The 68432-nt window shown below is 55.1% G+C and overlaps 3 protein-coding genes and 1 non-coding gene across 4 annotated transcripts; all 4 read left to right on the forward strand.

Moving 5' to 3' along the window:
* The first annotated feature begins 1558 nt into the window (after positions 1-1558).
* Positions 1559-4977, forward strand: RPL18A (ribosomal protein L18a). The gene is made up of 5 exons (XM_049640214.1): positions 1559-1655; positions 2959-3138; positions 3770-3899; positions 4489-4598; positions 4820-4977. Exons 1-5 carry the CDS (start codon positions 1638-1640, stop codon positions 4910-4912), a joined length of 531 nt encoding a protein of 176 aa, XP_049496171.1. The 5' UTR covers positions 1559-1637; the 3' UTR covers positions 4913-4977.
* LOC125931148 (small nucleolar RNA SNORA68) lies at positions 4251-4383 on the forward strand. The gene has a single exon (XR_007460398.1). It is a non-coding gene; the product is annotated as a small nucleolar RNA SNORA68 (small nucleolar RNA).
* A 5651-nt stretch (positions 4978-10628) lies between the features above and the next one.
* Positions 10629-23350, forward strand: SLC5A5 (solute carrier family 5 member 5). Its single transcript, XM_049640219.1, has 15 exons — positions 10629-11012; positions 11808-11873; positions 12250-12301; positions 12497-12564; positions 13074-13228; positions 13644-13784; positions 13867-13996; positions 14881-14969; positions 15558-15670; positions 15765-15835; positions 16269-16355; positions 16432-16625; positions 20446-20570; positions 21307-21422; positions 22544-23350. The coding sequence occupies exons 1-15, from the start codon at positions 10656-10658 to the stop codon at positions 22706-22708; spliced, it is 1929 nt and encodes a 642-aa protein (XP_049496176.1). The 5' UTR covers positions 10629-10655; the 3' UTR covers positions 22709-23350.
* Positions 23351-46880: 23530 nt separating this feature from the next.
* On the forward strand, positions 46881-52689 carry CCDC124 (coiled-coil domain containing 124). The gene is made up of 4 exons (XM_049640212.1): positions 46881-47204; positions 51266-51455; positions 51978-52092; positions 52232-52689. The coding sequence occupies exons 1-4, from the start codon at positions 47046-47048 to the stop codon at positions 52437-52439; spliced, it is 672 nt and encodes a 223-aa protein (XP_049496169.1). The 5' UTR covers positions 46881-47045; the 3' UTR covers positions 52440-52689.
* The last annotated feature ends 15743 nt before the right edge of the window (positions 52690-68432 follow it).

Genomic DNA, 68432 nt, shown 5'->3' on the forward strand with positions numbered 1-68432 from the left:
GCATCCTACTCTTGGTTTCAATTCGGGTCAAGATCTTGAGGTTCATGAGTTTGAGCCCCATGTCAGGCTCTGTGCTGACAGTGTGGGGCCTGCTTGGGATTCTCTTGCTCTCTCCCTCTCTCTCCACCCCTCCCCTACTCTCACTCAAAATAAATAAATCAACTAAAAAACAAAAAAAACAAGCACATAAAACAACGATGGATGTGTGAAGCCCTAGAGCATCCACTAAGGAAATAACTTAAAAAATACAGTAGGCTTGAGGGTGCCTGGGTAGCTCAGTCCGTTAAGCGTCCAGCTTCGGCTCAGGTCATGATCTCACGGTTTGTGGGTTTGAGCCCCGCGTCGGGCTCTGTGCTGACAGCTCAGAGCTTGGAACCTGCTTTCGGATTTGGATTCTGCTTCCCCCTCTTTCTCTGCCCCCCTCCCCTACTCATGCTCTATCTGTCTCAAAAATAAATATATATAAATATATAAATAAATATATATACACATACACACACACACACACACACACACACACACACACAGTAGGCTTGGGGCGCCTGGGTGTCTCAGTTGGTTAAGTGTCTGACTCCTCCTGGTTTCAGCTCAGGTCATGCGTGGTTAGTGAGTTTGAGCCCCACCTCAGACTCTGCACTGCTGGTGTGGAGTCTGCTTGGGATTCTCTCTCTCCCTCTCTCTCTCTGCCCACCCTCCACCCCCGCTAGCTCGTGCTCTCTCTCTAAATAAACACGTAAACTTAAAAAAAAAAAAGTTAGGGGCGCCTGGGTGGCTCAGTCGGTTGGGCGTCCGACTTCAGCTCAGGTCACGATCTCGCCATCCGTGAGTTCGAGCCCCGCATCGGGCTCTGGGCTGATGGCTCAGAGCCTGGAGCCTGCTTCCGATTCTGTGTCTCCCTCTCTCTCTGCCCCTCCCCCGTTCATGCTCTGTCTCTCTCTGTCTCAAAAATAAATAAAACGTTAAAAAAAAAATAAAAAAAAAGTTAAAAGGAAAATAAAAACAAAACAAAAATATATAGAGTACGTTCACGGTGCCTGCTTGCGAGTTAGAGCCCCACCTTGAGTATAGAGATCACTTAAAAAGTAAAATCTTAAAAAATAATAAAAAATATTAGATAGTAAAAAAACAAAAGAATTAAAATGTTACACTAGAAAAGTCACTTCATGCAATATAAAGCAGTAAAGACATAAATTCTAAAAACAAACGAAGAAAGAAAGAAAGAAAGAAACAAACAAACAAACAAACAAACAAACAAACAAACAAACAAACAAATACATTCCACACAAGAGCATCACGGTAAGTGGAACGCTCGGACTGCCACCCAGACACCCCTAGGCTGCCTACAACTCCCAGCGTGCCTGAGGCTCCCAGGCTCCCTTACTGGTCAAGGTGGAAGGGGAGGGGCTACGAGACCTACCTCCTGTGAGTTGCAGTCTAGCTGCGAACGAAGGCGGGGCTGTGTGAGGTTGGTGGATCCGGAGGCAATGAAAAAGCAGATCTGGTTGAGCGCCGGGCCGACAAACCAATGGGCGTGCGGCTTGCGGGAGGCGGGACTTCCGTCAACGAAGTCCTGGTGAGCGGCTGCGCGAGGGCGGCCACTTCCTTTCTTGGGTGGCGGCGAGAGCGGAGGGTGCGCCATGAAGGCCTCGGGCACAGTAAGGCGAGCGCGGTGGGGCAGGGGGCCGGGGAGTGCGGTGCGGAACGAATCCGGGGCCCCGGCAGGTGGCGTGGGCCGGGTAGAGGGAGCGTGCGCCCGGCTTCGTCCCTCGCCACGCGCGCCACTGCCTTCAGGTGCAGCCAACATGGCGGCCATCGCGGGCGCCGCGTGGGGGAGGCTAATGCCATGCTCCCGGCCCGCTTGGGAATCACGGGGCCCGAAGAGGCCGGGCCTCCTTTCCGGGGGAAGGGACAAGTGGCGCGACTTGGACGCTCGACCGACGGGACCTTGTTCAGCCTCCGAGCCTCAGTTTTCCCATTGGCGAAGAGGACTCAGTGGGAGGGTGCAATAATACTACTCCTCTCGGCGTGGCTGTGAGAAGTAGAAGAAAAGTATAAACCCGAGCTGACACCGGGAGTGCGAGCCTTATCTGTGACAAGTGCTAGGTGAAATCAGAGGGCGCTGTGGCGCAGAGATGGAAGAGCAAGTCCCCGGGACCAAGGGGGTCATGTACAGCTCTCCAGCCTCAGGCCAGCCGCATCGGTCCCTTCCTGAACGGGTGGTCCGCGGGGCTGATGAGTCAGATTGAGAGGTGGGAGTATGAGCCGAGTTGGCGATACTTGGGGCTATCATATAAGCAAAACAGCAAGTCCGTGAGAGATACGTTCCTTTGTACTATATCGCAGAGTTTGGCCTTGGCCGACATACTTGTCTGTGCATCCGTGTAAACAGGGAGTTTCCACTGGGAAGTCCAAACCCCTTGGACTGCTGCTGGGAAAACTGAGGTAGCTGCAGGTCCCGAGGCAGCAGTGCTGAGAGTCCAGGGCTGGGGAGGGCGCTGGATTTTTTTTTTTTTTTTTTTTCCTGGTTCTGCCTGGAGCGTGCTGTGCGATCCCAGGCTGGTGACTGTCTTTGGGCCCCCGAGTGGAAGAGAACTTTGGGAAGACATAGTCAGCCGCAAAGATGCAATGGAGTTAGGAGGCTGCAGGCCTAGGCTTCAGCTTTTCCCAGGAACGTAAACGGAAGGAGGAAGGACAGTGAGATTGATAGCCCTGCCCAGCTTTCTGGAGCCGAGGCAAAGGGTACACAGGCACCTTAGTGAATCCTCCCTGCCCTCAACCCCTGTTGTGGAAAGGCTGGGACAGTGGCGTGGCTCCTTCATCAGGATTCCACACGGATGCCCTGGGAGGGGACAGTCTTCTCGCTCTCCTGCTCCATATTGGGAAAGGGAGCAGGGTCAATCTTCACGGTTGCCTCAGAGCTCTGGGTCAGGCGTCATCTCGCCCCTGTTTCTCTTTCAGCTGCGAGAGTACAAGGTGGTGGGGCGCTGTCTGCCCACCCCCAAGTGCCGCACTCCTCCGCTGTATCGCATGCGAATCTTTGCACCTAATCATGTTGTCGCCAAGTCCCGCTTCTGGTATTTTGTGTCTCAGCTGAAGAAGATGAAGAAGTCTTCAGGGGAAATTGTCTACTGTGGGCAGGTACGGGGCGTCTGAGACAGGGTGAGGTCTGGAGCGGGTTTACACGTTCCTGTGGGGGCCTTCCTCACTGCACAGAGTTCCCAGACTTCATAACCCCTGGGCTGTTCGTATGTGCTGTTTAGGCCCTAGGTCAGGATGGGACGGATCCCTCGGTGCCCTTTTCCTAACGAAAGAGCCCAAGGCCCAGAAGGGTGTGGCTGGCATGCCGGGACACCTTGGCTGAGGCCCGCACCTTTGCTGGACCTCATCTACGAAGGTGCCGTCACTTAGGCACGTTTGCTGTGTTGGGCACTGGACTCTGCGTCATGTGGCCGCACAGGGTGGCAGCTGGTTTTTGGTCTAAATAGACCTGGGTGAGTGGCGTTTGGGAGGAGCCTGGAGCTGGTGGTCCACATGGGGGGAACATCCAGGCCTGGACTGCTGTGTACCCCCGGCTGTTAAACGGTGGGAATTTGTCCTAGGACAGCAGGTTTTCCTCGTGTACTTTAAAATTCAAAGACTGGGAAATAGGCGCAGGAGAGGCCTGGGGCTGGGCTGCCCTTGGAGCAGCAGGGGCAGCTGATCAGCCAGGGTGGTAGAAGTTGGGCTCGAGCCCGCTCTCTACGCTTGCCTCAGCCGGTTTCTTTGGCAGGTGTTCGAGAAATCCCCCTTGCGGGTGAAGAACTTCGGCATCTGGCTGCGCTACGACTCCCGCAGCGGCACCCACAACATGTACCGGGAGTACCGGGACCTGACGACCGCAGGCGCCGTCACCCAGTGCTGTAAGCTTCCGGTGGCCACAACCCGGTTTCTCCTTTAGACTCACCTCGCAGGCGTCTGCAGCTCATCCGCCTGTGTCCGCCCACTCCTTCAGACTGAGGCAGGACAGGGACTGGGTGGTCCCAGGCATGGTGGTTGGGATGCAGAGGCAGTGTTTGTGTTTGCTAAGGGGACAGGAGTGGAAAGGATGTTCCGGGTGCATCTTTTTCTGGAGCCTGGCAGCAGGGGGACCTTTGGAGTTGATCACTCGTGTGGCGATAATTCCCACCCAGAATCCAGCCGGGGCCCTGTCAGGATGTGGTGCCAGTGGCCCCAAGTGCTCCCAGGGCAGGTTGCCTGCCGGGGCCAAAACCGAAGCGCCTCAACCCAAGAACTGCTGTTTCTTGTAATAGCGGTTTAAACAGAGGTGCTAACAGCAAGTGGATCTCGTCGCCTTTGGGGGGCTGTGGCCGTGCTCCTCAAAGTGAATTGAGAGGTTCTACAGCCCTGGTGGCCCACGCCCGTTGGGGTCCTTCCGGGTCAGTACTTGACGGGGGGGGGTTTAAGGAGTGCGCGCACCCCCGGCACACGTTCACCTTCACCCTCCTGCAGACCGAGACATGGGTGCCCGGCACCGTGCCCGGGCCCACTCGATCCAGATCATGAAGGTGGAGGAGATCGCAGCCAGCAAGTGCCGCCGCCCAGCAGTCAAGCAGTTCCACGTGAGTGCCCTGGGGGCCCTGCTGGGTGGGCTGGGCTGAGGGGGGGGGTCTCCCCCGGAACATGGAGCTGGCCTAGCTGCTCCCCTGTCCCCCGGCCTTGGGAGCTGCAGGGAGGCACCGGGTTTGACGCAGGAGCCCGGTGGGGGGTGGCCACACCTCAGTGGCCCCTGGAAGAAAGGTTAAGAGGCTTCGTTCCCCTCACCCATCTCTCCCTACCACAGGACTCCAAGATCAAGTTCCCGCTGCCCCACCGGGTCCTGCGTCGCCAGCACAAGCCACGCTTCACCACCAAGAGGCCCAACACCTTCTTTTAGATGCAGAGCCTCCCTGGCCCCAGGTCCGCCCAAATAAACTCCTTGGGAAAACCCGGGTGCTCAGACACGCTTGTATTCTTTGTACACCCTGCAGAGCTCAAAAGGGCGCAGCCAAGCTGTGAGTTCTCTGCTCTGGGAGGGGTCTTTCTCTCTTGAAATGGGACCCAGACACTTGATTTCTCCAGAAGGGGAGCTCTAGAAATGAGAAGGCCACACCCCCTGGGACTTCATCCAGCAAGGGGCTGTCATGGGCCGGGTCCTAGAGCCAGAGGGCCCATTTTTCAGCCCCATCGACTGGCCCTCTGCTGTGAGCTTTGTAGCGTGTTGCAGGCCAAAAGGTTTGGCCCCTAAACCCGTTCCACCTGCCTTGTGAGGCACAGGCCTCAACTCTCCCCACGGCTGTGGTAAGCTGTGGCACTTGGATGCCTGGAAGGAATTGGGATGTTAGGGTTGTTTCATTCCACCTACGAGTTTTCCCTTCCAGGCTTAGAACCCTAGTCTCTGGTTCCGGGATCCTCAGAGCAGACGTGAGGGGGCACCTGAGAGGGCTGTGAGCTGTGGTAGTTTGTCCTTCACTGGCTTGGGGGCCCCTCAAAGGAGACCCTAATCCTGCCCGAGGAGGTAAAGGACTCACTGGGTATCTGTCTCCAGGCAACCGCTTACAACCTGGGGAATTCTAGGCACGAGGCTAATCCCACCCTGGCTGAGCCCGACAGGAGGCCGACACAGCTAGGAAGGAGCAAGGATCTTGGGAGGCATCTGTCCTTGGTGTGTGACCTTGAGCGGCCCCGGCCCTTTGAGCCTCGATGTTCTCAGAAGATGAGGGCACGGAGCAGATTTAATTTACTCCGTTGACAGTACTGGGGAAAGTCGCAGCTACGGGCACTGGGGGCAAAGGTCAGTCAGGATCGCCTTCTGTTGCGGGGAGCCGGGGAATGAGAAGAAGGCAGGGCAAGTCCGTGTGGAGTGGGGTGTGGGGAGCAGTCTGCCCTGGGGTGTCCCAGGCAAGGGTACGGCCTCCCCTCTCCCACTTGGGGGGAGGGGGCTAGTTGGCAGGATCAGTCTGAGTGGTTTCTGGAAAAGCAGGTCATTTCGAACACCGCCTATGCTTGGAGCGGCACCCAAGCCAGGGTTTGTGCACAGCCAGCCGTTGTCACAGGAAAGACCCCTGAGGATGGGGTGCCAGGCTTCCGAGACCTTCGCGGCTGCCCTGCCTGCTGTTCTCGAGTGGTTCTTTCCCATCTCCAGGCCTTTGCGCTTTGATGGCTAAAGAAAAATCACTTCTTAGGATTTGAATTTGCTTTTTTCTTAGGAGGTGGGCACTTTTCTTTAAGTAAAAATACTTGTGTGGTCTCGGCTCATTACGGGGCTGCGGGTCATTTTTTAAGTTACTGTTTTGTAAAGGTCTTTATGTATGTAGGCGAAAGATGTGACAAATACATGTTTTTCCCCGTAGATGGTACGAATACTTTTCTAGGGCACTTCAGGTTTCTTAGGGTATATTTTGGGAGCCAGGCTAGAGTTTTTGAACTTTTTGCCTTGTTGATTTCATTAATCTTTTGGGACTTGGGGCAGAAACCCCTCCTCCTTCCTCAGTAATTGGATCTCTGTATCTAGATGCCCCCCCACAAAGAAAAAATCCATTTCCCAGCCTTCTCATCTAGGAGTAATCATGTGATACTAGCAGTGGTGATGTCTGCCATTTCCAGGATGTCCCCATCTGGCTGGAATAGAGGCAGGATGGCCGGGGCGCCAGCAGCCCTCTTTGGCCATCGAGAAGCCACACTTGAGCAACAAAGTGGAAGGGCCTTGGACACCTGACCCTGTGTCTGCAAGATTAGAACATGGAGAAGGAGCCCCAGTCCCCCTTGGACTGGAATCTGGAGCCCTTCAGTCAATCGTGACTTGGTCTTGAGGTGGCCCTACTGGTTGTGCCTGGGGCTAGTCACTACGCACTCAGCTTTTGTTCTGTGTGAAGTGGGGGTGGGGATAGTTCAGGTGAGCTAGAGACTGGATGCATCACTGGGAGAGTGGAAGGCCAGGGCCTCGACAAACCATCCATGTTACAGCCTGGGGGCTGGCTGGGAGGGCTCTGCCCGAACCAGCCAGACGGTGGGGTCAGTCCCACTATTGAGGGACCTTTGAACAGATGACGAGTGCACCCCAATTCCCTAACTTCCGTGTCTTCGTTCACCACCCCCTGCCCCGGCCATCTACCCATTCTTGCCTGCAGACTCCTCTACTGTGTCCCCACCCCACAGACCCTGCACAGAGCAGCTGGCAGGACGCTGGCAGGAGGTGGAGACCGCTGAACTGGGCCCTCAGTCTCCAGAGGTAGGTGAGGTGCTGGAACCACGCAGAGCGAAAGCCCAGAGTAGGTGGTGATGGGCCCTTCGTTGTGAGGCCCGTGAGATAGGGCTGGCCTCTTGGACTTTTAACCCTCTGGCCGGCTGGGGTCCAGGGAGGGGAAGGTTCTTTTGGGATCACCCAGCCAACTCAGGTGGACAAGAATGTGGAACCCGCAAGGCCCTGGTGGGCCTCTCCTGCTTCCGGTGCTGAGACTCCCAGGTCCTGTCCCTGGGTTTGTCCAGGTGCCAAGTGTCATTCCTGGGCTGGGAGCCCTGGGGGAGAGACCTCACGAGCTGCCCCTCCTGAGTCAGGGGCCATCAGGGACAAGGGTGGGCACCAAGGCAAAAGTGGGACAAGTGGGGGTCCCAGAAGACCTGACCCAGATCCTGAAACCAAGAGAGACCGAGAATTGTGGAATCCTAGAACCCAGTTGGGGTCCTCAGGATGTAGGAATCGTGGAATCTCACAGAGCACGCCTCACCGTTAGTAAAAAAAAAAAGTTTGCTTTTACTGAGTGCAAGGTAGAAGTTCAAAGACAGCCAGCCAGAAGGTCATGCTGGAGCCACAGTAGCTCATAACTAGGGAGCTGTGGGAGCACTGGGGGTGCCTGGGCAGCAGGCAGGGTTGGGGACAACAGATACCCGTGCGACAGCCCCTTGTGCGCTCAGACTGCAGCTGCCCAGCCTTCAGAGTCTCCCTGCCCCTCCTCCTCCACGGGGCTGCGTCCTGCTTGCCCCCTCCCTGTTCTGTGATGGGAACTGGGCAGTCAGGGAAGGTAAATCTCACCACCCTGCTCCCTGTACCCCCCCAACCCCCGAGAAGATGGTCCTACACACCTCTCAGGGTTCCCAGAACACGTTCCCATCCACCCATTTCTCCCTGCCACACAGCTGCTGCCTTGGTTGGACATGGCGGTGGGCTTTTCAGAATCTACAAATCTCATTAGGTCCCTCTGGCTCCAAACTCTCCAGTGCCCATGGTCCCTCCCCTCCTCCCCGCCAGCGCCCTCAGAGTAAATTCCACACGCTTCACCAAGGCTCAAGGTCCCTCATGCCTTTCCCTGTCCTCACTGCTCATTCCACTTGTTCCACCTCAGGGCCTTTGCACTGGCTGTTCCCACTGCTCCAAGTGCCCCCCCCCCCCCCCCCCCGCCCCCAAGCTTGGCTCGTTCCCCGCCTTCAGGTCTGCAATCACCTCCTCAGAGAGCTCCCCTCCCCGAAGCCCCACATAAAGTCGCCCCCCAGGCCAGCTCCGACTCCGACTTGACTTCACTCTTGTCACCGGTCAGCTTCTGAAATGTGCGGTCGGTAGTCTGCTGGCTGGGTCAGTGCCCTGTGCCGGTGAGCAGTAGGGGTCCGCCTGGATCCTGCTGCGCCCCCAGCAGCCGGGGCATGGTTCTGCACACAGTAGGCACTCAATGAATGCGCCTCAGCCCGAGCGTCAGTCTGTAGCCTCCCACCTCACGGTAGAGAAAGGCCGGCAGGGGCCGGTAACCGCTCCCGGGACCCCCCTGGCGATGAGGACTAGTTGGCCTGCTCTGCAAAGGTTTGCATGTATTTGCATCCGTTTGCACGGCTTTTGGGGACGGGGATCCCCACCCGGATTTCCTCTTTCCCACCACATTTTCCAGGAGGGTGCAGCGAGGCCGGGCCTGGAAAACATGAACGCGGAGGAAGGAAAGGAACTCGGTGTCCTCCCCACCCTCCTGGCCCGCGTTGAGGAGTGCAGGACAGCGGGCAACAGATGCCCGTGTGGCAGCCGCAGAATGGGAGTCCCGTGGGGTGGGGTAAAGGCCCGCTCCGCACCGCTCGCCGAGAGGGAGCGAGAAGGCAGTCCCCCCCCCCCCCCGCCGGACGCGAAGGGATGAAGGGGGGAGATGCTGGACCAAACGAGAGTGGCGTGTGTCGACCAGAGGAGACCATCAGGGGGCGGCAGAGGCTTGGGGAGGACTCCGGTACCCTCGCCTACAACCCCGCGGTTTTGATCCCTCCCGCTTTTGCAAGGAGGGAACCCAGTCTGGGGAGACCAAGTCAGGACTCCAGCACAGAGGTCCGAGCCTCCAGTGGCCAAAGTCCCTCTGGTCCACCAGCGAAGGGCCCCAAGACGACAGCGTCTGCGTCCTTTGATGGCACGACCCCAGGCCACGGGCTTCGCCTCCCCAAACTGGGTCTGCTCATCTGTGCCACAGGGACGTGTCAGATACTACCTCCCAAGTAGTCGTGGTCCTCCATTTATTCTGGCTCATGGCCACGGACAGCCCCTCCCCCATGACCTCCATTCTACATACACTTAATGCCTGGCACAGGACCGTCGCTCCTTGCCGGTGCCGTGCTGGAAACAACAAATGAATAAAGAGTGAATGAGGTGCTTACTCTGTGCCGGGCTTGTATTATGCAAGTTCAATTTGTTTCTCCGAGGCAGGGGCTGTTATCTGCCCATTTACAGATGGCGAAACTGAGGCCCAATGACAAAGATTCCCCCAAGCGTGTGCATTTAAGACCTGAACCCCAATGTTTCCCACTCAGCTTAGCCCGAGGTTGGGGCTTGGTGATGCCCTCCCACTGGGCTCCGGAGAAAGGGAGTGGGTCCAGATGCCAGTTGGGGGAGGGGTTCAAGCGGCAGGACAACCCAGAAAGTGAACCCCTGTCCCGTGGGAGAGTGAGCTCCCCTCAGCCTAAGGCACAGAAAAGCACAGCGGCGATCGATGCTCCCAGCTGTGTGACCGGCCTCAGGTGAGTTTCTCCACCATGTCGACGCGAGACATTAACAGCTCCTGGTGAGAGGAAACCGTCACACAAAGTAAGAGGGGCGTTTGGGAGCCTCCCCCAGCAGCCACCCACGTGGCCGGTCATGGGCCTTTCTGACCCAGTCCTGCGCGGAAAGGGTGCGGGTCCTGCCCGCCCCCGAGTCCAGGGGCGGAGTTTCGCGCACCCGGGGAGGCCAATAAATTCGCAGCCGGTCGCCGCGAGCTGCCCCTTTAAGCCCCACGGAGGCCACCGGTGGTCAGCGCTGAGCCCAGCCCCCAGGGAGAGGGACCGACGGCCGGGCGGGGGACACGCCGCTGCACTGGGCAGCCCCGGGCCGAGAGGGGGAGGCGAGGTGGACGGACAGACAGACAGACGGCACACGCGTAGACGCCGAGGAGGGACGGGGAGGCAGGCGACCGCCGCGAGGATCCACAGATTCCTTGCCCGGGGAGCCCCTGCCCGAGTCCCCGTCGCTGCCTCCCTCCAGGGAGCGACGGAGACAGGCGTGCGGCCTCGCTGCGGGGGCCGAGCATCATCCCGCCTCCACGCGGCCCTGCCTCCTCGGCCGCTGCCGGTTTCCCTTCCCCGGGGCACGCGGGGTGGCTAGAAGGGCCGAGGACGCGCTTGGCCCCCCGCACCTGCGCGTCATGGCCGCCGTCCAGGGCGAGGCGCGGGCCGCGTTTGGACCCTGGGACTACGGGGTCTTCGCCCTCATGCTGCTAGTGTCCACAGGCATCGGGCTGTGGGTCGGGCTGGCGCGGGGCGGGCAGCGCAGCGCCGAGGACTTCTTCACCGGCGGCCGGCGCCTGGCGGCCCTGCCCGTCGGCCTCTCGCTGGCCGCCAGCTTCATGTCGGCGGTGCAGGTGCTGGGCGTGCCGGCCGAGGCCTACCGCTACGGCCTCAAGTTCATCTGGATGTGCCTGGGCCAGTTGCTCAACTCCCTGCTCACCGCGGTGCTCTTCCTGCCGGTCTTCTACCGCCTGGGCCTCACCAGCACCTACCAGGTACCGGGCGGAGGCCCGGAGGCAGGACCCGCCCGGCTGAGAACGCAGGGATGCGGCGGGGAGGCCCTGGGACTTTGAAGCGCTGCCCAGGGGGCGGCAGGCGGGCTCTCGGGTGCTTTAATGGGGAGAGGAAGGGGGCAGGCAGCCCTACGAGAGGGTTCTGGGAAGTCGCCCCAGGCAGTGGGGGGGAGGGTCAGGAAGGAGGAAGAGGAGCCGCCGTCCCGGTTCTCCTCGGTGGAAGCCCGCGAAAGGCGGAGCCAGATGTGCACGGAGTGTGGGAAGGCTCATACCTGCCCCCCACATGCCTGGGCGTGCGCACGCCCGAGCCGTCGCCGGACAGCGGGCCCAGGGTTCGAAACCTGACTTGCCTCCTCGCTCGGCCCGGGTTTCCCAAGTGTCAGACTGGGCTGACTAGGGGACCTCCCTTCAGGGCAGCAGGTAAAGGGATTAACATCGTGACCGGTCCACAGTGGGCGACCGACGGGAGGTGGCCACAGGCGCTGTGCAGTTCGCGTGTTTGTTCAGAGCGGCGCCGCCCCGGGGGCCAGTGAGCCGCCGGTGGGGGGCGGAGGGACGTGAGCACTGAGGATGGATCGGGCTTCCCGGGCACACGCCTTGCGCACAGGTGCCTGCAGACCGGTCGGAATGTGTGCGCTTGGCGGGGGCCCGAGCGGAGAGCAGAGAGGCCTCCGGAGGGAGGGCAGAAGCCGGGAGGGCGGGCGAAGCACCCCGGAGGCCTCGATCTCCTGGGTAGGACCTGCCCAGGTGACCACGAGCCTCGGCTCCTCCTTGCAGTACCTGGAGCTGCGCTTCAGCCGCGCTGTGCGGCTCTGCGGGACCCTGCAGTACCTGGTGGCCACAGTGAGTGGCCTCGGTCCTGCCCTCGCCCGCAGGGTCCCGCTGGGGGTCCCGGTCTTCGTCGGCCCCGCCCACAGCACTCCCCCCGCCCCACCCCCCACCCCCCCCATCCATCACTACCGGGTCGCGCGGGTCCCACCCTGATCCTGGAAGGCCCCGCCCAGGCCCGGCCGCTAACTCCCGCAAAGGGCCCCGCCCCTCCACGCCCGGCCCCGCCCCCACCCGGCCCGGCCCCGCCCATCCGCCCGCACTCCTCCCCCTCCCCACCTGCTGAACCCCTGCTGTCCCGACGCCGCCGGCTCCAGCACCGCTCTCCTCCTCTCCTGCTCCTTCCCCCTCCTCTCCGCGGGCCTCACCCGGCCCCGCTCTCTACTTGCAGGTGATGTACACTGGCATCGTGATCTACGCCCCCGCGCTCATCCTGAATCAAGGTTTGATTCTCGGAGGTGAGGGGAGGGTGACGGGGAGGGCGCAAGGGCTTCAAGGCCAGACCAAAGGAAAGGGGAGGAGCAGCCCAGGAGAGACTCGGAAGGAAAGAATCCTGGAGAGAGGAGGGGCCTAGACCCTGGGGCCAAGTCCGCCCCCTTCCCGGAGGCCTAATGTGGGGGGGGGGGTTCCTTGCACAGTGACTGGGTTGGACATCTGGGCATCGCTCCTGTCCACTGGAGCCATCTGTACCTTCTACACGACTGTGGTGAGTGCCCCCCTCCCCGCCGCCATCCCCACCCCGCGTAGGGGCTCCACGCCCGCTGGGTGGGGGACACCCTGAGGCCATCGTCCCCTCCCTCCTTTTCCTTCCTGCCAAGGAAGCCTGCATCCCAGCTGGGCCTCGGTTTCCTCATCTTAATAGTGAAAAGTAATTTGAAAGGCTTATTGCGGAGAGTTCAGGGCTAGGCCAGCTTCGGGACGGGCTGGATCCAGGGGCTACAACAGGATCCCCTGGGTCCCTCTCCCATCTCTTGGGGTCGCATCAGCTAGGAGTTGTCATAATAATGATGGCAGCCATCACTCGTTCACGCACGGAACACTTGTGTGCGCCAGGTGTTATTCCAAATATTTTCCTCAGGTTAACTAATTAAATCCTCCTGAGGAAACAGGCCGAGAGGGGGCATCGGTCCCAGCCCCTGCTGGTGGCCAAACTGGGTTTGGCTTCAGGCAGATGCCTGTCTGACCCCCTGTCTCCCTCTCGCTCACATCTTGCAGGGCGGCATGAAGGCTGTGGTCTGGACCGACGTATTTCAGGTCGTGGTGATGCTCGCTGGCTTCTGGGTTGTCCTGGCCCGCGGCACCGTGCTGGTGGGTGGGCCCAGGCACGTGCTTGACATCGCCCAGAACCACTCCCGGATCAACCTGATGGAGTGAGTAAAACCGTCAGCAGTGGAGCTGACGTCCCTCTGCCCTGGGGGACGCCAACCAATGCCTCCTGCTCCCCTCCCCAGACTCCCCACAGGGAAAACCTTTGTTTCCCCTCTCTATACTCCCCCAGCCCCCATCCCTCCATCTGTCCCACCACGTCCCCCAGCCCAGACTGGAGACTCAAGGCTCTCGGAGGTCCCAGCTGGGCACAGGAAGAATGGTTTTTGAATGCGTACGTGGTCGACTTAATAAACCAACGAATACATTTTCAATCTGGCAAACTCCTACTCACGCTTCAAAACCCATCCCGCAAATCCCCTTAAGGCCCATAAGGTCCGGAGTGTCGATCTGGGGCCCTTGAGAGGGTGAAGTCAGTACGGCATTCCCTTGTGGCTGTCCTGCCCCGCCCTTCTCCAGCTTTAACCCGGACCCACGGAGCCGCTACACATTCTGGACTTTTGTGGTGGGTGGCACATTGGTGTGGCTCTCGATGTATGGCGTCAACCAAGCACAGGTGCAGCGCTATGTGGCCTGTCGCACAGAGAAGCAGGCCAAGCTGTGAGTGTTTCGGAGGGGCCGAGTGGGGGCGTCAGGGCCGTGCTGCCCACCTCCTCTGCCTGAGGCTGCCCCTCCCCCACAGGGCCCTGCTCATCAACCAGCTGGGCCTGATCCTGATCGTGTTCAGCGCTGCTGGCTGTGGCGTGATCATGTTCACGATCTATATAGACTGCGACCCTCTCCTTGCAGGGCGGATCTCTGCCCCAGACCAGGTAAGTCGGGGCCCGGGCTCCTAGGCCACTCCTACCCTCCCCACCCCCACTCTGAATTTCTACACTCTGGGGGGTGAGGGTAGAAGAGAGAAGAGGCTGCACAGAAGCCCAGGGGCAGGAAAGAGGATCTGGAAGGAGTGGGGAAGATGAGGCAGTGTGGCCTTTGGGGGGGAGGGGGCGGGGGGGAGGGTGTGAGTAGGGGAGGGGCACATTCAGATTTAGAGTCAGACTCCCTGAGGGATGTCAAGGGGATAGGACCGTGGTCCAGCACGAAATGACAGTGTTGAGATTAATAATGATCGCCAGCTCTCGTGTCCCAAGCACCTACTCTGTGCCTCATGCTGTTCCCTTCACAAGCAGTTGGTCTCCCATAAAATCCTTCAACATGCGATGAGGCCAAGGCTGTCACGGCCCCCACTTTATAGATGGGGAAACTGAGGCTGGAGCAGGCGGGCAGCAACTGCCCGAGGTCCACAGGCCCGTCAGGGGCGGCACCAGGGCCAGGACCCATGCCTGGTTCAGAGTCCGTTCAGAATTAGCAGAAGGTGGAAGGCTAGCCCACCTGCTGTCCTCCCCTGGGGTCAGATCCTGGACTGTGCCTGACTGTGCAACCGCAGGCAAGGACTGCACCTGTCAGCTTTACTGTCCTTGTCAATAAAACGGAGATGACACGGGACTCTGCCTCACTGGGATCCCAGGGCTCTGTGCGCGGTGGGGCTCAGTGACTATCCTCGGGTGTATGCAGTCAATCAACAAACACACACCAAGTGCCCGCTGTGAGCCTGGGCTGCACTGGGCCCCGGGGACATGCAGTGTGAAGACAGACAGAATCCCCTGTCCTTGGGGGGCTGCTGTCCTGGAGGTCGACCCCTGCCTCCCCCCAGTACATGCCCCTGCTGGTGCTGGACATCTTCAAGGACCTGCCAGGAGTCCCCGGGCTCTTTCTGGCCTGTGCCTACAGTGGTACCCTCAGGTGAGCAGTCCTGAGCAACCCCGGCCACATTTGAGCCCCCGTGGGATAGAATGTTCTGGGCGTGTCCTTCATTTACAGCTCCTGCCTGGTCCCCAGTGGGCAGCTCAGGGCTCCACCTGACTCCCCTCTCCCTTCCTTCTTTCCTTCCTTCTTCCCCCAAACACATGTTGATTGAGCGCACCTGCCATGTGCTACTGCTGTTCTAAATCCCAGGGCACGGCTGTGACCAAGTGGTCCCCTGCTCCTGCCCTCTGGTGTTTTCAAATATTGCATGACTTCTGTCACACCCCTGCTCCACGCACCCGTTCTCTGTGCCCCAATATTGATGGCTCTGTAACGATAACTCGTGTCCTTCGTGTCTTTGGTCGAGGGTATCCTTGCGCCCGTGGGGGTGTCTCAGGTCTGGGGGCGGGGATGGTGGGGCCGTAGACACCTCCCCCACTCTTAGGGTATTCTGTCACCCAGGCCTCTGTCCTTGGGCTGGGTGGGGTCCTGGGAAGTCAGATGGCCTGAGCAGCAGGGGCCTCCCCCAGGGGGTGTGTGGCCAGTCCCTCGATGGGACCTGATGACCACCCTCCCCGCCCCCAGCACCGCATCCACCAGCATCAATGCCATGGCCGCAGTCACCGTGGAGGACCTCATCAAGCCTCGGCTGCCGAGCATCACACCCCGGAGACTCGTAATGATCTCCAAGGGGCTCTGTGAGTTCCGGGGTGGGGGGTGTGCAGGGGGGAGACTCAGGGGCGGGGCAGGAGGGCATCTCCCTGCTGAGGGTGACATCCCCATCTGCTACAGCACTCATCTACGGCTCGGCCTGTCTCACCGTGGCGGCTCTGTCCTCACTGCTGGGGGGAGGCGTCCTCCAGGTGAGCCCCCCCTCCCGGGCCCAGCCCCATCCCCACAAGGAGGGGGGCATCACCCGCATTGAACTGAAGTCCCCAGAGGGCCCTAGCTTTTTTTTGTGGCGGAACTGGGTTCTGTCTGATGCCACCGGCCTGATGCATTCTGCCGCCAGCCACCTGGCTGGTGGCACCTTGAGGTGGGAGGTGGGTGGCCCGGTGGCTTGGAGGCGGGACCGGAATTTGTCAGGACAGAGAAGCAGCGGTCTTTGCCTCCCACGCAGGGGACAGAGGCAGGAACGGGGAGTCCCCTCCCCTTTGGGGAAACTGAAGCCGGGAGGGGTCTCCTGAGGCCCCGCAGTGGGATTCCTCAGGTCTGGCTTTCCCAGCGGGGTGACTGACGCCAGGAGAGGTGGGGTGGCGCTGCCCTCAGCTCCCCCGCCCCCACCCACTGTCCCAGGGCTCCTTCACCGTAATGGGAGTCATCAGCGGCCCCCTCCTTGGAGCCTTCATCCTGGGAATGTTTCTCCCTGCCTGCAACACTCCGGTGAGTGGGGGCGGGCGGGGCACAGGGTTGGGAGGGGGAGAGGCTTCTCTCCCCTGACGTAGGCTCTGTCCCCAAGGGTGTCCTCTCCGGGCTGGCCGCCGGCTTGGCGCTCTCGCTGTGGGTGGCGGTGGGCGCCACTCTGTACCCGCCCGGCGCTCAGTCCTTGGGAGTCCTGCCGTCATCGGCCGCCGGCTGTGCGGTGCCCTCCGCCAACACCTCCGGCCTCCAGGGCCTGCTCCGGGCCACCAACACCTCCAGCAAGAGCCCCAGGTGAGCGGGTTGGTCTGAAGGGTGGGCGTGGCCTGAGAGGGTGTGCCTGGGGGCGGGGCTCTTAATGAGTTACCGAAGGAGAAGGAGGAATGTGTTGGGGCGCCTGGGTGGCTCGGGGCGGTTGAGCGTCTGACTCCGGCTCAGGTGATGATCTCACAGTTGGTGGGTTCCAGCCCCTCTTCGGGCTCTGTGCTGACAGCTCAGAGCCTGGAGCCTGCTTTCGGATTCTGTGTCTCCCTCTCTCTCTGCTCCTCCCCTGTTCACACTCTCTCTCTCTCTCAAAAATAAATAAACATAAAAAAAAAAAAAAGAAGGAATCTTCTTGGGAAGAGGTGAGGGAAGGACATTCCCAGTGGAGAGAGGGAAAGTGCAAAGGCCCTGAGGCCACCTCAGTTTAGTGCCTTCCAACTATGGTGAGGTTTGGTGAGGTTGGGGGGTATTTAGTGGGCGGAGAAAGGTTAGGAGATGAGGTCCAGCCAGAAGAATTTGGTCTGATTCTTTATTATCATAAATATTATTGAGGTGTAATTAAAATCAACCACTTAAAAGTGGTTTTTAGTATATTCACAAGGTTATGCGACCGTCACTATTAAGTCAAGAACATCTTCATCACCTCAAATGGAAGCCCCGTACCCATTAGCAGTCACTCCCCATTTCCCCCTCCCTCCAGCCCCTGGCCACCCCTAATCTGCTCCTTTTTGCTACGGACCTGCCTTTTTTGGATATTTCTCGTACATGGAATTATCCAACATAGGGCCTGTTTCGTCCGGCTACTTTGACTCAGCACGGTGTTTTCAAGGTGTTGTTTTTTTGTTTTTGTTTGTTTTTATGTTTTCAAGGTTTGTCCACATTGTAGCACATATCAGGGCTTGATTCCTTTTTATGGCTGAATAATATTCCCTGTACGGATGGACCACATTTTGTTTAACCACCCATCCCTTGGACATCTGGGTTGTTCACACTTTTTGGCTACTGCGAACAGTGCTGCTGTGAACGTTTGTGTGCAAGTCTTGATGTGGACATGTGTTTTCATTTCTCTTGGTTTATACCTAGTAGTGAAACTGCTGGATCATATAGTAATTCTTTTGTTTTTGTTTTACTTTTTAAGTGTTTATTTAAGTAATCTCTATGCCCAAGGTGGGGCTCGAACTCACGACCCTGAGATCAAGAGTTGCATGCTCTTCTGGCCGAGCCGGCCAGGTGCCCTCCCCCAACCCCACATAGTAATTCTACGTTTGACTTTTCAAGGAACCACCAGACTGTTTCCCACAGCGGCTGCATGAGGGTTCCAATTCCTCCGCATCCTGGAGAAGACGTGTTATTTTCCATTCTTTAAAATCCTGGGGTGATTGGGTGGCTCAGTCAGTTGGGCACCCGCCTTCAGCTCGGGGCGTGATCTCACGGTTGGTGAGTTCGAGCCCCGCATCGGGCTCTCCGCTGTCAGTGTAGAGCCGGCCTCGGATCCTCTGTCCCCGCCCCCGCGCCTCCCCCACTCACGCTCTCTTTCACTCAAAAATAAATAAACATTAAAAAAAATAATAAATAGGGGTGCCTGGGTGGCTCAGTCGGCTAAGCGTCAGACTTCAACTCAGGTCACAATCTCGCAGTTCGTGGGTTCCAGCCCCGCGTCGGGCTCTGTGCTGACCGCTCAGAGCCTGGAGCCTGTTTCAGATTCTGTGTCTCCCTCTCTCTCTGACTCTCCCCCGTTCATGCTCTATCTCTCTCTGTTTCAAAAATAAATAAAAACGTTAAAAAAATTTTTTTAAATAAAAAATAAAATAAAATAAAAAATAATAAATTAATTAAATTCTAGCCATCCTGGTGAGTGTGAAATGACATCTCATTGTAGGGTTTTTTTGGTCAGTCTTTTAACCTTTATTTCATCTTTCATAAAGAACAGAGAAGAGCAGATATGCAGTATCCTTTAACGATGACTTTTATTTTTTTAACAGGTTTTTTTTTTTAAGATTTTATTTGTAAACCATCTCTACACCCAACGTGGGGCTCGCACTCACAACCTTGAGATCAAGAGTCACATGTTCTACTGGCTGAGGCAGCCAGGCACCCCCCCCTAATGAATATTTTTTAACTGCCGAAGTTTAGGGGCATGTCTGGCTGGCTCCGTTGGTGATGTGAGCAACTCTTGACCTTGGGGTCATGAGTTCAAGCCCCATGTTGGGCATAGAGACTACTTAAAATAAAATCTGGGGGTGCCTGGGTGGCTCAGTTGGTTAAGCGTCCGACTCTTTTTTTTTTTAATTTTTTTTTTAACGTTTATTTATTTTTGAGACAGAGAGAGACAGAGCATGAACGGGGGAGGGTCAGACAGAGAGGGAGACACAGAATCGGAAGCAGGCTCCAGGCTCTGAGCAGTCAGCACAGAGCCCGACGCGGGGCTCGAACTCACGGACCACGAGATCGTGACCTGAGCCGAAGTCGGACGCTTAACCGACTGAGCCACCCAGGTGCCCCGAAGCGTCCGACTCTTGATCTCAGCTCAGGTCACGATCTCATGGTTCATGAGACTGAGCCCCAGTTTGGGCTCTGTGCTGACTGCACGGAGCCTGCTTGGGATTTTCTCTCTTCTCTCTCTGCCCCTCCACACCTGGTGCTGTCTGTCTCTCTCTCTCTCTCTCTCTCTCTCTCTCTCTCTCTCTCTCAAACAATAAGTAAATACGCTTTAAAAACGTTGTTTTAAATAATAAAATAAAATCTCTAAAAAGTAAATTAAAAACATAAACTATAGAAGTTTAGATTATAAATCAAAACTTTCTTTTACCTAAAACATAATAGTTATTTTCCTAATATTACTCACTAATATAGGGTTGTATAAACATCGACATATAATTCAAATGCCATAAAATTCACCCTTTTAAAGTGTACAACTTGGGGCACCTGGGTGCCGCAGGTCCCGGGGTCATGGGATCGAACCCCGTGATGTGGAGCCTGCTTGAGATTTTCTCTCTCTCTCTCTGTCTCTTTCTCCCTGTGCCCCTCTCCCCTGCTCATGTGCTTTCTCTCTCTCTCTCTCTCTCCTCCTAAAGCAAAAACGAAAGCCAAACCAAACCAAAACAAAAAGCGTACATCTCAGTGGTTTTTAATATACTGGAAGCCTGTACCTCCCTCTCCCCTCCACCTGTTTCGCTCATCTCTCCGCCCCCTAATCATTGTAATTTTGATTTGCATTTCCCTAATCACTAATGATAGACCATATTTTCATGCGCTTATTAGCCATTTTTACACCTTGTTTTGAGAAATGCCTATTCGAACCCTTTGCCTGTTTTTTAAGTGGGTCATTTCTTTTTTATGGTCGAGTGGTAATTTGTATGTTCTTTAAATCTTTATGTAGTCGGGACACTAGATCCTTATCAGATGTATGATTTGCAAATATTTTCTTCCACTCTGTGGGCTGTCTTTTCATCCTCTTGATGGACAAAAGTTTGCGGGTTCGATGAAGTCCAGTTTATCTACGTTTTCCTGGGTTGCTTGTGCTTTGGGTGTCAGAGCTAAGAAACGATGACCTGATCCAGGGTCACAAAGAGGCACACACCTATGTTTTCTTCTAAGAGTTTAATTTGGGTAGATTCTGAGGGTCCTAGGGAGCCACAGAGGGTGGGGAGCAGTGGCGGGAGGTGATCTGAGTTACCTGTTAGTAACGCTCCCTCTGGCTGTGTGTAGAGAACACCTGTGGGTGGCAGTGCGTTAGCAGGAGGGAAAGAGAAGTGACCACTGCACACATCTGAGTGGGCAGTAATGGAAGACTGGGCTAGAACAGATTGGGAGTGGCTTTTGGACTCATGCCTGCCTCTCACACCCCCAGCCCTGAAATGGACCCCGGTCGACCCGCCTTAGCTGACAGCTTCTACGCCATTTCCTATCTTTATTATGGTGCCCTGGGAACGCTGAGCACTGTGCTGTTTGGAGCCCTCGTCAGCTGCTTGACAGGTAAGCAAGGTGTATGCCCTTCTCCGAGATCACCTTGCGCATCCCTTTACCTCCAGGACCCACCGGGCAGGGAGAAGAGGAAGGACATTCCTGTCAGCCAAATGGCCTCCGCGTGCTGGATGCATCTGCAGCCTTTATGCTGTGTCGTCTTCGGGACAACCCCGCACTTCGCAGGGCTTGTCCCATGTTGCAAAGGCATAAACTGAGGCACCCCCTCCCCCCTTCTGCCTGACTCTAGTCCCTCCTCTGCCTCCAAAACGAAGTCTTTGCTAGAGGTCGTGGGGTGGAGCTTGAGACGCTGTCCATTGTGCTGAAATCTCTTCTCGTCAGGGCCTTGGCGACTCCGTGTCCCTCCTGGAATTCTGAATGCCACCGAGAAGTGGAGAGAGATCAAGAGAAATCAATAGTGATCACAGTACCTGTTCTTGCTTCCTGTGTCTCAGACTTGACACTCATCTGGGCTTTACTGAGCCCGTTTCTGTGCCAGGCGTCATTCTAGATGCTGGGGAAATATTGAACCACACACTGGACCTGCCCAGCCACCCACTGATGTATTACATCCCCTCACTGTGCAGATGAGAAAACTGAAGCCCAGAGAAGGGCAGAGGCTTGCCAGGGCACCCAGTGGGTCATTACTGAGCCCGAGATTGGGACCCATCAGTGTCTCCCTTTCCCCTCCCTGTGCTTGGTCTCCAGTTCTCATTGCCCTGTCACTAAATACCCCCATTTCCCTCAGGCCCCACCAAGCGCAGTGCCTTGGGTCCTGGGCTGCTGTGGTGGGACCTTGCACGACAGACAGCATCAGTGGCCCCCAAGGAAGAAGCGGCTACCTTGGATGACAGCTTGGGGAAGGTCAGTCACAGGGCTGGCTCCCAGAGCAGGGGGAAGGGCAGTGAAATGACTTTGGGTGCTCTGGGCATGGCCATAATTCAGGGGAGGGACATGGTGAGTCACTATCTTTCTCAACCTCTTGTTACCTCCAGTGGAAAGCCTCCACTGAGAGGTGATGTGTCTTCAACACTTTTTATTATTCCCTTAGCAAAGACTGAGCAGAATTTCATACTGTTCATTTCCTTGTATCATTTTTACAATTAGTTTCAATCTATGGCAGGTGAAACTGGTTTGCCTTTAGGGTGTTGATGCAAAGTCCCTCCTGTAAATAAAATTACTTAATTCAGAAGTGAGTCAACTTAGAGAAAATCTTACATAAGAAACACAACAGGGAGTAGACCAACTTCAGCCAAAACCATGTGGTTACTATGTGAATGCCCTGAATTTGGAACATGCTGTCCCTGATCCAGACCCGCCCCTGCTTTGGAATCCCTGTTTCATTTTCTCATTTCTTACGCACTTGCTGTGTCCCCAGGCCTATTCTGGGCTGGGGTTCGAGTCCACTGTCTAGGAGGAGCAGGGGAAAGCTGAACTGAGAAATGAGTAGGATCTCAGCAGGTCACGAGGACAATAAAACAGGGTCCTGTGATGAGGGTGGCCTCTTGGAAGAGGTAAGAGCTAGAGCCCACAGGGAGGAGGAACCAGCCTGCAGAAGATCTGGGGGGAGGGCATTGTTGATGGAGAGCACAGCAGGTGCAAAGGCTGAGGCCAGAAGCTTGAAAGGGGGAGGTATGGAGAGGGAAGGGATTTGGCTGGAGTGTTTTGAAAGCTCCTTCCAGCTGCTGAAGGGAAATAATTATTTTCTTGAAAGGAGAGCAGGCAGAAAGTCAGAGAGAGAGAGGGAGGTATGCATCCGTGCAAGCTTTAACGGCCTGGACTATAGGTCGCCTGGGCATTGGGGGAGAGAAGTGGATGGGGACTTTGGAGGCAGAAGGGACAGGACTGGCTGATGCACTGACCAAGGGGACAATTGTGCGACCCTCCCCAGGTCTCCTTCTAGGCCCTCAGTGATCCCATCTGCGGGATGAGCTGACCCAGCAGAATGGGGTCTCTGAATGGGATTTCTTCTCTCTCCCCTCCAGGGTGCTGAGGAGCTGCCCCCTGGAGCCAAGAGGCCTCCTGACTTCTTGCCCAGTGATGAGGACCATCCGCTCTTCCTGGGGCAGAAGGAGGTGGAGGGAGCCGGCTCCCAGACCCCCAGCAGTGGACATGACCATGGCCAGGACCTTCGGGAGACCCACCTCTGAGCCAGCGGGCGACTGACCACTGAACCCCGCAGGTTCTTGGGATGGAACCTCAGGGTGGGCCACTCCCAGGCCACAGGAGCATAGCCTCGGGCTCCGATTGGCTGGACTGTGTCCTATGCAAATGAGTCTGGGACTGAATGTCCCACCCTACGGAAAGAGGTGAAGCCCTGCCTTTAGGAGGTCATTTTATCCAGCCCCCTTCTTCCAGCCAGTCCCTAGTCTTAGGTGCTGCACCCTTGCCTGCTCCCCCAAAACGAAGCCAGATTTTTCTCCACGTTCAATGGAAAGATGTTGGAGTCCCCTCTGGACAACATGGGAAAACTCCAGGCCCAAGATGAGGGTCTGAGAAAGTCTCCGGGGCTCCTCTGGAACATGTCTGAACCTTAGCAAGGATTTTGAAGGTCCTCAGGCACAACCCCCTGCACCCCATTTCACAGATGGGGAAACTGAGGTCTGGAAAGGGACGACAACTTGACCAAGGTCACAGAGCAAACTAGAGATTCATTGAGAGTCGGGCACCAGCTCTTCCTCCTTCACCTCTCTGTTTTCCTCCCTTTGAAGGGTCAGACATCATATGGCCCTTGACCTTGGGAGCAAGAAGGCAGGATAAGAGAGAAATAGCGTTTTCAATCTTCTTCTTTGCACTTGGACACTATCCATCGCATCTACTAAGAACCATGAGCCCCCTTCCCAGAGGAATACACTAAGGCTTAGTGGGGTTTCCTGAGGTCACACAGCGAGCTGGGTCTGGGCAGGGACAGGCTTGGGAGCTGCGTGAAGCTGACGCTCCATTGCCAACTTGTCACCGGTGAACAGGGTCACTTAGGTTGGGCAAACCCACGTGCTGGGGATGCTCTTGACTTTGGTTAGAGACTTACTCCACGCACATCAAATAAACGGACTTTGACGCTTGATGTTCTGTGCTCTCTGAAAAATCATTCTGGCTGTTGCCTCCGCTGTCCTCCATCAGATCTGAGTGTGAGTCTCAGGGTCTCTTGACCCAAGCCCGTGAATGAATAAACCCAAGTATTTAAAGCAACAGAGCAAGGTAATAATTGCCACATCGGGGTGCGTTGTGCTGCCCTTCCTGACCCCTAGCTTCTCTCCCCTTCTGACTTGCTCTTAAAGCACCCCTTCCTCACCGCTCTTTGTGCCTGGACCCTGCCACTCTCCACACTGTCCTTGCACCTGCGCCTTGGGGTTGCTGTGGCCTCTTGAAAGCTGGCTGCACTCACCTCTGCCCACACAACTGCTGCGGCTCCTTTGGTCCCCAAGGGAGCATCCCCGGCTCATTTCCATAGGGTGTCCCCAAAATTCAAGACCCAGAACCTCAGAACGTGAGCTTATTTGAAAATAGAGTCTTGGCAAGTGTACCTAGTTAGATTGAGATAAGGTCGTACTGGATTAGGGTGGGCCTTCAGTCCAATGTCTGCGTCCTTATAAGAAGAGAAGAGGCACATAGGGAGAAAGCCACATGGACACCGAGGCAGAGATGGACACAGAAATGGACACATCTACCAGGCAAGGGACACCAAGGATTGCTGGAACCACCGGAAGCCAGGGAAAAGGTAAGAGAGGGATTCTCTCCTAGAGTCTTCAGAAGGAGCACAGGCTGCCAACATCTTGATTTTGGACTTCTGGCCCCCAGAACCGTGAGAGAATAAATGTCTATTATTTTAAGCTATGACAGCCACAGGAAATTAACACATGCTTCCAGATCTGGTCTCTCTCCACCCCTCAGAGACCTGGCCCTCTGTACAGGCTGTTTTCCGGAGACCTTTGGATTTGGACTTAAAAGGGACCATTACCAATTTCAAACCAATGACTGAGCAGCACGGGAAGCGGCCTTTCCACCGGTTGGGGGTGTTTGCTCAGAGCACAGCCCAACGTGGGGGTGAAAGAGGCAGGAGGGGCTAAGGCAGAACAAGCTGGTCTGAGGTTTTCGAGATCCAGCCAGGCTGGATGTATCAGGAGTTCGTTCCTTCTCATTTTGCTGAAGCTCAAGCCCCAGCTCGTTCATCCATTCACCGTGTCAGCCTTGAAAACGAAGAAGTCCGTTGTTTTACCAGCAAAATGGGCTTATTTGGGAACGGCAGAGGAATTGCAATTCGGGACTCGCAAGCTGTGGCAAGACTGTGGCCGAGTCTAGAAGACAAAGGAGCGGAATATTACTTTGTAGAGAAAAAGAAGGAAGTGGGGAGGTGTTGGGGAAAAGTGAGGGTTCAGGGTGGTGATGGTCTCTCACTGGCGGTTCCTCCTGCAGGGGTAGTAGAGTAAGCTCCTTCCTGCTGGAAAATGCAAGGTGGCTTCTTCCCCTTGAAGGGCCGCCATGACAATGAGTTGGTAAGGCGTCAGAGCGCCCTCTTCTGGCCTCCCAACTATTTTAAACGCAGTTTCCCTTTTAAAGATGACCTTTGGCAGAACAGAATTTGTAGTTTTGATTTATCAAAGTTATACATTAACATTTTTTTAACGTTTATTTATTTTTGACAGAGAGAGAGACAGAGCATGAGTGGGGGACGGGCGGGGAGTGAGGGAGACACAGAATCGGAAGCAGGCTCCAGGCTCCGAGCTGTCAGCACAGAGCCCAGCGTGGGGCTCGAACTCACGGACTGCGAGATGTGACCCGAGCCAAAGTCAGACGCTCAACCGACTGAGCCACCCAGGCACCCCAATCAAAATTATACATTAAAAAAAAGTTTTTTAATGCTTATTATTTTTTTTTTTGAGAGAGAGAGAGAGAGAAAGAGAAACAGAATACGAGCAGGGGAGGGGCAGAGAGAGAGAGGGAGACACAGGATCCCAAGCAGGCTCCAGGCTCTGAGCTGTTAGCACAGAGCCTGACGTGGGGCTTGAACTCATAGACTGTGAGATCATGACCTGAGCTGAAGTCGGACGCTTACCTGACTGAGCCACCCAGGCATCCCTCTTTTCTTTTTTTTTTGTGGTAAAATATAGACAACGTAAAAAATTAACGTTTTAGGGACGCCTCGGTGGCTCAGTAGGTTAAGCGTCCAACTGTGGCTCAGCTCACAATCTCGCGGTTCGTGAGTTCAAGTCTTGCGCTGTGGGGCTCTGCTGACAGCTCAGAGCCTGGAGCCTGTTTCGGGTTCTGTGTCTCCCTCTCTCTGACCCTCCCCCGTTCATGCTCTGTCTCTCTCTGTCTCAAAAATAAATAAACGTTAAAAAGAAAAATTAAAAAAAAAATCAACTACGATCATATAAAAAAAATAAATATATATATATTTTTTGGTCATCTGAATGACTATATATATATACACACACATATATATATGTATGTGTGTGTGTGTATATATATATATATAATGAATCTCAATATCACAATGTCTATTATATTGTTTGGGGGTCCCTTGAGATTCCATATGAAATTAATGATAGTTGTTTTTTTTTTTAATTTAGATTTTTCTACTTCTTAAAAAAAACGCTACTGGAACTTGATAGGGATTGCATTGGCTCTGTAGATCACTTTGGGTAGTATTGATATTTTAACAAGTTTAGGTCTCCCAGTGCATGAATGTGGGACATCTTTCTATTTATTTATGTTTTTAAATTTCTTTCAGGAACATTTTGTAGTTTTTAGTGTACAAGTCTTTCACTTCCTTGGCTAAGTTTTTTCCTAATATTTTATTCTTTTTTTTTTTTTTTTTTTTAGAGAGAGAAAAGAGAGAACGTGTGCACATTTGTGCATGCAAGTGGGGGAGGGGCAGAGGGAGAGGGAGCGAGAGAATTCCAAGCAGGCTCCATGCCGAGCACAGAACCCAAGGTGGGGCTCGATCTCATGACTGAGAGATCATGACCTGAGCCGAAATCAAGAGCTGGATGCTTAACCTACTGAGCCACCCGGGCGCCCCTCTTCTTTTTAATGTTATTGTAAATGAAATTGCTTTCTCAATTTTTTTTCCATAATGTTATTAGTACATAGAAATGCAGCTGAATTTGGGGCCCCTGGGTGGCTCAGTCAATTAAACATCCGACTCTTGACTTTGGCTTGGCATGATCCCAGCGTCGTGAGATCAAGCCCTGTGTCAGGTTCCACGCTGAGCATAGAGTCTGCTTGAGATTCTCTCTCCCTCTGCCCCTCTCCCCTGCTCTCTCTCTCTAAAATAAAAATTAAAAAATCAAGTGTCACTGAGATTTAAAGAAAAAAAAAGTCACTGTCAGAATTTCTCAGCCATGGCACTGTCGACGTTTCGTGCTGAATAGTCCTCTATTGTGGGTGCCGTCCTGTGGGTTGTAGGGTGTTGAGAAGAATTTCCTGGCTTCCACCCACTGTCCCTCCCCCTAAGCTGGGATAACCAGAGATGTCTTCAGACACTGCCAGTGTCCCCAGGGGAGCAGAATTATTTCCGGTAGAACACGACTATTCTATGTTCAAAAAGAGTCAAGATGGGGGCGCCTGGGAGGCTCGGTTGGTTGAGCATCTGACTCTTGATTTCAGCTTGGGACATGATCTCAAGGTTCGTGGGATCGAGCCGTGTGTCCAGCTCTGTGCTGACAAAAAGGGGCCTGCTTGGGATTCTCGCCCTCTCTCTCTGCCCCTCCCCACCACTCTCTCTATCAAAATAAACTAAAAACAAAAAGCAAAAACAAAAAAGAATATCTCTAAAAAAAAAAAAGTCAAGATGGTATACGTAGGATGTCCTTTTCCATAGCATATTTTTAATTTTTAAAGTCATTCATTTTTATAATCAAAATAGAAGAATATTTTGAGGGGCACCTGGGTGGCTCAGTCAGTGGAGTGATTGACTTTTGATTTTAGCTTAGGTCGTGATGCTGGGGTCATGAGATCAAGCCTGTGTTGGCTGTGCTGAGTGTGGAGCCCATTTGAGATTCTCTCTCCCTCTCTCTCTGCCCCTTTCCCTCCACTCTCACCCACTCTCTCTCTCTCTAAAAAAAATAAATAAAGGCTATGTTGAAATGGTTGACATTTACTGAGCATGTACTATGTGCCAAGTGGTTTACTCATGTTAGGAGTGTTGGTGATGGGTCACCTGGGTGGCTCAGTGGGTTAAGCGTCTGACTCACTCTTTTTTTTTTTAAGAGAGAGAGAGAGATGAGGGAGGGGCAGAGAGAGGGAGAAAGAACCCCAAGTTTGAGTAGGGCCCAAACCCGTAAACTGCAAGATGATGACCAGAGCCAAAACCAAGAGTCAGTTGCTTACCTGAAGTATCTGACTCTTGATTTGGGCTAGGATCATAATCCCGGAGTCATGAAATTGAGCCCCATGTCAGGCTCAGCACCAAGCGTGGAGCCTGCTTGGGATTCTCTCTCTCTCCCTCTCCCTCTCTGTCCCTCCCCTACTCGTGTTCATGTTCTCTCTCAAAATAAGTAAGTAAAACACTTTTATTTATTTACTTATTTTAAATAATTTTTAATGTTTATTTATTTTTTGAGATAGAGACGGAGTGTGAGCAGGGAAGGGGCAGAGAGAGAGGGAGACACAGAATCCGAAGCGGGTTCCGGGCTCCGAACTGTCAACACAGAGATTGATGCGGGGCTCAAACTCATGAACCAGGAGATCATGACCTGAGTCAAAGTCAGATGCCTAACCGGCTGAGCCACCCAGGTGCCCTGTAAATGAATGTAAAAAAATTACTTTAAGGGGCACCTGGGTGGCTCAGTTGGTTAAGCGTCTGACTTCAGCTCAGGTCACGATCTCACAGTTTGTGGATTTGAGTCCCGCGTCGGGCTCTGTGCTGACAGCTTGGAGCCTGGAGCCTGCTTCCGATTCTGTGTCTCCCTCTCTCTCTGCCTCTCCCCCACTCACGCTCTGTCTCTCTTTCTCAAAAATTAATATTAAAAAAAAACCACTACATTTTTCTTGCTTTTGTTTCCCTCATCAAGTACTGGTACATTATTATTAACTGAAGCCCACAGTTTACTCTTTGTGTTGTATATTCCATATGTTTTGACAAATGCACAGTGTCCTGTCTCCACCACTACAGTATCATACAGAATAATTTTACTGTCCTACAAAACCCCTCTGTTTGTTGATTTTTTTCCGATTTTCTGTGGATGATAGTATCATCGGGTTTCAATTGTTTTTCTTACGTTATTACTTTGGCCAGTGCTTCTGCATCAGCATTTAAGAGTAGCCATGACTGTGGGCGTTCCAGCCTCGTCCCGGGCTAGGTTACCTCTTCTGTTTCACCGTCCGACACGAGGCAGATGATTGCTTTCCAATCATGATCTTTGATCAGACTAATTTTTTTCCTAGTCACCATCAACTAAGACCTTGGAAAAAAAAATCAGAGGTGGTTGCTGAATGTTATCCAATGTTTCTGCAGCCCAGTGAGATGATGATCATTTGATATTTTTCTCCTTTCATCTCTCCATTGAGTAAGTGAGGCTTTCTGAGGCTGAACTTTCCTTGCCTTTTTAGGGGGAAAAAAAAATCTGCATCCCCCTGGTATGGTGTCCTTTAGAGTACAGCTGCACTCAATTTGCTGATATTTTATTTAGCATTTTTGCAAGCAGCCAGGCTCCTGACCCCTTCCTGCATACCCTGCAGCTGTGCTGATCCCTACGGAGTGTGGGGGAGGGTCTGCTCAGAACATCTGCATCAGCTTAACCAGGTGACTTCAACTCAGCACCTCCCCAGCCCCCTTCCCCGAGCTGCTCCTTCTCCAGGTTACCCAGCTCCTGGACTTCTGCGAGGGGGGGAGGGGCCAGCCACAAAGCTCCCCACCTCCCCGACACCCCAGGGCCTCCGGCTTGGCTCAGTCTCCCCCGCCCCGCTGATCTTGGCATCCGCAGCTGAGGCCAACAGAGGACCCAGATTCTTGTTGAGATTCTTGTGAGACTTGTCAAGAAGCCAGACGGAGCAAAAGATGGGACCTGGTGGGAGGCAGGTAAGTTTCCACTGGTACAACCCCACCAGCCTCCTCCTCCGGGCGACAACTTGGGTCGGCTTCAGGCTCAGTTGGCTCCAGGCGCACCTGGGGCAGAGCAAGGCAAGGATAAAGGACCCCCCCGCGAGCCCCTCTATCCTGTCCTCCTTGGGGCCAGGTCTCAGACTGGGGCTGGAATCTGGGATTCCCCCTAAATCAGCAGCCCCTGAGGACCGAGGAGGCAGCTGACCTCACACCATCCCAACCCACAGTATAGACTCTCAACGAAAGAGCTGTGCAACCTGCCGTCAGTTGCTGCCCCTGTCTGGGTCATCCACATCACTTTCTCCAAATCCTGACCTGGCAACAGGTCACTCAAAAAGCAGGTCAACCTCTTTGTTGTCCCAGCAACACAGGGCTCCTACATCATGGAAAAAAAAAAAAAAAAAAAAGATCACAAGAGGGAAAGATTTTCTTTTCTTTCTTTCTTTCTTTTTTTTTTTAAATGCCTACTGGGTCATATTCACATTGCTCTGAAATTTACTGTTTTCTTTTCAAGAGTAAATCACAGAAATGTTTCCTGGGCAGTAATTATAAATCTGATTCATCTCTTGACTTCTTAAAAAACTTGAATTTTCCTGTTATCTTTTTATCACACAATATGAAGTTTAGAGAGCCAGATTGTTCTGGAACGCTTATTATGAAACTCTGTAGCCCCCTACGGCTCCCATGTTTGATGAAATCAAGAAAAACAGCAACACCATCGGGAGGGAAGTATGAACAGTGTTGGAGGGATCTGGACTCACGGGTATTAGGGAACGAGGGTGTTTGGACTGGAGCCAGACACGTGGACAAGCCTCCCTCTTGCCCACCTTCAGCACCTGTGGATCCCAGATCCTCTTTCCCCAGATTCTGAAACAGCCCCTTGGTCTCCGCTCCCTGCATTCTGGCCTCTGCCCTGCTTCTCTACTCCCGAGGGATCTGACACCCAGCCTCCCTCCCCGGCTCACACATCCTTCATAGCTCCCTACTGCCCTCAGAACAAAATCCATCTGGTAGCATGAAGCCTCTCGAATCCCCTTCCCCTCCTCACGCCCACTCCCAGTGAGACAGCGAGGGCTCTGGACTTAGAGCCAGGCAGAGCAGAGTTCAAATCCTGATTTTGCTGTTTGCCGGCTCAGCCCGGGGTGGGGGTGGGGGGGGTGCTCTCGGTCTCTTGGAGATTCACAATCCAGGTCCGTAACAATGGGTCTGTGTTCTAAGGGGGTGGATCGTTCTGGGGGCTGTAAAGGCATTGCCTGGATGACTGGCCGCAGGCTCTGAGGAGCGCCAACCCGGGGTTCCTGGTGGAGGCCCATGTTTGATGTAGGGAAAGAGGCACCAGACTGGGCTACTATCGGGGCGAGAGGTGAGAATGACGTGATTTGAAGTGAGGTTCAGGAGCGAGCGGTCAAGAAAGAGTTCTTGAGGGGCGCCTGGGTGGCTCAGTTTGGTAAGCGTCTGTCTCTTGATTTCAGCTCAGGTCATGATCTCACGAGAGATCGAGCCCCCCCTCCACCCCATGGGGCTCTGCGCTGGCAGCCCAGAGCCTGCTTAGGATTCTCTCTCCTTCCCTCTCTCTGCCTCTCCCCTGCTCATGCTCTCTCTCTCTCTCTCTCTCAAAATAAACAAATAAACATTAAAAAAGAAAAGAAAAGAAAAGAACGCTTGAGATGTTTTGGTACAAAAAGGTGGGCTTTTTTTTTAATGTTTAAATTTAAATTTAAAATTTTTTAATGAAATTTAAATTGAAATTTGTGAAATGAAATTTAAATGAAATTTAACATTTGTGAAATGAAATTTAACATTTGTGAAATGAAATTTAACATTTGTGAAATGAAATTGAAATGAAATTAACGTTTGTGAAATGAAATTGAACATTTGTGAAATGAAATTTAACGTTTGTGAAATGAAATTGAACATTTGTGAAATGAAATTTAACATTTGTGAAATGAAATTGAAATGAAATTTGTTTGTGAAATGAAATTTAACATTTGTGAGATGAAATTTAACATTTGTGAAATGAAATTGAAATGAAATTTAACAATTTGTTAATTTAAATAGAAATTTTTTACATTTAAATTTAGAACTTTTTAATTAAAATACTGAGTGTGGGGGCGCCTGGGTGGCGCAGTCGGTTAAGCGTCCGACTTCAGCCAGGTCACGATCTCGCGGTCCGTGAGTTCGAGCCCCGCGTCAGGCTCTGGGCTGATGGCTCGGAGCCTGGAGCCTGTTTCCGATTCTGTGTCTCCCTCTCTCTCTGCCCCTCCCCCGTTCATGCTCTGTCTCTCTCTGTCCCAAAAAAAAAAAAAAAAAATACTGAGTGTGTTTGTACTAAAGCATGAGGAGAGGACCTCGGGCAGAAAGAACTGGAAGAACCGCGCTGGGGTGGGGAGGGGCCACTGATGATACACTCTGGAGTTGGGGGAGGGAGAGTGGAAGTCTCCAGAAGAATTTCCAAATGTCAAAGACTTCTGGGATCCTGCAGGCCTAGCTACTGTCAGGCTAGGTTGTTTTTATCTCTAGTGAGGCATTAACTCGAAGATTGGAAGGTCTTGGAGGAGGGTTATACCCCCCTAACCCCCCCACCCCTGTCTGCCTCAAGTCTTTGTCAATGGGTTATAGGTTATAAGGAAATGTAATTTTATCTACATTTCCTTTTGCCTTTGTTCCCCACACCCGAGGTGTGCAAGGGCTTCAGGGAACCCACAGATTACTCTTATTGGGAAGAAGGGTCAACCCCAGAAAGCAAATAGCAGCTCTGTGTTCCCAATAGCCCTGGTCACCCATCGAAGTCTGGTCCCCACCCCAGCCCACCTGGGGTCACCACCATCCACAGAAAGGTGCAGCGTGTTTGCTAAATGCAGTCCTTGCTCAAACATTTGTTTTCAAGACAAGACGCCTGCAGAGGCCCCATATGCCCTTTAGGCAGGGACAGAGCCCACAGCTGGCGTGGAGGAGGAGGAGAGGCGTGTGTCCCCCCGAGGCTGCACACAGCAGGACCCGGGGCTTCTCTCCAGGCCGGAGACTCTGGGCCAGGAGTCCCGTGGTGGGAGAACACGCCCCACTCAGAGCTCGGGCCACGGACTCAGAATCTTCAGCCTTCATCATAAAGAAAGAACGGAGTACCGACACAGGGCACAACACGGACGAACCTTGAAAACATCACGCCAAGTGAAGAAAGCCAGGAAGCAAAGGCCAGGTAACTGTTGGTTTGTAGGTTCGAGCCCCCTTGTCGGACTCTGCGTTGACAGCTCAGAGCCTGGAACCTGCTTCGGATCCTGTCTCCCTCTCTCTCTGCCGCTTGTTGTTGTGTTGTGTCTCTCCCTCGAAAATAAATGAATAAACATCAAAAAAAAAAAAAAAAAAAAAAGAAAGAAAGAAAAGAAAAGAAGAAAAGAAAAGAAATGTCCAGAATGGCAAACCCATAGAGACAGACAGCAGATTAGTACTTGTAGGGACTGAAGAAGGGGGATGGGGAGTGGCTGTTAATGGGCATGAGGTTTCCTTTTGGGGAGATGGGAGCGTTCTGGAACCAGATGGACAAGATCGTTGCACAACACCATGAATGTATTAAATGTCACTGAATTGTACACTTTAATCGGTTAATTGGATGTCATACGAATTTCACCCCAACAAACAATCATAAATAAGTAAAATACTGTAATAAAAAAAAAGAATCATAGCCACTATGGAAAACTATATGAGAGTTCCTAAAACAATCAGATGCAGAATTACCACATGACCCAGCAATCCATTTCGGGATAGACCCCCGAAAGAATTGAAAGCAAATATCGAACAGATTCTTGCACACATAGCAACATTATTCAGAATAGCCAAAAGGTGGAAGTGACCCAGATGTCTACTGACAGATGCACGGAGAAATATATATATATATAGTGTATATATATATACACATATATAAAAATTTATATATATATATATAGTGTGTATATATATATATAGTGTGTATATATATATATATATATACACACACATATACACCTTGGAATATCATTCAGTCTTTTTTTTTAATTTTTTTAACGTTTATTTATTTTTGAGACAGAGAGAGACAGAGTATGAACAGGGGAGGGGCAGAGAGAGAGGGAGACACAGAATCTGAAATGGGCTCCAGGCTCTGAGCTGTCAGCACAGAGCCCGACGCGGGGCTCGAACTCACGGACCGTGAGATCATGACCTGAGCTGAAGTCGGACGCTTAACCGACTGAGTCACCCAGGTGCCCCATGGAATATCATTCAGTCTTAAAAAGGAAGGACATTCTGATGCAGTCTACAGCATGGATGAACCTTAGGGACATAATGCTGAGTGAAATCTCCATTTATGTCAGGCCCCTAGAGTAGTCATATTTGTAGAGAGGGAAAGTAGACTGGGGGTTGCAGGGAAGGAACGGGGAATTAGTGTTGTTGTTTTTTTAAAGTTTATTTTCAGAGAGAGAAAGCCTGAGTGGGGGAGGGGCAGAGAGAGAGGGAGAGAGAGGATCCCAAGCAGGCTCTGCACTGACGGTGTAGAGCCTGACGTGGGGCTCAAACCCACGAACCGTGAGATCATGACCTGAGCCAAAATCAAGAGTCAGACGCTTAACTGACTGAGCCACCCAGGTGCCCCATCCTCAGCCCATTTTTAAAAAAATTGTTGAGGGGCACCTTGGTGGCTCAGTCGGTTGAGCGTCCGACTTTGGCTCAGGTCATGATCTCACAGTTTGTGGGTTTGAGCCCCACATCAGGCTCTGTGCTGACAGCTCAGAGCCTGGAGACTGCCTCGGATTCTGTGTTTCCCTCTCTCTCTCTGCCCCTCCCCTGCTCCCCCCCGCCCTCTCTCTCAAAAATAAATAAACATTAAAAATTAAAAAAAATTATTGAGTTATATGAATTCTTTATATATTTTGGATATTAACCATTTATTGGACATATGATTTGCAAATAACTTCTCCTGTCCAGTGGGTCGCCTTTTCATTATGATGATGGTTTCCTTCGTGGTGCAGTTCGATGTCATCCCATTTGTTTAGTTTTGCTTTTGTTTCTCTTGCCTTTGGAGTCAGACACATCTCTACCTCTAAGACCGCTGCTGAAAAGCCTACCACTTGTGTTTTCTTCTAGGAATTTTATGGTTTCAGGTCTTACATTCACATCTTTAATCCATCTGGAGTTACTTTTTGCGCACAGTGTAAGATATCAGTTTAGTTTCATTCTTTTCAACGTTTTTTTTTTTTTTTTTTTTTTTTTGGGACAGAGAGAGACAGAGCATGAACGGGGGAGGGGCAGAGAGAGAGGGAGACACAGAATCGGAAACAGGCTCCAGGCTCCGAGCCATCAGGCCAGAGCCCGACGCGGGGCTCGAACTCACGGACCGCGAGATCGTGACCTGGCTGAAGTCGGACGCCCAACCGACTGCGCCACCCAGGCGCCCCAAGTTTCATTCTTTTACATGCGGCTGCCCAGTTTCCCCAGCACTGTTGATTGAAGAGGCTGTCCTTCCTCTATTAAATGTTCTTGACTCCTTTAAAAAAATTTTTTTTAAGTTTATTTATTTTTGAGACAGAGAGAGACAGAGCATGAACGGGGGAGGGGCAGAGAGAGAGAGGGAGTCACAGAATCTGAAACAGGCTCCAGGCTCCGAGCTGTCAGCACAGAGCCCGACGCGGGGCTCGAACTCACGGACCACGAGATCGTGACCTGAGCCGAAGTCGGCCGCTCAACCGACTGAGCCACCCAGGCGCCCCTCTCGACTCCTTTTTATAAACAAACTGTTCATCTATGTGTAGGTTTATTTCTGGGCTCTCAATTCTGTTCCATTGATCTGTGTGTCTGTTTTTATGCCAACACCATACTGTTTTGGTTATTACAGTTTTGTAGTATAATTTGAAATCAAGGAGCATAGAGTTTTTCTTCTTTCTCAAGATTGTTTTGAGCATTACATAATGATAAAAGGGCCAATTCAGCAAGAAGATACATATTTATAAATATTATGCACCATATATATATATATATATATATCTCACAGAAGTAACAATGACCTTAAGTGATACATTAAACCAGATGGACTTAAGCTATATTTATGGAACATTCCAGATCATATATTAGGCCACAGAGCAAGTCTCAATAAATTCAAGACTGAAATCATATCAAGCATCTCTTCCTGCCACAATGGTATGAAACTAGAAATCAGTCATATGAAGAAAACTGAAAACAAAAATGTGGAGACTGGGGCGCCTGGGTGGCTCAGTCGGTTAAGCATCCGACTCTTGATCTCAGGGGTGTGAGCTCAAGCCCTGCATTGCATTCTGCAATGGGCATGAAGCCTACCTTAAAAAAATGTGGAGATTAAACAGCATGCTGCTGAACAACAAATAGGTCATCAAAGAAATCAAGGGAGAAATAAAAAATTACGTAGAGACAATTGAAAATAGAAATACAACATACAGTAACACCTTGGTTTGTGAGCCTGAAACATGCTTGTAATCTAAAGCACTTGTATAGCAGAGTGAATTTCAAGAACCATTGACTCAGTTGTAATCGTGGGACATTTCAGCGTCACGTACTACTCGTATGGCAAGATATCGCTCGTTTAGCAAGTTAAAATTTATTAGAAATTTTTGCTTGTCTTACAGAACATTTGCAGAACAAGTTACCTGCAGTCCAAGGTTTTACTGTAGCAAAATCTATGGGATGCAGCAAAAGTGGTTCTAAGAGGGAAATTCATAGCAGTCCATGGTCTCCTTAAAAAACAAACCAAAAAAATCACATGTAATCAGTCTAACTTAACACCTAAAGGAACTAGAAAAAGAAAAACAGGTAAAGCCTGAAATTAGCAGGAGGAAGGAAATCATAAAGATCAGAGCGGAAATAGATGAAACAGGGACTAAAAAGACGATAGGAAAGATCAATGAAACTTAATGCTGTTTCCTCAACAAGATAAACAAAATTTACAAACCTTTAGCTTGACCAACCCAGGAAAAGGGGAAGTTAGTATTTAATGGGGACAGAGTCTCAGTTTGCGACAATGAAAAAGTTCTATGGATGGCTGGAGGTGATGGTTTCACAGCACAGTGAATGGACTTAATACCACTGGCCATTTAAAAATGGTTTTAAATACCATTTAAAAATGGTTAAAATGGATGTGATGTATATTTCACTCCAAATTAAGAGAAAAAAGAATCTAGAGTCTTTAAGTGGCAGATTCCTAGAATTTGGGGATTTTAGGGACAGTAACCTTAAATTGGGTTCTTCTGAAAATACTTTGGGCTCTGATGAAGGCCAGCAGCCTTGTCCATGGCACCCTCTCTCAGTGACCTGGCCTGATCCGGCCAGGAAAGCCATGGAAGCTCTGGTTGGACCATGCTGGGTATGTCAGCTTCTTTTCTTCCCTCCCCTCCCCTCCCCTCCCCTTTTCTCTTTTCTTTCCTTTCCTTTCCTTTCCTGTTTTTTCTTTTTTGAAGTTTATTTTGAAAGACGCAGAGATAGTGTGAGTCGGAGAGGAGCAGAGAGAGAGGGAGAAAGAGAGAATCCCAAGTAGGCTCCATGCTGTCAGCACAGAGCACGACGAGGGGCTTGAACCCGTGAACCCTGAGATCATGACCTGAGCCGAAACCAAGGGCCGGACGCTTAACCACCTGAGCCACTGAGACGCCCCATGCTGGGTATGTTGGGTTTTGGCAAGGGAGACAGACACCATGGGGACCAGAGTGCAAGGAGGGGCTTATTTTTATTGGGTTCAAGGAAGGAGAGTTGTGCTCTGGATCGGCCACAAAGAGGAAGAGGGGGATGACTCTGTTTTGGCATCTTGATTTTTACCCAGGGGCCAGGAGGAATCGGGGGAGCCTGTGGCTATAACTGTGAGTAGCAACAGTTTCTCCTGGTAGCCAGGAAGGGAGACTTCTGGCCGTTTTTGTGATTTGCAAGGTGTTCTTGTGTTTGCCTGTGCTCAGACATGATTATGAACGGGTCTTTCTGTTTTGTTTTGTTTTTTTCCATTTTTTATTTTGATTATGATTATAGACCCACAAGGAGTTGCAAAAATAGTACAGAGAGGTTCCCTCTGCTGATCACCCGGCTACCCCCAAAAGTGACTTGCGTATATTTGCAAAAGCAGGAAATGGTGGCAAAAAAAAAAAAAATTATACACACACACATACAAGTACATTATACGTGTGTGTATGTATATATATGATGCGCGCATATTGTGTGAAGTAGAAACATGGCAAAAAATAAAGGCAGATTATAATTACGTGTAATGACCGGCGTTTTGTATCTCTTCCTTACTTAGAAACCAAATTCCTTTTCCATTGCTGCTGCATCAGATGACCACACACTTAGCAGCTGAAAACAACACTCATTTCTTTTTTTTTTTTTACAACACTCATTTCTTATCTCATTATTTTCTGTAGGTCCAGGCCCAGGTTCATCAGAGCTCAACTGGGCTTTGGGTTCGGGGTCCCACAATCCCAAGTCAACGTGAAATTCAGTGGCATTTTTTTTTTAAGTTTATTTATTTTGAGAGAGAGAGAGTGAGAGAGAGCAGCGAAGGGGCAGAGAGAGGGAGAGAGAGAGACTCCCAAGCAGGTTCCGCGCTGTCCGTGCAGAGCCTGACATGGGGCCCGAACCCACGAACTGTGAGATCATGACCTGTGCCGAAGGCAGACGCTTCACTGACTGAGCCACCCGGGCGCCCCCAGGGTTTTGTGTCTTTTCGACAATTTTGTCCCATTAGCCGGAGGAGATGCTCTGAAAACATGCGCGGAAAGACAGTGCCATTTCCATTAAATCGTCTTTAAAGTTTCCCAAGTGAGGAGGAAAGGGAGAAAGACAGAAAAAAGAAATGAGGGGAGTCCTTTTCAGATACGACATTTCCACTTGGTCAAAGGACCGAGAAGTTTCAGTGGAGGAAAACCCATTGGCACAGGCACGCAAGCACAAACAGAGTCATTACACCCAGTTCAAACATTCATCTGGGTCCTTGATAATCTCATCAAACCGTGGATTGCAGAGCCCAGCCCTGTTACAGACGCCCCAAAGTCTAAAACAAACAAAGAGGTGTTTGGCCAAATGGTCTGTTTAGACAGGATGATCTCCCTGTGACAGCCTTTTTCTTTCTTGTTTCTAGATCCCTGTCCAATGAAAGGCCCCACAGTGGCCACTGCAATCCAAAACTTTGTTCCAACTCGTCCCCGATGGGGACAGTCCCAGCAGAGAGCGCCGTGTTCGAATTAACGTGACGGAAACACGAAAGACGCAGGTGCTTGGCCCGGACCAAGCGCAGATTTTGATGGAGAAAACTCCACAAAACAGCAACGAGTGTTGGGAGGGCCCCTGTGCAACCTCGGCTTTCCAGAACTTTGCTAAAGGCTGGTCGATACCCATCGGAGGCCGAGATGAGGTCAGCCTGGATTTAGAGTGGACCCTCAACCCAATGACACGTGTCTTTAGAAGAGACACAAGGGAAGGCCGCATGAAGAAGGAGGCGGAGACTGGAGTGATGTGGCCCCCGAGCTGAGGAATGCCTGGGGCTGCCGGAAGCTGGAAAAGGCAAAGAAGGATGTCCCCCAAAGAGCTCTTGGAGGGTCCTGGGTGGGGGCAGCGAGGGTCTTGGCGGGGTCTCGACAGGATGCCCATCCCTACTGATGCCCTACCAGACATACCTGTAGTCAGACCGAGTTGGGTGTAATGGCTCATTGCAGGGGGGCTCTGTGTAGCATCCCAGAAAGAGGGGGTTAGGAAGGGCTTATTATAAAACTGGGGCGGGGCGCCTGGGTGGCTCAGTCGGTTAAGCGTCCAACTTCAGCTCAGGTCACGATCTTGCAGTCCGTAAGTTCGAGCCCCGCGTTGGGCTCTGGGCTGATGGCTCAGAGCCTGGAGCCTGCTTCGGATCCTGTGTCTCCCTCTCTTTCTGCCCCTTCCCCGTTCATGCTCTGTCTCTCTCGGTCTCAAAAGGAAACAAACATTTAAAAAATAAAGGATCATAATTTTTGTGTGTGTGACTTCCTGACTGTGTGAGCCCCAGAAGACCAGGGACCATGTCTAATTTTTTTGTAAATGCTTATTTATTTTGAGAGAGAGAGAGAGAGAGAGAGAGAGAGAATATCCCAAACAGGCTCCACGCTGTCAGTGCAGACCCCCACATGGGACTCGATCTCACGAACGATCGCGAACCGAGCCGAGATCAAGAGTCAGACGCTTAACCATCGGAGCCACCCAGGTGCCCCCAACTTGTCTCTGTATTCCAGCACAGGCTCGAAGTAGGCACTCAACACTTGTTTGAGAATGAGGGCATCGAAGAGCTGTAGGGTCACCACGATAGAAGCTAAGAATCCTTAGGATGGGGAGTAGCACTGTGAGGCAGAGTGTCTGGCCGGTGGCAAAAGTCATCTTGCAGAAGATTTTGCTTGTTCTGGAACGATTCACTTGACCTACACCTCTGGGTTATGTCAATATGAAGCAAGAGGCATCCTGCCCCCGGGAAGGTGTGACGAGCCAATCTCTCTTTTAAATTATTATTGGCATTTTTTTTTTTTTTCTAAACCTGGCTCTTTACCAGCAGAAGGTTGACTAGGTGTTGGCTTTGCCGCCTCCACACATCCTGTACCTGATACCGAACAACACAGTTGACCCTTAAACTGCATGGGGTTTTAACCGCACGGGTCCACTTATCCAAGGGTTTTGTTTTGTTTTGTTTTGCTTTGTTTTGTTTTCTCCATAAATGCAGTACAGGGCTACCAATGTATTTTCTCTCCCTGATGCTTTTCTTAGTAACATTTTTTTCTCTAGCTTACTTTCTTGTAAGAATGCATTACATAATCTATATAACATGCCAAATATGCGTTAAGCAACCGACTGTTATTGGTCAGGCTTCCGGTCATTCGTCATTAAGTTTCTGGGGAGTCAAAAGTTATAGGCAGATTTTTTTTTTGCAAGGTTTATTATTATTATTTTTTTAATGTTGAGAGAGATAGAGCGCGAGCAGGGGAGGGGAAGAGAGAGAGGGAGACACAGAATCGGAAGCAGGCTCCAGGCCCTGAGCCATCAGCACAGATCCCGACGCGGGGCTCGAACTCAGGGACCGCGAGATCAGGACCTCAGCCGAAGTCCGACACAACCGACTGAACCACCCAGGCGCCCCTATACGCAGACTTTCGACCCCGTGGGAGTCGGTGCCCCTAAATCCTGTGTGGTTCAAGGCTCAGTTGTACATGTTTTCTGCTGAGGCTGCTCCAGCTGCCTGGGTTCCGTCCCATGTCACAGCCACGGGAGAAGCAGAAAACAAACAGGTCAACACATGGACAACGCAAGCTGATTCTCTGACCGAAATAAAGGAGTCTTGTAAGGCAGTGGGAACCCACCAGGCTCTAGAGCAAGGTCCTGGCAGTGTGACTGGGGTTGCCTTTCAGAGAAGGACTCTGTGGTCCACTGGTCCTGCCCGGACGGTCCCCTAGATCCAAACTCTGCGTCTTTCCCCACAGCCAGGTCCAGGGTAACCACCCTCAGACCCCTAGTACTCCCCATGTTTACAGATGAGGACACGGAGCCCCAGGAAATGCAGAAACTCTCAAGTGTAGGTGCCTGGGACAAATTGGCCCCCCAAACGAATTGCTGAATAAAATAAAAAAGCAAGGTGCGTGTGCAGGGGGTGGGTAAGAGTGGAGCATTTCAGGAGGGGCCGGCGAGGAATTTGAGCTGCTGGGGGGGGGGGGGGCGCTTACATTTTGAGTAAATTCACTTCCTGGTGTCTCTGAGCCTCGGTTTCCCCAGCTGAACGGGGTGGGGTGTGTTCGTTTCTCTGCCACTTTCTCCGGCCTCCCCTCTCCCCAGCTTCGCAGGTGGGACGCAGAGAGTGTGGATTAGAAGAAGCGCCTTCCCAGCGCAAAGCGACAGCACACACAATTTGGGAGGATTCTTCTGGGCTTGGCCGGCTGCGGACAGCGATTGGACCGCAGGCTCTGGCGCCCCCTGGTGGCAGGGCAACTCCCGCCCGACGCCGTCGGACCACGTGTGAAGTGGCGGCCGCCATATTTCATCCGGGCAACGGCCATCTTGGTAAAGGTGACATTCTAGATTGTCGTTTTTAGCCGCCCCTCCTAGTTTGCCAATATCTGAAGCGAGAGGAGGGGGTGGGGGCCTCATAAAATAGCCTCTTCACGGAGAGGAAAAGAAGTGGCTGGTAACCTTGGCTCGGGTGGGAGGCCAGGGAGCGTTTCCCTTACCAAGATGGCGACAACGCTGACACGTCATCAGCCCGCGCCTCCGGGAGCTCGATGCGCAAGCCCTGCGGTGACGTCATGGATTCGCGACCGGGCCGGCGCTGGTGGAAGGAGGTAGGAGCGGCCGCGGCGCGGGCGGAGCCGGGGGGCGGGGTGCGGGTGGGCCCGGCGGGGTGGCTAGGCCTGAGACCGTCTCCCTGGGGGGGCTGGAGGTGGGGTGGTCGGAGACCCGGGCACTTTCAGCGTCCAGGCAAGACGGCTCTCGCGGGGACTGTGCCCATTTCCCGGAGCGGGCGACCGAGACCCGGGGAGAACTGCATCCTTTTCGAGGCCAGCCAGCTCCAGCCCTGCCAGGCTTGGGGGTGACAGAGCTGGGTACGGACGCCCCCCGGTGTCTTGCAGTGGGGTCAGGACTGGGGAGAGGCACGACGGGCAAGGAGGAGCCCGGAAGGGGTAGCGGGAGGGCTTCTTGGAAGAGGCGGTGTTGAGCTTTATCTTCTATTCTCTCTTTACTTTTGCATCCAATCAACCACGTGGGCCCGGATTCCGTCCTAAACGTACCCCCTTGTCCACCCGGAGCCACTCCCCGGATCCCTGCCTGAGTTCCTTGCTTATCGCACCCCTACAGTTCGCCTCTTATCCACAGATCAGCGCCTCCCGGTTCTAACACCCTCCGCATGTTTCCATCACCCTGAAATACAGATCCCCGCTTCGCAGCCTGCCTCCCCCACCCTCCTGGGGGCTCAGGAGCCCCTGACTCCTTCAGGCCTTTTCTTGGACGTCTCCTTCAGGAAGCCCTTTAACCCCAGCCTGGGTCAGAAACCCCCCTCGAGGCTTCACCAGCGCCCTGCATGTCCCCATCACAGTTCTTATGGCAAGTTGTCACTCTTACTGTCTAAGCCCTAGCCAGCCTGGCGGTCAGATGGGTGCTGCTTCGCTACTCAGTGTCCCACGGGTACTAGGTGCTCGGTGCGTGTTTACTGAGTGACAGCATGAGTAAGTGTTTACCACAACAGAAGAGAAGCTGTCTGTGTAAAGCTCGGGCTGCCATTAAAAAATACCACAGACTGGGCGGCCTAAGCAACAGGAATTTCTGTGCCCACGGTTCTGGAAGGGAGGAAATGCAAGATCCAAGTGCCCCCCGGTTTGGTTCCTGACGCAGGCACCCTTCCTGACATGGAATGGCCACCTTCTCAACCGAGTCCTCACGTGGTGCAGAGAGCAAGGCCTGGTGTCTTTTGCAATGATAGGGCCACCAGCCCCATTAGATTAGGGCCCCACCCTTATGACTTCGCTTAATCGCTATGGCTCCCTCACTGGCCCTGTCTCCAAAGACAGTCGCCTTGAGGGTTAGGGCTTGTTGAGCCCCTACTGTACCGGGCAGTGGGGACCCAGTAGGGACCAAGGCAGTCCCTGCCTTCGCAGAACTCCCAGGCTGGTGGGAAACATGGACATTTGTCAAATAATCATATACATGAACATAAAATAGCAACCCGGACGAGGGCCTCAAAGAGAAGCTTGTGGTCTGAGAGAGGGTGTCTCAGGGAAGGCTTCTTGGAGACAGACACACCTGAGGTAGGCCCTGAAATTTTTTTTTTTTTAATGTTTTTATTTATTTTTGAGACAGAGCATGAGCAGGGAAGGGGCAGAGAGAGAGGGAGACACAGAATCGGAAGCAGGCTCCAGGCTCTGAGACATCAGCACAGAGCCCGATGCGGGGCTCAAACTCACAGACCGTGAGATCATGACCTGAGCTGAAGTCGGACGCTTAACCGACTGAGCCACCCAGGCGCCCCAATAGGCCCTGAAATTTAAATAGGAGTTAACTGGGGCGCCTGGGTGGCTCGGTCAGCGAAGCGTCCGACTTCGGCTCAGGTCGTGATCTCACGGGTCCTGAGTTCAAGCCCCATGTCCGGCCCTGTGCTGACAGCTCAGAACCTGGAGCCTGCTTTGGATTGTGTGTCTCCCTCTCTCTCTCTCTGCCTCTCTCTCTCTCTCTCTCTCTCTCAAAAATAAATAAACATTAAAAAAATGAAAATAAATAAATAGTCAATTGGGTAAAAAGAGGCGTGAAGAGCAGCCAGGTGGAGGATGCAGCAAGTGCAAAGGCCCTGAGGTGGGAACCTGCAGTATGTTTGGAAAATGGCAGGGAGGCTGGCGTGGCTGCCATCAGTGAGTGAGGGGAAGATGGAGGGAGAGTAGGGTGGCAGGTTTTCTCTCTTTAAAGTTTATTCATAGAGAGAGAGAGCACGTGCACAAGTGGGAGAGGGGCAGAGAGAGGGAGAGAATCCCAAGCAGGCTTCACACTGTGTGGATCCCCACGTGGGGCTCGACCCAGGAGATCATGACCTGGGCCAAAACCCAGAATCAGAAGCTCGACCCAACCGAGCGCCCCGGGCGCCCCCGGGTGGGGAGTTTTCTAATCTGTAACTTGGACAGTGACTCCCAATTCTTGGCACTCCCCTGGAGAATCCAGGGTGGGGGTGGTTCTATTGAGTATATTGTGGACACTCAGTAATGAATGCTGACTTAGGTGGTCAAGGAGCAGCTGGGAGGCCCACGGGATCAGGCCAGCATATCCCCCTGTGGCAGCTCTTAAATCCAGGGGGTCGGGAGAGGGACTGGGATCCATGCTGTGTCTCAGCTCAAGGGGAGCACTTCAGCTGTGATCGCAGCTCTGAGTCTCCTGGGTCCACTGATCGCCCCTACTTTGCCCTGCTCTGCCCCATGGGGCGCTCTCCTCAGTCTCAGCCTGGACCACCTGGCCAGGAGGCCACCCCTTGATGTTACGTGGGGCGGGGGGGGGGGGAGTAGTGGCCTCAGAATCCTGATCCGCGGGGAACATCAATGGGGTCTGTCGGGACCCCGGGGTGGGCCAGCGGTTAGGAGCACAGAGTTGGGATTGGGGGTCTGGGTGCCTTCATCTGTAAACTGGGGCTGAAAGTAGCCTCTGCTGCTGCTGCTGGGGGGATGAAGTGGTTTAGCGTGTCCCTGGTGCCGAGCGTCGGTCCGAGTTGACATCGTTATTACTGCCCGGCTCCATCTGACCCCACACCTCCCGTTCTGCCCATCGCATCATTGTCGTCCCCTGGCCTATCCGCGCAGCAGCCACAGTGGGCTTGGGAGCAGCCTGAATCAAAATGTGTCCGTGCCCTGCTCCGGGCTGCTTAACGGCTCCCTGGTGCCCAGAGAATAAAATCCTTGCTCTTCCTTGGCCCATAATACCCCACTCTAACAGCCCCGTGCCCTCCCACCCTCTTTTCCTCCCCCTCCCCAGCGCTCAGTGGCCTCATCAGTGCCGCAGGGTCTTTGCATATCCTGTGCCCTCTGCCCAGAAGCCTCACCCCTTCACCCTCACAGGACTGCCTCTGACCCGTCCCGCGGGGCTCAGCTCTGCCGTCACATACCAGGGTTGTGAGAATCCACTCAGACGCTGCGTATAAAACACGAAGCCCAGTGCACAGAGCTGCTGCAGATGGGAGCTGATGTTAGAGTTTCCAGAGGGCTCCAAGGTGGAAGCTCCTTGCCCCACAAGTCACACAGCTAGGAGGCTGGAATGGGGTGGCCTGGTGGTCCTGGGTCAAAGTGGCCCCCACGTTCTCTCCCCTTCATCTGTGGATGCTGGGCCTATTTCCCTAAGGGGACTGAGCTGGAGGTATTCAGGGGAGACAAACAACCCGGGAGTCAGGAACATCAGCCCATTTCCCAGATGACGAAAACTGAGGCCCGGAGGACTGAAGGCACATGCCCTGGGCCGCACAGCCTTCCCTTTCTCACCTGGAAGGCAGGCTTTGGAGGTGAGACTCTGGGCTCAGAGCTATGTGACCTGGCCAGGTACCTTGACTTCCCCATCTCAGAATTGGTAACAGGGGCAGTGCCCACATTTAAAGCTTTGGAGGCATTCATGAAATTTTTTTTTTTTTTTTTTTTGAGTAAGCTCTGTGCTGTGGGACTTGAACTCATGGCCCTGAGATCAAGAGTCCCATGCTCTACCGACCGAGCCACGTAGGCACCCCGCTTTGGAGGCATTCAGTTGAGTTGGTCCATATGAAGGGGTTAGTGGAGGGAGGGTGGTGCCTGCTGTTCGTGTATGTCATTTCCCCAGCACCCGGCGTGGGACTTGCACCGACCATGTGCCTGCTGGACAACAGCTTTCCACTTCTACATCTCCTGGCTGTGCAAGCCTGGGCTGGGTCACTGGGAGCAGTTCACGGCAGCCGAGTACCCAGCGAGGAGGATTCTGCCTCAGGGTTCTGGGGACCGAGGTGTCATGAGTGGCAGAATAGGAGGGGCCACACACAGACTGGCCCGCAGGGGTCCACCGAAGCATGGCTCCAAAAGCCAAAATGTGGAGGGGCGCCTGGGGGGCCCAGTCAGTGAAACATCCAACTTAGGCTCAGGTCGTGATCTCACAGTTTGTGTGTTCGAGCCTCATGTCGGGCTCCGCGCTGACAGGGTGGAGCCTGCTTGGGATTCCCTCTCTCTCTCTCTCTCTCTCTCTCTCTCTCTCTCTCTCTCTGTCTCTCTCTCTTCCCCCCCCGCCCCTCTCCCACTCGTGTTTTCTCTCAAAATAAATAAATAAACTTAAAAAATGATGAAAAAAAAATGAAAGCCAAAAAGCGGAAACAACCCGGGTGAACGTCAGTGGTGAATGGATAAACGAAACGTGGTCAATCTGTACAATGGGATATTACTCGGCCATAAAAAAAAAAAAGAACGAAGCACTGACATGCTAAAAAGCATAGAGGAACCTTGAAAACATCACACCGAGTGAAAGAAGCCAGGCCACAAAAGGCCACAGAATGCACCGTTCTGTTTATATGAAACGTCCAGAAGAGGCAAATCCATAGAGACAGAAGGCAGATCGGTGGTTGTCAGGGGCTAGGGGGAGGGGGGAGGGTGCGTGACTGTTTGTTAGTGGGTGCGGGGTTTCCTTTTGGGGTGCCGGGAATGTTCCGGAACTATAGAGGCGATGGTTGTACAACATTGCGAATGTATTAAATGCCACCAAATTGGGCACTTGAAAATGGTTCATTTTTTGTTGTGTGAGTTTCACCTCAATCCATTTTTTTTTTTTTTTAAAGGGAGATCACTAAGTCTGAGGCCCTCATTTTACAGACAAGGCCCTTGAGGGTCCAAGGGGCTCTTGACTGCAAGTGTGGGCGCGGGGGCGCCGAAGGCCGCCTGCCCCCTGCTCACTGGTCCCTGCCCTCCTTCCGCAGCCTGCTGAGGGATATGCCCAAGAAGTTCCAGGGTGAGAACACCAAGTCGGCAGCGGCCCGGGCGCGGAGGGCTGAGGCCAAGGCGGCAGCTGATGCCAGGAAGCAGAAGGAGCTGGAGGATGCCTACTGGAAGGATGAGGACAAACACGTCATGAGGAAGGAACAGCGCAAGGTGGGTGGTTCCCAGGCTCCCGCAGTCAACATGGAAACGAGGAAGAAGGTGGCAGGAGGCCCCTGGGGCTTTGGCTAGGAAGTGAGAAGGCCCTGGACGGAGACCAAGGACGAGGAGGGCGGTGGAGGCAAAGGCCCGGGGGGGGGGGGGGGGGTTCTTGCGCGGGGGGGGGGGGGGGGCTCGTTAGGCAAGGCAGCCACCACCCTCTGCGGGCTCCTCTCTCTCCTCCGTGTCATGTCTGGGAAGGGTGTTGATCGCTGCTCAACACCCTTCAGGGTCCGGGACCGTCCCGCCCTGAAAAGAACGAGACAGCCCCAGACGTCCGCAGCGACAAGGCTGGGAGCTGCTGTACTAGGTCCCCCGCATCCACCCTGCTGACCCCAGGGCTCGCAGGCTCTTCTAGGTGTGTGCAAAAACACAGAAGAGTGCAGGGATGGCCATCTGTCCCCTAGTGGGTCCCAGTGTCAGGCACCCAGTGGGTAACTGAATTGGTGTCCGGGAAGTGGATCACGGGTGACGCTGACTGGCTCTGTCCAGTAGGTGGCGCCAGAGACCCACTGTCGCTGTCTCTGCTTGCCCCCCCTCCCCCCGGGGCTGATCAGAGGTTCCTGACCAGACTGCAGAAAATATCACTGGTGACATACCTTCCCTGCTTGCCCGGTTCCGGGCATGCCTGGGTGCTTTTGGGAGTTTTTCCCATCACCTTGCTGTGCAGGACTGGATCCTGCCTTATTTTTAGTTGGACATGGCACGTCATTGGTTCCCTCCCCACACTCTGTGCTGCATTGGGTCCGTGGAGGTCTTTCAAGTTTCTTTTTGACTGTCCATATTTTGATAATATAGGATAGTTGAAAACCCAAAAGAAAAAAAAACATCGTCTGCCAAAGAGCCCTTATGCATTACGCAGAGAGAAAAAGCCAGAGACCTTTTTTTTTTTTTTTTTTTTTAAAGTAGGCTCCATGCCCAGCACGGGGCTTGAACTCGCGACCCTGAGATCAAGACCTGACCTGAGCTCAGGAGTCAATGTTTAACTGCCTGAGCTAACCAGGTGCCCCACAGAGACCTGAAGCAGAGGTAGCAGCCCAGGCCCCAGGCCCCAAGAGCCCTCCCTGGGCTAGTGTCTTGGGCTCTGGGGTCCCTGGTTGAGAAAAGTGTGGCATGGATAAGGCAGGAAGCCCAGGTCGCAGGGCTGTGGGGAAGGGCTGGGACTAGCCGAGGCCATGGGTCTACCTTTTGGTCTGTTACAAGGGTTGGCTTAAAGGACAGGCCCTGTCCTGGGTGTGTGGCTTAGGGAGCTGTCTGTCTGCCCGCCTGTGTAGCACGCGCCTACAAGAACATGCAGAGCAGAGGTCGGATAGGCTGGAGGGGCCAGATGAGCTCTCACAGCTTTTTGACCCTGTCCTTCTGGCACAGAGCCACCATATGCAAATGGACTAAAACCTTTACCAAAACAGGTGGAGGACTGTAGTTTGCCAACCCCTGCCGTCTGGAATATTCCCAGCCTCCAGGCCCTTCCCAGGCAGTCCACCCTCCTGACTGTTTTGCATGGAGTTGCCAACATTGGGTGGTTTTCTGCGGTTTGTCTAGCCCTCTTCCTGCTGATGGGCATGTGGTGCCCACAGTTTACGTGACCCACCTAGTCCTTCTTTTCTTCCCTATACAACAGCTGCTTTAAAAACATTGTTTCTGTGGGGGCCCCTGGGTGGCTCAGTCGGTTAAGCGTCCCACTCTTGGTTTCGGCTCAGGTCATGATCTCACGGTCCGTGAGTTCAAGCCCCGCGTCGGGCTCTGTGCTGACAGCTCAGAGCCTGGAACCTGCTTCGGATTCTGCGTCTCCCTCTCTCTGACCCTCCCCTGTTCATGCTCTGTCTCTCCCTGTCTCAAAAATAAATTTAAAAAAGTTAAAAAAAAATTAAAAAATAAAGGAAGAAAAAAGCAAATTCATGCTCACTCCAAAACACTAAAAAACCCACGTCCTCCCTCATGTGACACCAGACTTTTCTCACCCAGTGTCCTACCCTAAAGCCCGTGTCTTCAGTTCAGTAGGGTCCCACAGCCATATTTCTCCTGGCCACCAGGCAGCGGTCGCGGATGGGGCCGTAATTCATCGCCGCCCCCTCCCCCGCCGCCCGGAAGTCAGCAGTTTATCTCCACTTGTTCCGTATTAAGCAGCTCTGCCTGAGCACCTGACTCTCCGGGTTCCATGTCAATTATTTATGAGACTCACTTTTTATGGCTCAGGAATATTCTGCAGAGTGGACTTATCGTCACCCATCACCAGATACTGCCAATTGCTGATGGCTCTGTTTTTACAAACTGCAAGTGACTTTGTCAAAAAATTTTGCTGAATGTCAAAGCATAAATGCTCATGCTTCCTCCTCAGTCCCATGTCACTAGAGACTAACGGCCGCAAGCGAGTGTCTTTCCTGAGTTATTGGAGCTTTTTGGAATTCATGCATCCATGCAGCATACTTTTACTAACACCTACTGTGTTACTGGGCCTGGGGCCAGCAGGCAGCTGTTCAAAACCCAGGCCAGGGCCTGCCTCCTGCCTCCAGGACACACCAGATAGTCAGAGGACCAGAAGCAGGGATTTGCGGAACACGGGAAAGAGCCATGGGGCGGAGGGGCCGATAAGGAGCCAGGAGCTCGGGAGGAGCCAGAGTTAGCCAGGGAAGGAGGCCTCGGCGCCCCTGGAGGAGAGGACAGCCAGTGCAAAGGCTGAGGCAGGGCCGTGTTGGGGACAGAACGAACATGGGCTGTATGAGTACCGCGCAGGGACTAGAGGGCCTCAGGAGGACATTACCTCTAATTGACGGGTAAACCCAGGCTCGGACAGTGGCCCTGCCTGAGGTGCCTGAACACAGATGTGGGGGCCCTCAACCTTTAACCTCGCCTCCACTTTCCTGCTGGGCAGGCAGGTTAGAGTTCAGAGGCCCAGTGGGACACTTCGTTCCACTATAGGAGTGTCACAGAGGGCACTGAAGGAGTGGGGATCACCCCCAGGGCATGGAAGTCAGATGGCAGAGTTGTAGGCAGAGGGTAGGCAGGTGGAGGTGCCTGAGGTGCAGGGCCCTGTGGGGGTGCAGGTGGGAGGTGGCCGAATATTCCAAGCCTGTGGTTGCCCTGCACTACGAATGAACCAGGCCATGACTCTGCCCCCTGGTGGAGGTGGTGAGGGGCAGCGGCCAAGGGCAAGTCCTGTCAAGGCCTTGCTGGGGGGCAAGGTGGGACCGGTCACGGCCCCTGCGACACTTGGCTAGGGACAGTGCCCATAAGGGCAGACCCCTGCCCCGGCCAGAAAATGGGCTCAGACCTTCCCTGGGTCCTGTCACCTTCGGAATCCAATACAAACCCCTCCCTTGAGGCCCCTTGGGGTCCCACCCTATGTCCTCCCCACCTCTTCTCCTGCCGAGCTTCCCCTCCCTGCTCCAGCCACACCAGCCTTTGTGAGTCTCTCCTCTGTCCTGCTAGGAGGTTCCTGCCTCAGGGCCTTTGCACCTGCATTCCCACCTCTAAGGACTTTCCTGTCCTCCTCCGTCTCTCTTCCTGTCTGGCTCCTCCTCCAGCCCAGGTGTCACTTTTCCTTCAAGAGCCACCATCCACCTGCCCTGGCCAAGGTTCCCTTTGCTCCCATAGTACTGTAGGCCGGGAGCCCTCAGGTAGGCCTGTTGTGCTCCAGCTGTGTCCGCTGTGCCCAGCACAGGGTCTGGCACACAGCAGGGCCTCAGTCTGCCTTGGGTGAGATAGATAAAAACCCAGACCTCGTGGGGCGCCTGGGTGGCGCAGTCGGTTGAGCGTCCGACTTCGGCCAGGTCACGATCTCGCGGTCCGTGAGTTCGAGCCCCGCGTCGGGCTCTGGGCTGATGGCTCGGAGCCTGGAGCCTGTTTCCGATTCTGTGTCTCCCTCTCTCTCTGCCCCTCCCCCGTTCATGCTCTGTCGCTCTCTGTCCCAAAAATAAATAAAAAATGTTGAAAAAAAAAAATTAAAAAAAAAAAAAAAAAAACCCAGACCTCGTGCCAGCGGTGGGGCCCACTCCTGATCGCCTCCCTCCCCCCAGGAGGAGAAGGAGAAGCGGCGCCTGGAGCAGCTAGAGCGCAAGAAGGAGACGCAGCGCCTGCTGGAGGAGGAAGACTCCAAGCTCAAGGGTGGCAAGGCCCCCCGGGCCACCGCGCCCAGCAAGGTCACCCGCGCCCAGATTGAGGAGACGCTCCGTCGAGACCACCAACACAAGGAAGCCCCAGACCCAGGTGGGGCTTTGGCTCGCTCTGGAGCTGCCTCTTTCCCCACTAAAGGCCAGGCCGCAGGACTAACCCTGGCTGAATCTAGAGCCCCTTCCTCACCCCCAGAGAAGCCGCCTGGGCTGTGTGGTGAAGCAGGGGTGGGCAGCGTCCTGGCAGGCCTGGCTTTGAGCACCGAGAGCATGGGCACAAACACGTGTGTATTTACTTGCTGTGCATCTGACCTCCGCTTGTGGTCCATGGGGTCCCCGGGGACTGAATGGGGTGCCCGGAGGGTAAGGAGACACCAGCCAGGAGTGGGGGTGCCTCCCGTGTGCTCAGTTGCAGGGAAGTCAGGATGGCAGCGTGGCCTGGGCAGGGGCCTGGGCGCTGGGAGGACAGGAGAGCACCCCCCATCGTTCTTTGCCTGCTTGCCGCCTCCTCTCTCCTCTCTTCCCCCACTGCGTCTCTCTCATCTCTCCGGAGCTCTGCATCCCAGCTTATCTCTGTCCCTGTGTGTGTCCCTGTCACTTGGCTGTCTTCCGCCCCCAGCCGAGAAAGCCAAGAGCCACTTGGAGGTGCCGCTGGAGGAGAATGTGAACCGCCGCGTGCTGGAGGAGGGCAGTGTGGAGGCGCGCACCATCGAGGATGCCATCGCGGTGCTCAGGTGATGGGGTGGGGCTTGAGCGCCGGGGGTGGGGCTATGTGTCTGGGGGCGGAGCACGGCCCTCCCCGCGGGCGGGGCCGCACCCTAGACCCCTCCCCACCCCGCTCACTCCGCTCTCCTCCTCACTGTCCTCCCCTAGCGTGACGGAGGAGGCTGCAGACCGGCACCCAGAGCGCCGCATGCGGGCGGCCTTCACCGCCTTCGAGGAGGCGCAGCTGCCGCGGCTCAAGCAAGAAAACCCCAACATGCGGCTGTCGCAGCTGAAGCAGCTGCTCAAGAAGGAGTGGCTGCGGTCGCCAGACAACCCCATGAACCAGCGGGCCGTGCCCTTCAATACCCCCAAGTGAGCCCAGAACTGGGGGAGCCGCCCTACAGGCGGTCAGGGTCATGACCTCACACGCCGGTCCGCTGGGTCAGCTGCGTGGGTTACAGAGAGGTCCGGGGCTGAGGCAAGCATCCTGGGGGCTAGGTGGCATCATCGGTCGTGCCTCCCACTGGAGGGTCCCTGCTTCAAGTGACACCCACCACCCCCTTCCTGCGCCCGTGGAGCCCTGGGGCTGATGCCCAATAAAGGCAATCGGTGAGGCAAACCGTGCACTTGACGTCTCTATGGGTGGTGGGTGGGTGGGGGGGTGGTGGGGAGAGGAGGGCTGGAATGCAGGGATCACGGCCAGAGAAGATCAGGGCCCCCAACTGTGTGTTGTCGCAGCAAGCTGAGACCTGTGCCTGGCTCTTACGGCCTCCCCACCTGGCTGGCCACTTGTCCATTAAGGGACCTGGACCACCACCCCTCCACCCCTGGAAGCTTTGCTGGGCTGCTACAAGGGGACTGCTCAGAGAGGTGGAGGCACTGGCTCCAGGTCACAAAGTACTTCAGGGGCAGAACCAGAGGCGAGCTGAAGGCGATGTGTTAGCATCCTGAGGTTCTGGTTCAGAGTCAGCAGTCAGGTCACATACTGTGCTCGGGGGTCAGGAAATGCTGGCTGCTCTGGTGTTACTCCAACAGGGGAGGCATCTGGATCAAGTCATGGGCAGGCTTCCCAGTGGAGGATTTCTTCAGAGCGGTCCTGAGCGGGAGATGAGTCAGATCCCATTGTATAGGCAGGGCCGTAGGCAGGCGAGGGCCTGGAGGCTGGAACGGGCAGGTGGATCTGGGTAGGAATAAGTGTCCCATCAGAGGCTGCATGTCTGGGAAGGGTTGGGTGAGATCTTTTCCTGGTTCTGGCTTCCTAGAGCTTAGTTGGCCTTGGAAAGTTGGCAGAAAGGGAGGGCAGCAGCCAGATGGGCCCCCATGGGTAGGGGTAGGGTCCAAGCATTTACCAGGTCACTGCTATGGCTCTCACCCACGTGACAGCCTCCACAAGGCTGCCCTTGCGGCTTCTGGTCTCCATACCCCCCAACTGTGTGGCATCCAGGGCTGGGCCAAAGGGGGCCATGAGGGTTTCATGCAGGGAAGGCCTCGAAGGATGCATAGGAATTCTGTGCACAGACAGGGACAGAAAAGGCTGAAGGAACCACATGTGCAAAGGCCTGGAGGTCACAACTTTCCTGTTCAAGGGAGGGGTGCCATTAATAATTGGGTACAGCTAAAATGCAAAATGGAAGGTTCCTGAAGCAATTGCTGGTTGGCATAAAACTAACCAACATATATTGAACGATGGCTTAGTTTGGGGATCCTGGAGCCAACTCTAAAACCACCGCTAGAAGACATGTGAGGAATCCAGGAAGTATTCCCAGAAGACCCCGTGGGCTCTAGGGAAGTGAGACAGAAAGCGGGCGCCCTGCAGGGGTTGCCATGACAAGGAGGAAAATCGCACCAGGAAGCAGGGTGGGGAAGCCACCACCAAACTAGACCAGCTGTGAGAAACATCCCCTAGATGCTGGGCCCTGGCCTAGCACATGGTAATATGTCACCGAAGCCTGGGGACAGCCCCATGAGATATTTATCCCCTTTACAGATGGGAAAACGAAGCCACCTGCCTGTCACATAGCCAGAAGGCACCCAGGGCTGTGAGGGAGCCAGCAGGGACAGCAGTGGGGTCCAGAATCAGGGTTGAAGGCCAAATAATGGGTGGAGGGGCCCAGATGTCTCCTCACAAATAGAGGGTTCTGCCTTTTACCTCTGCGGTCTTAGGCCAGGGCCTTAATGGGGCTAAGCTTCAATTTCCTCCTATATAAAACGGGACTAAAACAGTATCTAACCCCAGGCTATCTCGAGAATCAACGAGATGGTGCCTGGGAAGGGCATATCCTGAAGAAAGGCTTGGCAAAGGAGCCTCCTGCGTGGGCACGCTGAGGTCTTTGTGGTCTGGAATTGGGGGGGGGGGGGAGCGGTGGTGGTTAGCGACCAATGGTGAATAACCAGAAGGTAGATACCAGCTGGGCGTTCAGGGCCTCAGACGCCGGGCTGAAGAATAGGGCTTCACCGCAGGAAGGCAGGGAGCCACGGCGGGTCTGTGAGCAAGGTAGGAAAGGTATCGGAGCTGCGTGTGGCAAGCTCTCCTGGGGACCTGCAGAGGGATGGCCGGTGGACCAGAGAGGAAATAACACTCAGGAGCTGAGAGGACCGCTTCGATCCTCTGACAAAGGGAATATGGTAATAGCCTTTGTTCCCTAGCACGGAAAAGCCCCTTCTTTCTCCGGCCCCGCCCCCGCGGAATCCCAGGCCCGCGCTTGCGCGCGGGCAGCAGGGAATCCCCGACTCGGCTGCAGTGCGCGGGAGGGGGCGTGAGACGGGAGTTCCGTGCTCTCCCAGCCCTCCCCGCGCGCGTTGCCGGGACAACCGGGCGGGGCTGTGGGGACGCCGGGCGCTCACTGCGCCTGCGCGGGGGTGCTCGCTTCACGCGCTAGGGCTTTCCCGTCGAGCGCTGGTCTGGGAGGGAAAGCCTCGCCCTGCGCGCATGCGTCGATGCCCGGCCGACCCCCGCCCTGTGGGCAAGGGAATCCTCACACGCCGCAGTGCGCACTGGGGGAGGGGTGGGGAAACCGGCTCAAACCAGAGTGGGGTTTGCTGAGGAGGTGGCGGGGGAGGGAGAGAGAGTGGGGTCTTCCGGAGGTTCCCGCTCCGGCCCTCGCCGTCGCCTTGGCAACCGGGCGCGCGGGCCGCAGGGAGGGGTGCGGCGGCCTCAGGGAAGCCGGGCGGCTCTGCGCCTGCGTGGAGCGCGGCGCCGGTGGCCGGGGTTCCCTCTTGCGCGCCCCGGGGATTGACGGGGGAGGGTTCGCAGAAGAGAGGAGAGGGTGGGTGCCCGGGGAGGAGGTTAGCGCGGAGAGAGGGGCCGTGGAGGAGGAGGGGGGTGGGTGGTGGAGGGACGAGGAGGAAGGGTGGGTGCCAGAGAAGGTGGGGGAAACGCGAAGGGCTGGGGAAGATGGGGAGAGGGGTGCAAGAGGAGTAGGAGGAGTCGGAGGATGGGGTAATGAGGGAGGGCGTGGAAGGAGGGGGGACAACAAAGGAAGAGAGAGGAGGGGAGGGGGAAACTTGAGGAGCAGTTAAGGGACGTGGACAGCGTGTGGGGGACAAAGAAAAGCCTGGGAAGGGAACATGTGCGGCCCCGGCGACAGCGTGATGGACGGACACTTCCAGGGCCCCTTCTCCTCCTCCTCCGCACGAACCCCAGGTTTGCTTGGCCAGAAGATCTGGGCTTAGAGTTTCCAGGTTTAGAAAAAGAAAACTACGTCGCCCAGTAAAACTTGACTTGCAGATAAACAACGAATACTTTTTATTTTTACAAGTATGTCCCATTCCGTGTCCTGTATTTTATGTGGCAGCCCTAATCGTGCGTGGTCGGGCATCCCCCCCCCCCTTACTGTCTTCCCCCACATTCCGGCCTGTCCTTTGAGACTTTCTGAAACCTCTCGGATGATGCCTTTGTCTCTTGCCTCGCTGGTTCCCCTGGTCCTGCATGCCAGGTCCCCCCACTTCCCATGCCAGTTCCCACCCTTCTGGCCTTGAACACCAGCCTGAGGTGTAGTCTGGGCCGGGCAGTGAAACGTGCAAAGACAGGGCACTCACCCATCCCGAGGCTTTCTCCCTCAGCACCCACAAGCCCCCCCCCCCCCCCAAGTCCATGGCTGTGGGTCTGGCCCTGCTGACACCACATGTCCCTGCTCATCCCCAGCCCATCACCTTTTCCCAGAACCCACAAGGCTCTGTATTCTCAGGGACCCCAGGAATTCCCCCCCCCCCACCTCCTCCGAATTCAACCCTCAATCTCTGGGCATATAAATATATAGATAGTAGTTGCTGAAAGCTTTCAAGGTAAATTTATGGAGGCAAGTATGGGAGGGGGGGTGTTTGATTTCTCAACACTGGCAGCTGCGTTTTCTGTCCCATGGGGGGCACATACCCTCTCTGAGCTTTTATATCCAACAACAAAGAGATTTTCCCTTTATCCTCCCCTTGGTTTCAAAAAGTGTAAGCTAATGAAACATGGAAAAGCTAATAACAAAGGAAAGGTCACTCCCCTCCCCTCAGTCACTGCTGAGGTCACTGCTGCGGAAAGGTCACTGCTCCCAGTGCCCCCTCCTCCCCTCAGGCTTTGCTCTTCATACTTATTTGCCATCTGAGCAGACACGCCTCCGAGCTGGCTTCTCAACAGGCCTGGAACTCCGTCCCTGTGGACCATAACCATCATGTTATTCTGGAAATGGGCTAAGCCATCCCTGGTGGGGAACATTTGGGGGCCTGGGGTTTTTAGTGACCCTGTGCAAGGTGACACCCCTACGGGAGCAGATGGTGGATCTTTTGTGCCACGTCCCAGGGGTGCTTTCCAGAGTGGCTAGCTGGGGCAGTGGTGCTATCTCTGTCTTTGGAGCTGGGTAGCTCCTGGGGAGGTGCTGGGTCAAAGTTGGCCCACCCGTCATCAGCCAAGCCCAAGTTGCCGAGAACCCCCCATTCCCTGGGGGAGGCAGAAGGTGAACAAGTAACACAGCACACCAGGAATTGAAGACCTGAAACTAGAGGGATGTTCCCAGAGCAGGAGGTGACTTTGAACCGGGCTCTGAAAGACAATAGGGCGTGAGGGAAGGGTGATCTTGGCAGAAAGAAGGGCAGATGCAAAGCCCGTGAGGCTGGACACATTAACACAGAGGTTGAGTCAGGCCAGAGTGTGGTGGGTGGTCTAGGGAGACAGCCCTAGTGCTGAGACAAAAGGGAGTGGGAGCCTGAGCTCTCAGGACTTGGAAGAGGGGGAGAGTTCAAGGAGGAAGGTGCTAGTTCTGTGGACAGGGACAGGATCAGTCACATAGCTGAGTATGGAATTCTGTGGTTGCATCACGGAGAAGGGAGGAGGGAGGCCATGGGTGCGAGGCAAGGAGCAGTGGGAGGGGCCTTCTGGGGGCTCCGCAGGGCAGATGTCCAGGTTCAAGGGTGGAGGACTCCCCCCCCCCCCCCCGCAGCCCCCCCGGCCCCGGCTTCCCCTTGGCCCCCCCGCCGTCGCCCCGACCGGGGGTCCACCCCCCCTCCCCCCCCCCCCCCCCCCCGTGGAGAGTCATCCCCGCAGAGGTACTGGGTGGGACCCCTCATCGGTGGAGTCCCTGAGGTTCCCCCAGCCCTCCCTCAATCTGCCTCCGCAATGAATACCCTAGAGGTCCCCCGCCCCTTTGTTCTCTTTCCCTCCACACACGGTCACGGTCACGCTGGCGGCTCCTTCTGAGAGCATCTCACACACAATGGGGGGGGGCGCTCCCAATCGCCCCCCACTAAATCCCCCCCCCCCGCGGCCCCGCCCGCGCCGCGGAATCCCGGCCTCCGGGACCCCACCCGGGGAGTGCATTACCTTTCCAAGGGAGGCGCCCGGCGGCGTGGGGGGGCGGGGGGGAGGAGAGTTGGAGAGGGAGGGCTATTTTTAGAATGAATGGAAGAAAAGAGGGGGGAAAAAACAACCAAAAAGAAAAAGGATGGAGGCTCATGGAAGCTTCCTGGCTCCCAAGAGGAAACCCCCCTCATCCCAGGCCACGGCAGAAGGTGGGTGGGGGTTCGGAGACTGGGTGGGTGGGGCTGCGGGGGGCAGGGGGCCGAGAGGGAGAACACGGTGGTCTGGGAGGGCACCACTCCTCCTGGGGTGGGGGGTGGGGGGCGGAATTGGATAACAGCAAAATACAGCCGGCAGCCCCAGAGACCTCGGAGAGCTGGAGGGACCCCAGAAGTGAATGCTGTCCAGTCGCAAGCAAGAAATAGGCTCAGAGAGGGGCCTGAACAGGGCCAAGGTCACAGGAGGGGCTGAGCCCTGCGCAGCGCCCCCTCTGCCATCCCCTAGTGACCCTAACCCCGGGAGCCGCATTCTTCTAATTTGGCAGAGTGACCTTCACAAACAATCTCGCGGCCCAGGGCCCGGCTGTTCACGTTCAGCGGGGTCCCTGAATCGTGCGGTGAGAAGAGGGACGTCACAGCCCAACAATGACATTAGAGAAGTTTTCTGTGGTTTGTTTCATGGCCACCCGAGGTACCCCTCCCTCACTGGGACCTTCCAGCCCCAGCAACGTCACCAGCTGCCTGAAGCCTCCGGGTCCCCCCCGGACCTCCCAGGCCCCAGAGCCCGCTCAAGGTGGGGGGCTGAATTGCCTCCCTTTCTCTCCGCGGCTCCATTCCTAACCCGGACGCCAGGAAGCGACCCCCCAGAGACAGGCGGGCAGCCGCATTTCTATGCTGCTGGGGCGCTGGGCCCCGGCCAGGGGCGCCCCAGCTCTGGGTCTCAGTTTCCCCATCTGTAAAATGAACGTGATGGGCCAGCGGCGGCGGAGGGTCCTCCCAGCTCTTTGAGCGTTCTTAGAGATTGGCTGTTCCACTCCTGCGGGGAGGGGGATTCCCCCCCCCCCCCCTTTCTGGAAAAGCAGAGCGGGAGAGGGGGGTCGCACGGTGGCCGCCGCAGTCTGCCTCTCTCGCTCCACCGGGTAGGCGCCCCTCCCGGGGAGGCGGGGCGGGGCCCAGGTCGGCGGGGAGGGGGTCAGCTCTGCGGCGGCGCGCGCACACCCTCCCGGCTCACACGCCCTTGCCCGGCCGTGCACTTGTCTTCGCGCTCGGGCCAGGCGCTGGGGCTCCGGCGGCGGCGGCCGTCTCTGGCCGGTGAGTAGGCACTAGTGGGGCATTGGGGTGGGAGCGCTTACAGGGCGGAGGGCCCAGCGGCGCTCCCCTTCTCCTTGGTGGGCGTTTCGGTCAGGGTTTGCCCCGACTCCCGGAATTCAAAGGGGGGAGGTGCGGGAGGGAGGGGATCTCCGCCCCCCCCCCCAACTCCAAGCCTCGAGTCACTCCAGACGCCCCCGCCCCAGCATCCCCCTGGGAGGAGGGGGGCTTCCGCTCCCGGAATTTGGAATGCGGAGACGTCCTCCCACAGAGGAGAAGGTGGAGACCAGGGGACCCTCAGGCGCTAGCTGGGGGGGGGGGGGGGGGGGGGGGGGGGGGGGGGGGGGCGGTGATGGCTCCATTGCTCCCTTCCCCTGCCTTCCCCCTCAGTCCTTCCACCTCTCACGGAGTGTGGTGGGGATTCCCCCGGCCGGCCCACCGCAGAGTGGAAGGGAACCCCCCCCCACCTGCCAGCCTACTGTGCGTGGGAGCTCCTCCTCTGCTCTCTTCCCTAAGCTCCACCTCCCCCCGCCCCCACCCCACTGACTGGGAAAGGGGCCGAGGCCCAGAGAGGGTTAGCACTTACCCAAGGTCACCCAGCTGGGCAGAGGCAGAGCTGTGTTTGTGGCGGACTCAGATTCTGGAACCCCAGAACTCAGCTGGTGGTGTGGGCTCCGGGGTCCCCTCTGTTTCCTGCGTTTGACTGTCAGGGTGGGGCTTGAGGGCCCTGTCTGGAACTGGGTAGGGGGAGTACCACACTCTCTCCAAGTCTCTCCACTCTGCTGGAGGCCCAGACAGGACTGAGTGGATGAGCCCCCTAACTGGCTCCCTCCTCCGGGTTCCCCGGGTCTCATGTCCCTCCTAGTCCTTCTTCCCCCAGCCTCCTCAAGCTGCCTTAGACCTCAAAGGAAGTCTGGCTGGTGAAGGGGAGAAGGGGAGGGAGGGCAAGGGGTCCTTCCAGAGCTGGTAGAGTGATCACTCTGACGCACCGACCCACTGGGTGACCTTGGACAATCTCCCTGTTCTCCCAGACCCAGAGTCAGGTCCAAAGCCCCCCCTGACTAGAACAGGCAGCCCCTGACTCGTCCAGGTGGCCACTGGCCCCACTCCAGATCCCCAGCGAGAGGAAGGGCAGCTGGGACGTCCATCTCAGCCCGTGTTTCCCCTTCAGTTCCATCCTGGGCTCGTGCTCCCTCACCCCTCTCCGCCACGGGGCTGCTCTGTGTCCCCTTTCGCCCCCTCCTCCGGAGTGGGGCCTGGGTTCCATGGGTACCAAGGGGCTTTCGCAACAGCCCAGTACAGAGTGAATTCCTTGAGGGAGTTACCCCAGGGCAGCTGCAGACAGGGTGAGGGTCAGGGGGTGGCCAAGAATACAGCTGGCTGAGTCAGGGATCCCTACCTCCTTCACCCTTACAGCAGCCTGTCCCAGCCTCATCCACCTAGATCTCCCTGTGGTGAAGGAATTGGGGGGGGGACCTAGGAGCAGGACAGGGAACAGCATGGGGAAAGGCAGGTAGAGCCTTTAGTGTGCAGTGTCCAGTGGATGGAAGCGGGGCTTCCAGGGAGAGGACCTGGTATGGGGTACTGATCTTAAACTGATCTTAAACTTCCTTCATGCTCACAGGGTAATTCGGCTAGTTAGAAGACAGGTCTACTCTAAAAACCATTGCAGTGTGGGAGGTACCTACACGCCACCCTCCTGGGGCCCTGCCTCTACCCCTTACCCGTGTCTGGTCCTTACAGGTCAAGGGGAGAAGAAAGGCAGCTCAGCCCCCTGCCAGCCAGGTGGTAATCCAGCAGGACTGAAGGGGACAGGCCCTTTGGTGGCGGCTCATCCGGGAGACCCCTGCACACCAGGGTGAGTGAATCCAGGTCTGGGTCATATTTGGGAGTAAGGGTGGCCCGGGAGCTACGTGGACAATCTGGCGACGTAAGAAAAAAGCGCCAACCTCTGACGTCAGACCAACAGTGCAATAACCACCACCACAACAGCTGTGCTTTCTAGAGCCCCCAGAGAGTCACTGCCCATTTTCTCCAGTCGCTGGTGGTGGGGAACCCGCTCTGTGTCACACAGCCAGAAGGGAGGAGATGAGCCAGGTTGGAAGGTCCCCCACCCCTGGTCCGCCACCCAGATTCTGTGGTCTCGCTCCCGGAGACAGTTTTTAGGGAGTAGCTCCTTTACTCCTCTGTCCCCTGCAAACATTGGCTGACATTTCAGGGTCAGCAATGAGCTGCCAATGGGGGCGGGGTATGGAGACAATGGAGGCAACGGTTCTAAATACGTATGGTCGGTTTAATCAGTCAGCAAACACCGAACAGGTACTGTGTGCCCTGGGCTGGGTGCTGGGGACACGGCAGGGGCTGAGGCAGGCCCAGATCAGCCCTTGAGACATACTGGGAGGAAAATAGAACACAGTGATCCTTTTTTCTTTTTTTTTTTTAAGTTTATTCATTTATTTTGAGAGAGAGAGAGAGAGAGAGAGAGAGAGAATGAATGAGTGGGGGAAGGGCAGAGAGACAGGGAGAGAATCTCAAGCAGGCTCCTTGCTGTCAGCTCAGAGCCCAGTGCGGGGCTTGATCTCACGGACTGTGTGTGGAATCATGGCCTGAGCCAAAATCAAGCTGGATGCTCAACCGACTGAGCCATCCAGGGGCCCCTCACAATGATGTATGAGAGAACGACTCGGGGAGAGGGAGGCTCCTGGAGGGGGGACAGAAGGCGGGAGGAGGAGCCAGCCAGGTGGCAGTTGGGAGAACGGCATACTTGGCAGCAGGGACAGCAAGTGCAAGGGTCCTGAGGCAGAAATGAGGTTGGCACGTTTGAGGAACAGTGAGGAGGCTGCTGTGACTGGAACAGAATGAGCGAGGGGGAGAGAGGAGGAAGAGGAAGACCGAGGGATCTGCAGGCAGGGGCTGAGGTCAAGGAATAGACTGCAGAGCCGTGGGGAACCATGGAGGGTGTGTGAGCAGAGAGGGACAGGGTCTGGTTTGTGATTTTCAAAAGCCTCTGTGACTACTGTGGAGAGCAGGGACTGGTGGGGCAAGAGTGGAAGCGGCAGAAGGCCGGAGGGGAGCCCAGGAGGCAACTGGGTAGAGTGAGCTCAGCCAGGACTGGATAGAGGCAGAGACGAAGAGAAGTGGGCAGATTCTGGGACTAAGCTGGGCGTGGAGGATGGACTGTGTGTGGCCAGTTTTCTGCCCAATGCTGAGGAACCACAGGGAGGAGGGAGAGATTTGTTGTGCTCTGGGAAATCTGGGAAGGCATCCTGGAGGAGGTGTTCTTCTTGCTCTTTGAGCTGGGTCTGGTCGGGCAAGTAGGTCTTTGCTGGTGCCCAACTGGAGTTGTGCTGAGGGTCAAATTGTACAGATGCCACGAGGGCCATGGGGAGCCACTGAGCATTCAGAATTAGAAGCAACATAATGAGATTTTAGCAAGGAAATATCCCTCGGGGGCGCCTGGCAGAGCCTGGACGGGAGCCAGAGAAGTCAGGAAGGCACTTGAAATGGTTCAGATCCCGATCAGGCTAGTAGCAACCGGGAGCATCCAGTGAGCGCTTGCTGTGTGCCTAGCACATCTGAGGGGGATTGGATCCCCAGCCCCTCTCACTGCCCTCGGAGGGCCCCACTGCCCCGCTGAAGAAACTGAGGCTCAACGAGGGACGTGCCTTGCCTGTGACCACTGTATGACTTTGACCTGAGAACAACAGAGATGTCGCGTCTCGCAGTTCTGGAGGCCAGAGCCAGGGATCCAGGCATCGGCAGGGCCACATTCCCTCTGGAGGGTCTAGGGGAGGATCCTTCTTTTTGTCTCTTCCCCTTCCTGGGGGGGCTTCATGTGTCCCTTGGCCTATGGCCACATCACTCCAGTCCCTGTATCTGTCTTCACGTGGCCGTCGGAGAAGGACTCTGGTCATTGGGTTAAGGCCCGCCCTCGTCTAGTATGACCTCACGTTAATGTCACTGTCTGCAAAGACCCTGTTTCCAAATAAGGTCACATTCTGAGGTCCTGGGTGGACTGGAATTTGGGGGGGAATACTCTCCAAACTAGTATGGCCACAAGCAGAATACCCTACTGCAGTCACGCCTTTGCCCCCAGGGCCTCTGGTGAAGCAGTGGCTGCAGGGATGGGGACCGAGTGAATTTAGGGACAAGGATGGGCAGACCTGGGGTCCCATTAGATGTGGGGGTGGCCGGAAAGGAAGAGTTAGGCTGGAGCCTTCCAGCCTGAGTGTGAGAAGGGAGGGGACGCTGGTGCCTGGAATAGGGAGGCTGCCGCCAGCTGAATGGAGGAGACAGCCCCGGGGGTGGGGGGGGGGGGGGGGGGGGGCGGGGGGGATCCCCTGGTGGGTGTGACAGGGGCTCCCAGGCCAGAGGCTGCTTTGTGGAGAGTCTGTGCTTCCGATAATGCTGGTTCCCTGCCTGCCTGTCACCCCCAGACTCCCAGCTCCTCCTCCAGAGCAAGGATTAGGCGGGCTGCCCATGGGGAGGACCAGGGGCTGCCAGGCTTAGCTCCTCTGTACCCCTCCCTGGCCTCATTTCCCCCGGGGACCATCTGCAAGGGTCAATTGTATTTACTCAGTGTCTCAAGATCTGATCTTGCCTGCTGAAAACACGAGTTCAGGGGACTTTTTTGTGTCCTCACCATGGTATCTCCACTTTGGGTCCATGCCTTGTATATGGGAGGCGCTCAAGAAACACTGATAGAATGAATGAAGCTTCTGTAAGTCCCCGAATCCCAGAGAGCCCAGGAATAAGCCCTCCGAGACACACACTCCAGCTCCCTTGGGCCTTCCTGTCCCCCTTCCTGCCCCTACAATTCACAGGGCCCTAAGGGGCTTAACCCCCCATGACTCCCAGTCTGCTGAGGCCTCGCACACTCAACCCTGCAGGTGGAACCCCTGCCAGCCTCTGGCTTGCCCCATCCCTTTGCCCCTTCCCTCCAGCCACACAGGTCTCCCTTCCCTTCCTCAAACATTGCCCACCTCAACGTCTTGATCCTTGCAGTGTCCTCTACCCGATGCACCCTTCTAGCTCTTCGAGGGCCTGCCCCTTGACCCCTTTTGAATGTCCCCCCTTCCAGGAGGCCTCCCATGACCACCTCCAAGTCTCCCCATCCCCATTCGTATTTTTCTCAACTTCATTGGATCTTTTCCTAATACTTTTGTGTATCTAGAATTCTTACTGGTCCCTTTATTTGGAGAGGGTTGTGCCTAGAGTTCTAGAAATGCAGCTCCACGAAGGATAGGTTTGTATCTCTGCTTCTGCATTCCCAGCAACAGACTCAGAAAAGGGGCTTGGTGGCTATGTGAATGAATGAATGAATGAGTGAATGAATGAATGAATGAATGGATGAATATGTGAGTGAATGAATGAATGCGCGAATGAGTGAATACATTCCCCACTCTGCCATCTCCACACTTATGGGGGACTCAGGGTCTAGCCTCCTTCTGGGCATCTATCTGTTAGACCCAGGATGGGTCTGAGATTTCTGTGGATGCACACCTGCGGGCTTGAGTCCTTCCCTACTCAGGCAGCCTGTGGGTCCCTCAGCCCCTGGGAGACCTCTCCCAGGTCTCTTGCATCCGGACCTAGACTTGTGGCCCAGCCCTCAGGCTCCTGGAAGAGGGGCTTCCTGTTCAGCCACCACCCCAACCCCTGCCTGTTTGATCAGCCATTTCCTGGGAGTGTGAGTCCTGGGGCATCCCAACTGACAGGTTCGTTTGGAGGCTCCTCAGGTCTCTTCCAGCCAGCCATGGGCTGATAAGAGGCTCCATCTGGAATGGAATCTCAGGTGATGCCCACCCACAGCCCCACCTCCATCCACCCCTGACCCCTAGCCACCTCTGCCAGCCTCGTCTCTGAGGGGTGAGGTTCAAGCAGGCAGCAAGGCAGACACGGGTGGATGGTGATCGTTCACCAGGCCCCCCCATTCTAAGTTCAGCCCCTTCAAGGGGGTCTCTGACCCCTCAGGGCAGATGAGCCCAAAGGGGAAAGAGGGATCTTTCCAGAGAGAGAAGGTGGGTATAGAGCCTGCAGGGCCTGTTCAGGGTGGGAGGCCTGGCAGAGCCTCCAGGGTCTGTGGCTCGTGCTTTTGTGAGTATCTGGAGGTTGACATATTCAAAAAGCATCAGATGCCGCAAGGACTCCACAGAAGTCTGTACAGGCTGGAGTCAGCCGGTGGGCACAGTGTGAATGCTTCTTATGGGGCAGGGACCCGCACAGGGGCAGTCTCTGTTGTCAGGGGCTGGGGCACTGAATGCCATACAGGGATGTGTGCCCGGTCCTGAGGGAGATGTGGGTGGCTCCATCACGACTGTGCTTTAGAAAGAGCCCTCAGCAGGCCATGCAGGCCTGGAGTGGGGGCCTGGTGAGTGGATGGGGGGATGGAGAGGGGATGGCTGCTCTTTGAGCATGGCTGAGAATGCATCCATTTAGGGTCCCCTCTCCTGGCATCCCTGTGGACATGGGGGGGCATGAGTGGTCCCCAGGCCTCCTCTGCCACCACAGCCAGGCCTTCTCCAGGGTGTCCCCAAGAGGCTGGGATGAGAAACCGAAGACCTGTCTGCAGACCCCAGGCCATCACCTGGCTCTGCTCAGCCTCATCACTGGCCCCTGAGGCCACCCCCTGCCCAGGCAGCCGTCCACTCATTCATTCATTCGGCCCAGCTATTTTCTGGACACCACAGAGGAAACAGATCAGCTGCCCGCAGGCAGTGACGAGCAATCAGATGTCCTGACCCTGTCCCAAGCTCAGAGCTAGGAAGAAAACACTGGGAGAGAGATGGTGTGTGTGTGTGTGTGTGTGTGTGTGTGTGTGTGTGTGTGTGTGTGTCAAAGCTGGACTCAGTCACCCCCAGCCAGGCTGGGACAGGGTGAGGCGTAGGTAGTTAGGAGGCCTGGGGGAGGAGGAGGAAAGGGCTCCCCACCTCCCTGTCCCCAAGGCTGAATGAATGAGTCGCCCAAGCACGCCCTCTGTGCCAGAAAGGAGCTTGGTTTTGGACAGCCCCAAAGCAGGCTTCTGCTGGCCTGTCTTCCTGGCATTGGTGATAAGGGTTAGAAATGGGGGTGGGGGCTCAGTCCCGAAGATGGTGGCCTTGAACCTATGGCCCTAGCAGGCACCCCCTCAGCTCCTGGAAGCCCCCACGTCGGGGTCCTAGGCACCCTCCACGTGGCAACATCCTGCAAACAGGACATCTGAGGAGGTAGTTTCAGGACGGAGGTGTCCAGTCGCTTTGCAAAGTTATCCCCTCAGCAAATGCGTGTATTTGAGGGGTTGAAGGAGGGTTGGAGTTGGAAGACCCGATTTTAGAAAGGGGGCGGCTAGGAGTTCTCGAGACCTGTCGGGGACCGGAGTTGTCGCTTCGCTAAGTAAGGTCCCCTCCATTGCGCCCAGCCAGAGAGCGAGTTTGAGGACCAGCTGAGCGCTGGGGGCCGAAGGGGGCGCCCGGGAATGTGGGATCTTTAAATGTAGGCGGAGCTTGCGGGGTCGCCGGGGGCGGTGCCAACCCGGGCTCGACCAATCGGCGGCGCCGTCCGCGTCGCACCGCCCCCTCCTCTCCCGGCCCGGGCGGGCGCTCGCCCCCGGCCGGGCCCGTGGACAGGGCGGCGGGGGATGCACCCGCCGCCGCCCCCGGCCCGGCCGCCTCCGGGCCCCACGCCCGCCGGCCGCTGCCCGCCCCGTCCGCGGCCCCGGCCCCGGCCCCCACGCGAGGGTCTGCGGCCGCGCGGGACCCTCTCCCCTCCAGCTTCTTCTGCCCACGGGAGCCGAGCCCTGCAGGTACCGGGTGGGACGGACCGGAGCGCCCAAAGAGGGAGGCACGTCCTGGAGGGGGGACGCGGTTTGGGACAGGGGCCAGGACGGAGGGTCTCCGAAGGATCCGGAACCCAGGGGACACGGAGAGGAAGGGAATGTGTGTCTGTGCACTGCCTGAGCGAGTGGAGATTCGCGGACCCCCAATCCCGGAGGGGGAAGGTACTGGGTTCACTTTGGCCGGGGTACAGCAGTGAGTCTCTAAACTCCATAGATACGGTGGGGGGAGCTCTTGGGGTGAAGGCAGTGACCTGGGACTTACTTGGGAACGGGAGGGAGGAGACCCTCACCACTGGCTCCCAGATACTGCCGTTAGGGTCGCCCTAATGCAGGGGCCAAGGAGCTAGGTCTCTCAGCTGTCCCCGGACAGAGGTTCGGGTACCCTACACAGGGCACTGCCTTGGCTGTCCTGGAGGGCAGGCTGCAGATGTGAGTGCTGGAGGCTGGGAGCCAAACGGGAGACGCCGATGGAGAGGGGTCAGCGTGGAGGGCGCTGGTGGAGGCAGCCCTGAGGAGGGCAGAGCAGGCTAATTGCACCCTGCTGAGCGCTGGCAGGTTCCTGACTGGTGGTGATGGGGGTGGGGGTTGGGGGGGGGGGGCGCCCAAGGGAATTGGGCAGTCAGCGCCTGCCTTACTGTACCCACTCCTGGGCTGCCCAGGGGTGGGAGGGCAAGTGGATGCCATCCACCCTGCAGAGCTAGGGTGCAAACAGTGCTGGTGGGTGGGTTATCTTAGGATCCTTACGCACCCTCCACTGGGACACACACCCCACACAGCTCACCCACACGTCCTGGAAGGTTCTGCCATGTGCTGCCCTGGCCACGGTTCCTGGGAGCGGTGGGATGTGCATTTCACCGCAAGGGGGGGCTCTGCTTTGGAGATAGGCCCCTTCTGGTCCAGCTCTGAAGGATGGGCAGCAGCACCTCCTCAGATGTACCCATGGCCACATGCTAAGCATTTGCCATGTGAAATCTCACTTCCATTTTGGCCACCAACCTGCTGGGGGGGGGGGGGGGGGGGGGGGGGGCACCGAGACATCCTTTCACCGAAGAGGCAGGCAGCTGAGGAGGGGGCAGTGACTTCATCCTGGCTGGGACACCCAAGGGTCCCTCCCAGGCAGCCACTGCACCAACTTGTCATTTGTAAAAGGGCTCACTCGAGGACCTTGGGGGGGTCTGGCCAGTTTCTTTGTCTTTCTGTTGAGTAGAAAAGCTTGGAGAAGCCAGCCGCCCTGCTTCCTGCCACCTGCCTGTGTTCTCCCACTCCTCGAGTCCTCCTGGGCGCCCCCTGCTGTGGGTGGCCCGCCGGGTTCCCACAGTGTCTCTTGGGGTGGTGTGAAAGGGGGGGGGGGCTTCGGCTCATCCTCCCATGCCAGCCTTCAGTGAACAGAGGGCTCATGCCCCAGACACATTAGGTAATTTTGGCAATTCTAGGGACCTTCCGAACCAGATGCAGCCCACGAGGTGTTTCTAA

This window comes from Panthera uncia, chromosome A2, assembly GCF_023721935.1.
Source record: "Panthera uncia isolate 11264 chromosome A2, Puncia_PCG_1.0, whole genome shotgun sequence".
Taxonomy (NCBI): domain Eukaryota; kingdom Metazoa; phylum Chordata; class Mammalia; order Carnivora; family Felidae; genus Panthera; species Panthera uncia.

What these genes read in the sequence shown, in the direction of transcription:
- RPL18A (XM_049640214.1), top strand. An exon ending in AAATTGTCTACTGTGGGCAG is followed by an intron (nt 3,139 to 3,769) that starts GTACGGGGCGTC and finishes TTTCTTTGGCAG; the next exon opens with GTGTTCGAGAAATCCCCCTT. An exon ending in CAGCAGTCAAGCAGTTCCAC is followed by an intron (nt 4,599 to 4,819) that starts GTGAGTGCCCTG and finishes TCCCTACCACAG; the next exon opens with GACTCCAAGATCAAGTTCCC.
- SLC5A5 (XM_049640219.1), top strand. Translation starts at nt 10,656, where the DNA reads ATGGCCGCCGTCCAGGGCGAGGCGCGGGCCGCGTTTGGACCCTGGGAC. An exon ending in TCCCGGATCAACCTGATGGA is followed by an intron (nt 13,229 to 13,643) that starts GTGAGTAAAACC and finishes GCCCTTCTCCAG; the next exon opens with CTTTAACCCGGACCCACGGA. An exon ending in TCCCTGCCTGCAACACTCCG is followed by an intron (nt 16,356 to 16,431) that starts GTGAGTGGGGGC and finishes TCTGTCCCCAAG; the next exon opens with GGTGTCCTCTCCGGGCTGGC.
- CCDC124 (XM_049640212.1), top strand. Translation starts at nt 47,046, where the DNA reads ATGCCCAAGAAGTTCCAGGGTGAGAACACCAAGTCGGCAGCGGCCCGG. An exon ending in TGAGGAAGGAACAGCGCAAG is followed by an intron (nt 47,205 to 51,265) that starts GTGGGTGGTTCC and finishes CCCTCCCCCCAG; the next exon opens with GAGGAGAAGGAGAAGCGGCG. An exon ending in GATGCCATCGCGGTGCTCAG is followed by an intron (nt 52,093 to 52,231) that starts GTGATGGGGTGG and finishes GTCCTCCCCTAG; the next exon opens with CGTGACGGAGGAGGCTGCAG.